We start from the raw sequence: 72089 nt of genomic DNA on the forward strand, positions 1-72089 counted from the left end.
AGCAGATCAGGGAAATAAATACTAATGAGGAAGGAAATTACAAGGAGGAACACACTGTCGGCTAGAATCCTTTTTAATTTTTTTATATAATTTTATTTAAACTAATAAACTGCTTTTAATTTCCTTAATATTATTAAAAAAAAATATTTAAGAGAAAGAAACTTAGTTCAAAACCTAAAAATAAAACTCGGGACAATAAGAAATAAATAAATTAAACTAATTTAATATATTTAAATCATATTAATAATTATAAATAATTAATTTTTATAATTAATAATATAAAATTAGTCATTATAAAATAATTAATTAACTATTATTAAAATAATAATTAATTATTATAATAATTAATTAATATAATAATTAACATATTAATTAATATAATGATTATTGTATAAATTGAAATTAATAGATAAAAATTTTTATTTAATTAATATAAAATTAATTAATCTAAAATTAATTATTATAAAAAATTTTCCTATAATTTTTTTTTTTTTATTTAATATGAAATTAATTATAAAATTAGTTAATTAATTATATAAAAATTTTTCAATGTACAAAATTAATTAATATAAAATTCATCATTATAAAATAATTAATTAACTGTTATAATAATAATTAATTATTATAATAATAATTAATTAATATAATAATTAATATATTAATTAGTATAATGATTATTATATAAATTAAATTAATATATATTAAACATATTAATATTAATAATTAAAATTTTTCTATAAAATTTATATAATAATTAATATAAAATTAATTATTATAATTTTTTATTTTTTATTTTTTATAAAATTTTTATTTAATATAAAATTAATTATAAAATTAGTTAATTAATTATATAAAAATTAATCATTATATAATTTTTTTTTTTTTTTTTTCATTATACAAAATTAATTAATATAAAATTAATCATTATAAAATGATTAATTAACTGTTATAATAATAATTAATTAATATACTAATTAATATATTAATTAGTATAATGATTATTATATAAATTAAATTAATATATATAAAACATATTAATATTAATAATTAATTTTTTTTTAGAAATAATATAATAAATAATAAATAATAAAATAATTATTATATAAAATTAAATTAATATAATAATTAATATATTAAATAATAGCTATATATAAATATTAATATATTATAGTATATTAATGATATAAAACTGGTCCAAAAAATGGAAAGGAGAGGGGAGATAACTTACCTGAGGGGTGCATTACCTGGGGATGGGATGGCGACTTTTAATTTTCTTGATCAAGGGAAGCCAGCTTCCGCTAATTTCCAAACCACTGTCTCTGTTCAGATTCTGAGGATGCTTGATAATTTCAAGTGCCTCTCTGATCTTTCGTCTTTGATGCTGTTCTTCTCTTGCGATAATCGATGCGTCTTCCAAGCAGATATGGTGCTTAGTCTTCAAGGAGTGTTCTGCCAATGCTGAGGTACGAGATCTTCCATTCCTAATATCAGCGCCATGCTCTTTGAGCCTTGTCTGGAGGGAGCGACCTGTTTCACCTATGTAGCTTTTTCCACATGAACAGTCTATTTTATAGACTCCTTTAAGCTGAAGATTGTCAATATCATCTTTAACAGACTTCAAACCTTGTCTGATAGTACCAGGAGCTGAGAAATGAGTGATAATGTTTTTCTTTCTTAGGATTTTAGCGATTTTATCTGTAACACCATGGATATAAGGTAGAAAAATCTTACTACATTGAGGCTGGTCTTGTGCCCTATGCTCATGAGATGACAACCTTCTTTCAGCTTTTTCTATGGCTTTTTTAATCTCATGCTCTTTGTAGCCTATATTTTTAAAAGTTGAAACCAGATGCCTCTTTTCTTCATTCAGATGATCTGAGTCGGAAATTCGAAGGGCTCTAATGGCAAGGGTGTTTAGAACCCCAAATTTCTGGGCCGGGTGATGGTGGGAGTCCGCATGGAGGTAACTTTCTGTGTGGGTTGACTTTCTGAAAACCTTGTGGCCTAGAGAGCCATCCTCTTTTCTGATGATTAGAACGTCCAAAAATGGGATGCTCATGTTTTCTTCGAGTTCCATCGTAAATTTTATTTCTGGGGAGATGGAATTTAAGTGAATGAAAAACTTTTCAAGTTCTGCTTTACCATGCGTCCATTTTATGTTGGTATCATCGACAAAACGTTTCCACCATGCCGGTTTTAAAGGATATGATTCCAGGGCCTTCTTTTCAAAGTGTTCCATGTATAGGTTGGCCACGATTGGTGATAGGGGTGATCCCATTGCCACACCTGATGTCTGCTCATAAAATACTCCTTGGAAGGTGAACACAGTTGACCTTAAGCAGATCTCAGCTAGCTTTGCAGTCCCGGGATCAGTGACATCTTTTATAACCTGAATGGCTTCATCAAGAGGAATCTTCGTGAATAAGGATACTACGTCAAAGCTAACAAGGATGTCATCACGTTCCATCCTTTCATTTTTAATCAGATTCACAAAGTCCTGGGAGTCTTTGATGAAGGAATCAGTATTTTCGATGAGAGGTTTAAGGATTTTAGCAACATATTTAGCAAGCTCATAGGTTGGGGAACCAATAGTATTAACTATCGGTCTGAGGGGGACCCCTTCCTTATCGAGCAATCACCATGCTCGATTGGCGCGAGAGAGAGCACGAAGATGTTGATTTGGCCACCATTAATCATCAACCATCAATTGATGCTTTGAAGGCATGCGACCTTTATAAATTTTGGGCCATACCTGGCATGAGGGCCCAAGTGAGCTTTCTAGAGTGGCTAGTAGAAAGATGGAACGTTCAGGACCAGTGTTTTTATATTGGAGGGCACCAGCTTGAGATGGAGCCGGTAGATATCTACTTTATCACTGGTTTGCCCAAGAGAGGTGAACACTTGACTCTGTTCGGGACTAGGCCAGGTGGCCAGTCTGTCGCTAGTCTCCGACTAGAGTGGTGTAACACTCAGTCTCAGGAGAAGGGGATAGAAATCAAAACTATATCCCGTCCTGAACTTATGGTGATTGCCTTTACAGTTACCAGACTTTGCGGGGCTGCCGCTTTACACATTGCCACTGGATCCCAGATGCGGATGGCAATTGATTGCTATCGAGGTACCATTTTCAACTGGTGTGATGCTGTGTTGGCCAATGTAAAAGGCCAACTGACTAGAGCCAAAAACGGACAGCTAAAGACCTTTGGTTATGGGGCTTTAGTTGTGAGTTTTGGCTTAGAGAGGGTTCCGATGCTGATCCCACAGCAGCTCACTGTTGAGGTTGGGCTTCCTCGAGAGCCCAAATTGATGCTATGGGTTGTGGTTATGGCCCGTCATCCTGATGAGGGGACGGAGGTTTTCCGATTTACTCCGGAGTACTTTCGCTGGTTAGAGAACCAGGTCTTTGCTATACAGGATTTTCCTTATGCCGGAGTTGATTTTCGTGGAGATCCGGACATGGTTCTTCCACCGGGAGAACAATGGGATGATACAGGTAACTTCATTTTTCACAAGTTTTTTTTAAACTATCTATTATTTTTGTTTGTTTTATATCGTCTCAAAACTGATAGTAATAATTTTCAAAATGCAGATGTAGGCCCACGACGTCCAGCCAATCTCCGGCCTTACGAGAGGAGACTACCAGCTGCAGTGGCACCGGCCCCACAGGACGAGGCCACAGAGACTTTGGCTGAGTTGGAAAGTGACCTGGAGCGTCTTACAGCAGATATACCGGAGACTACCATAGATGATATTCCAATCAGGCTTCAGCGCTATGTAGTCGGGGTCCCAGGACCTTTTAGGAGGTTCTTGTGTAGGGTGGCCCGTACAGTGGTGTCATATAGAGATCATCACCAGTGATTGGATGGTCGTTTTGTAGACACATGTGACATTTTGGTTTTTTTGTACTTATCATTTTTGCTGATCATAAGGTGTTTTTCAACCTATGATTGAAGACAATGTATTTTTTGACACACTCCTATATATATATATCACTCTTACCGGCTTATCTTGTAAATCATGTTATGGAATGGTTTTAAATTTACATGTATGATTATTGCAAATGTCTATTTAACATTCGAGAAGCAATTGCATCTGCTAATGTATTTAAAGACCTTGGAATATGCTGATATTCAATGTAATCAAATTCACGTTCCAAGAGACGCACTCTCAAAAATAATCTTAATAACACTGGATTTCTAATGGCATACACTCTATTAAGCTATAATACAACGAGTTCAGAATCTAACCTCACTATCAAACTCCGAATCCCAAATGAAATAGATTCAGACAATAACTCAATCACTGCACTGTATTCGGCAATGTTGTTCGTTGTTTGACCGAGGCTCACCCCATGCATAGATACTAACTCGTCAGAGGGCGAATAGATAACCCAAGCTACGGAAGAGATATTTCGTGTACTACGACAAGCACCATCAGCGAAACCAATGTATGTTTGGAGAGGCATCGACATCTGCAACATCAAGAGTTAAACCAAGATAAGCAGAAATAACGATGAAAAAACACACTCTCTAAGCTAAGCACACTGTCTAAACTAACAAACACACCAGCTAGAAAGAAAAACTATCCTAACTAAAAATTCTCCATACCCATTCTTTTAAGCATAATACCTCTTCAAGTAAAGACCATTTCTGGGTTTACCTAAAGAGTCCCCGTCAAAGTCTACCAACTCATAGGCCCCTTTTGCTAGCTTTCGCTTGACAATATAGGGCCCATGCCACATAGGAACAAATTTTCCAGCACCTAATTTATCATTAGCTTGATCATATAATAACACTAGGTCTCCTTCCGAAAAATTTCGAGGGTTCACATTTTGATCATACTGAGCTTTCATACGTTTTGCGTGAGTCTCGATCGCCAATGCAGCATCATGTCGATTCTCATCTAATTGAGCTAAGTATAATAAACGCTTTTCCTCTTTGGAAATAGCTGGAAGTAACTCGATGGCCATTTGCAGTGACGGGATTTCGCATTCAATGGGTAGCGCAGCTTCCAAACCATAAACTAGTTGGAAAGGAGTGAACCCTGTTGATGTTTTCACTGAGGTTCGGTACGCCCAAAGCGCTGAAAATAACATGTTGTGCCAATTCGACCGATGAATACCAATGATTCGTCGGATCATGATAACTAAAACTTTGTTGATGGACTCAACCAGACCATTCGCTTGTGGATAATAAGGAGTTGAACTATCGTGACACAAACCAAGCTGGCCTGTAAGTTCTGTCATCATAACGTTTCGAAAATGGCGCCCATGGTCAGTGATTATCGCTTGTGGGACACCAAACCTAGCAATTATATGATTGAACACGAAAATTGTAGCTATCTTGCCGTCTGCCTCGAATGTAGGCATCGCCTCGGCCCACTTAGTAAAATAATCTACCGCAAGGATGATATACACATGCCCCCCGGTCGAGTGAGGGTTACATGTAATAAAATCGATACCCCATTTGGAAAAAGGACCAACGACAATTATAGGGTGGAGAGGAGCAGGTGGAGCGCGCATCTTTCGATCAAACACTTGACAGTTGTGGCATTTTCGGATCGCAGTAATACAATCTTTAAACAAGGACGGCCAGAAGTAGCCAGCGCGCAATATCTTTTGGGCTGTGGCATACCTAGACATATGACCGCCACACGCTTCAGAGTGACAGTCATTTAGAACCCTTTCAGCCTCTTCGTGAGTTAAGCAACGTCGAAAAATAGAGTTCACCCCACGACGATAAAGAGTATCTCCAATAATTTTGTATTGTTGGGACTGGAATCGAATTTTCCGATGTTCCGACTTTGAAACTTCGGGCCGAAAGGATTGGGTCTGGAGATAGACGATGATATCCCCATACCACGGATCTAAAGTGCTGATTAGAAACAAAGATTCGTCCGCAATGGGCTCCTCTGCCACAGTTTCCGTGTCAGTACGCGGGAAGTCACACATTAACTCTGCAAAAACTAAAGATTTCTTAGACTTAGATTTCTCAAACTCCAAGTCGAACTCGTGCAGGATAACAATCCATTTAGAGTACTTGCCCCCTAGCAATTGTTTGGTCAAAATGTAGATCATAGGGTTGCAATCCGAAATGACTGTAGTTTTACGTAGTAAAATGTAGTGACAAAAACGTTGGACAGCTTGAACGGCTGCCAATGCCAATTTCTCCACATGTGAGTATTTTAGCTCAGTTGGATTTAACGTTCGACTAAGGTAATATATCACATGTTCCGTTCCGAATTCATCTTCCTGAACTAAGGCCATTCCAATGGTGGAATGGGAGGCGGCGAGATACAAAAAGTAATCCTGGTTGTAGTTGGGAGGATGCATGGGTCAACACGTGCTTGAGTGCATCAAAAGATTTTTGAGCTATCTCATCCCAAGAGAATTGAGCGTTCTGTTTCAACAACCATGTAAAACCCTTTGTAACCTCGGCGTAGTTAGGAATGAATCGTCGTAAAAAGTTTGCTTTCCCCTGCAAACTTTGGAGTTGGCGAAGACTCGAAGGAGGAGGCAACTTGATAATAGCTTCGACCTTCGAGGGATCAACGCGAATGCCAGCTTTCGAAACTACAAGTCCCAGCAATCGACCCGTTTCTATACAGACGACACATTTGTATGGGTTCAACCGAATACGATAATGCCTACACCTCATAAAAATTGCACGTAAGTGGACGAGGTGGTCAGCTCGATGTAATGAATGAGCAGGCAAATCATCGAGATACGGTTGCACAATGTGTTTGATGTCATGAAACGCATAAGACATCGCCCTTTGAAAAGTTGCTCCGGCATTCTTGAGCCCAAAAGGTAATTTGCAATAAGCAAATGTCCCCCATGGACAAATGAAAGCCGTTTTTGGTTGATCGGCAGGTAGAATGTTGATTTGATTGTATCCGGAAAAACCGTCCATAAAGGAAAATATTTCGCTGCCGGCACAATCATCAATTATTTGATCGATATAGGGAGTTGGGTAGTTGTCTTTTGGACAAGCTCGATTAATGTCCCTATAGTCGATGCATATTCTTATTGTTCCCTGCTTTTTGTTAACCGGAACAATATTCGATACCCAATCCGTTAACGAGATCGGATAAATGAAACCTGCTTTCAACAATTTCTCAACTTCTGCTTTAATTGCAGCAGCTTTTCTTGGGTGAATCTGACGCAAACGTTGCCAGATGGGTTTAGCATCCGCGTAAGTTTTGATCTCATGAACAACAATCGCGGGATCAATTCCTGGCATTTCCTCATAGGACCAGGCAAACACGTCGCGGAATTCTTGAAATAGGGCCTTGTATGTCTGAATTTCGTCATCTGTACACGAGGCACCTATATGAATGTTCTCAACAATTCCAGGCTTAACCGAAATGTCAATGGGAATAGTTCGAGAGATGTTTCCCAAATTTAACTCTGAATCAGGATGTTTCATTGGATTCTGAGGTTCCTTGACATATTCAGTCGTAAAGATTGATGAGAAATCATGTTCAAAACGATCATCCTCAGGTAAAAATGAAGATCTGTGATGGAGATCTTCCCATGGTAAATCATCTACACATAGGATTTCACGAATTTGCTCATCAGAGTGAACAAGTTCAGAAAACGTAGTTAAATCCAAGGTTGATGTGAAAAGTGATTCCTCACAGACCACATTCATTAAGTCTTTTTCGGTTGAACACGGGTCGGTAAAAGACTGCACGGATTCATAGGCAATTTCATATGGACTCAACGACATAAAATTACCAAATGAGTCTATTTCAGATTCAGAAGGAACGATCCAAGGATCGTCATAAAAAATAGTGTCTGATGTAATCATATGAATGGTTGCAAATGAAGATGATGCGTTGATTGGAGGAAAAGGAAAAGTTCCTAGTAAACCAGCATCTTTAACTAATCCTACTCCAACATCCTTATATGGGATAGTCATTTTACCGACATGCTGAATACTCTTTGAAGAGGCTGGGTCGGATGAAAAGTAAGCCAGCTGGTCTATTGTTACGATCTTTCCATTATGTGGGAACTGTATTACTCGGAAGACCGATGAAACGACCATTGTCATAGTATAAGACCAACTTCGACCCAAGAGAAGGTTGTAGTCTAGAGGGGCATCAACCACCTCCACATCTAGACTAACGGTTTTTCCTTCAACCCCTATAGGCAAATCCTGTAGAATGCCAAAAGGATGAAACCCACGGCCATCAAAGGCCTTAAGAATTGTCGGGGATTGATTTAGTGAAGGAGAACCAAGCGATCTCCAACACTGTATCGACATAATACACGTTGAAGCTCCCTCATTAATTACAGTCCGATGAATAGGCCTGTTTTTTACTATCACTGGGATCTGGAAAGCCATTTGATGAGGCAAATGCGGTGTACTATTTTCTAGATCAAAGATTATTAGGTTCAGGTCCTGAACATCAACAGCTCTAATAGCCGACAAAAGTAATTTACGCTGTGCTGGGCATGATTGCAGCACTTCCAAAGTCGACATTGCTGAGGGTGAAACAACCAAGTCCTCAACAATGTTATAATTCTGGGCTGCTCTCGCATGTGGATTGAAAGCAGACTTTCGAAGTATACCCTTGATGGGCGGTTTGATTACTAAGTCTGGATTAGGCTTCTCGATCTGTAGTGGATCGGAACCGGGATCTGAGGTTGATGGATTAGAATGAGAAGATTCTGCTTCTTTTCCATCAACAAGACTTTTACTACCATAATCTTGCGATTGAGTCGCAATCCTTACATGGGACATCATCAATATGGGTTCTTCATTGGCACTCGAGGAAGAACCTATCATTTTGCTATCTTGATTTGGAAATGGATCCTTCAAAACAACAGGAGTTTGGGAACCTTTGACAATCTTCGCAACCTCTGCTCGATGTGGACAGTCTCTTGTAAAGTGTTCCTCTTCACAAATAAGACAAGGATATCAAGGTTTGCATTTTTCGTCATTGGTTTCCAATTTTTCAGTTTTCTCTTTTGAACTTTTGTCCGTTTTATTCTTCTTCTTTCCTTTCTTCTTTCCACTGGATTTTGATTTAGTCGTAGATGATTCCACAACGTGAACATCGGCGGAAACCTCTGCAGAAGAATCTCCTGTCGGGGAATCAGGCAAGGTTATGATAGGAGAAGAATTCTTGGAAGACTTCTTCTTACTTTTAGTGTTAACCGTACCAATCATACCATCAGCGGCATGAGATCCCGAAGGAGCTGCAGCGATTTGATTTGACTTGGGAAGATTGGGGATCTTTTCGTGTAACGTACCTGACTGAGTATAGACCAAGTCAAGGTACTGTGCTTGAGCAATCACTTGCTCCTCAGTAACAACTCCGGCTTTAGCAACATCTTCAGTGATCCTTGGCAACAAAGATTTTACAAACCACTCAGCCAAGATTTGATCCGGAATAAATACCTTCACTAAACGTCGTCGACGTCTCCACTCATGAATATGATCTGAAATGTACGTGGATGTCGATTGTTTTAGCGAAGTTAATAATTCCGTGCCATTGTCATATCAGACTGGCAACTGGAAATGAGTTAAAAACGAGGTAGCTAATTGACTAAAATTATAAAAAGAGGCCCGTGGTAACTCAATATACCACTTGGCCGCAAGACCAATGAGAGTGCGCTGGAAAAGACGTAAGTGGATCGAATCATCTGTGATGGAGTTAGACGCACACCAGAGGTGGTAATTCATCACATGGTTCGACGGGTCCTCTCCAGATTTACCTTCGAACTTGGGAATGTCACTGGGCAACTTATTCGGCATTGGCGGCCAAAACGGAAGATAATTAATCGGATCGTTCGTTAGGCGCGACAAGTCTGGTAAGTCCAAAATTGCGATAAACGGTAGCTGCCGATTAGGATCCCTAAAACTCTGGGTCATGAGACCAGCCCCAGGAGGAGGATATCCAGGATAACTAGGAATAGGAATCGTGTTCGGGATATTGTATCCTCCTGGAAAACCAGGATTAACCGAACCGTACTGGGGTTGTTGTGGTTGTTGATAAGTGTACCCAGGATATGGTTGATACTGATAAACTGGCTGCTGGACAGCAGGACCGAATTGGTATTGTCCCTGGTACGGTTGATAAGTGAATTGTGGTTGACTTGTGACAACCGTACTTAAACCAGGCTGTCCTACAGGCATCTGAACTGTAGTTTGAATCGTAGATCCTGACTGTGGTAAAGATGTCTGAGGAGTAGATACAGGAACAGTAGAAAACGGAGCTGTCGATACTCCAGAAGTAGGTGGGGTAGATTGAACAGATGTTGCGGCAGTTGCAGCAGTCGTTTGAGATGGAGTACTAGGCACAATAGGCCCAGACTGAGAAACTACCGAAGGTACAGAAGTTTGAATATTAGACTGGACTGGTTGCTGGGGTGAACCAGAAACTAAGGGTTGTCCAGTTTGAGATGACAACTGTACATTTGGCTGCAACACCTGTTGAATTTGTGATGGATCCCACACTATGTTCATTCCGGGGTACTGACCCATAACAGGTTGAGAATATTGAGATCCAAAACCGGGTTGAGGGTAGGATTGATAATTGAAAGGTACATTTCCCATTCCTTGAACATAAGATTGACCTTGGGGTGGTTGGAAACCTTGGTTCGAGTACTGACCTTGGGGTAGATACCCTTGAGGCATGTACTGATACTGGGGTTGACCTTGAGGTATAAATTGATACTGGGGTTGACCTTGGGGTACATATTGAGTCTGGGGTTGACCTTGAGGAACGTAATGCACCGTAGGCACGTACTGTCCTTGAGGTTGCCCCCCAGATGCAAATTGTGTACCTTGAGGTTGCCCCCCAGGCGTTAATTGAGGCTGCCCCCCAGGCGGTAACTGGCCACCTTGAGGTTGAGAATTGGGAATAGAACCTGACATCATAAGAATGTCTTCTACGCTCAACGGCTTTGCACCATTGCTTCCAGTGAATAACCCTTGTTCAATGGGTTGAGGAGATGCTCCCGAAAAAGTACCAGAAAGTGACTGATACCCAGAGGGAACAGAAGGACCGCCGTACAAAAAAGATTCAGGCGATTGAGTAAACATGGACGACTGACCTGACATATTTGCGGGAGTATAAAAACCCCTAGGTTGATAAGGAGCACGAGGTGGTGAAAAACTTAACACTAGGTTTTCCAAATAATTAGTTAAAGAAAGATACCAAGTAGTACTTCTAGGTGGACTGTAAAAAATTGATTCACGCTCCCTTAGATCAATAACAGGTTGATTTTCAGGGATAGGGATGCCTATTTCTTCTTCCAGAGCAAGTTCTTCAATAGCTATCAAACCAGAAGGAAGATTTTCGGTGATTACTCTTTCTACCCTAGGTGAAATAGGAGCACTAGAAGTTGGAGAGACAAACCCCGATGTTGGAGTAACAGGTTCAGATATCTCAGGTTCTTCGCCTATATCACTAGTAGATGAAAAGATACCAGCAAGTTCGGAAACCGAAATAGCTTCAGGATTATAACCTGTTTCTAGAGTTTGGTAATCAGGATGAACAACCAACGAAGACTCTCCTTCTTCAGGTGACCCAACTTTACTGCCACTAGGAGTTACGAGGACTTTCAAACCTTCGTAATGGCTCGGGACGTCTTCAGGAGGTTGGCCCCGAAGTCTACGGGACTTCCTCAACAAATCAGCCACGGTTACAACCTCAGGAGACTGGCCCCGAAGTCTACGGGACTGTCTTGGTAATTCAGCCACAGCTAAAAACTTTTAACTACTGCACATGCAAACAAAGTAAAATCTCAATGAAAAACACCTAAAGCCTCTAAAGAGCCAAACAAATTTGAATCACATGCCTAAAGAATCTAGAGATCAAACACACGCAAACAGTAACTTTCCGGACCGAAAACACTAGTTGGTGATGAAATCCAACATCGCAGAATTCAGTATAGAAATGGCGGTTGGAACAGTTACCCCGGCAACCTGCTTAATGAATAGACTGGACCAAGTTCCTCCACTTAACCGTCTCGAGTGAAGTGAACCCCCCAGAAAATCCAAGTGAGTCTAGCCGACGTCTGCTCCAGGTACAGTGGGATCTTCCCATCACTGTCACCTTAGGAAGAATCCTAAAGAATATGGTCACTAAGGCTACCAACTGAGACAAATACACCTGGGGGAACAGTCTACGATCCGATACGCACGCAAGGGCAGAGTAGCAAGCTCAATCCCCTTGAAGGCTCCTTGACATAATCCAAGGTTTACCAACAAGTGACCCCAGGCTCCTCGACAATGGTTAATCCGAGGTTTACCGTTTTTAATACGTGAATATCTGGTGTCATTCCCAATGAGGAAGGATTGATTCCCACACTGGTTTGGACACGATCTCGTGCTTCTCCTTTAAGAGGAGCTTTCCCAGAGCATAAATGCAACAATTGGATTTCTTCCTACCACAAGATACAGCTACTTGTTTGTTTTTACTGTCTTGGAGAGTTAATTACTCTCCTACTCCAAGACACTAGCCTAAGCTAAGTTGGTGTATCAGAGCCCTAGAAATAAAATGTTACTAAGTGAATTTTACTTTAAGCGTTAATTTTTATGGCTTTTCTTTAGGACAAAAGGTAGCGGAGATGAAACTTATGATGTGTAGACTCGACTCAAATCCACTAAAAAGATGCGCCTAGGATGAAAAAACAAAAAACAATCTTTCCTTTTCAATGAATTCCCTAGCTAAGAGAGTTGGAGAATGCAAAATTTATAAAGACAATTTTCTTAGCGATGAAAATCAAAGAAAAAATCTCTTTATCTTTTCCAAAGCACACAACACAAGACCACTAATTATTTCACGAAACTTCCTTTCTCTTCTCAAAGACTTCAAACGCTACTAAAACAAACTTTCTTCAAAAGAGATTTTGTATTTTTCCTATTTTAACAAAGCATGTAAAACTACCTAACAAAAATCAATTTTAAGATCTATGAAAATCTAAGAGAAATTTATCTAAAAGCAAATCCAATGAGGTAAAAGCCTACAAAATATAATTCTAGGTTGTTTTACTCAGTTACAATTCAACCAAGGACTAATTCATGCAGAATCATAAATCAGTCAAAAACAAAAATAAAAAGCTCTTGTTCTTTTTCTTAAGAATGAAATTCACAGCTTAACAAACAAGCCTTCACGAAATTCCGCAAAGAGACAACACAAAGGTAGGTTTCTCAAACAAAGGTGGATTTTACGAATGGTCTAACTCCTAAGAAGACTGAACAGACCAGGATATCCAAGGTTTCTACAACTTCTAAATCCAAAGTCACTACAAGACCAATACAAAAATCAAACCTAGGGCTAGAATTTCTATGAACTTCACTAAAACCCTTGATGCTAATGAAACAAGCCTAGATGAAAAATTCTGACAGGTAACCAGTGGATCTGGACAGCAATAAATAAGCTATAAACAAGATCTAATAGGTAAAAAAAGAAAACAAAAATCGAAATTTTCTAAACTTTTGACAGGGTACGCAGGCAGCCCGTTTGCACAGATGCGGCCCCGCTCTGTGTGCAAAGCAGAAGTGCGTATAGGTACGCACTGTGCTTAACTCAGAGGGTGCGTACTTCTCTCAAAAACAAGAAAAATAAAAAACTAACTCAATCCTAAGCTATTCTACCCAAATTCACAGTCAATCAGTCAAAAACTAGAAAGAAATCAATGTTTCTCAAATCAAAGTATCAATCAAAAGAGAAATCAATCAAATCCATGGATTCCCCAGTGGAGTCGCCATTTTGTCATGTGGAAAGAGTCAATTTTGCGGACAAAACCGACCTCCCTAGAAAATAAGGCTTTTCTAGTGACAAACAAAAAAATCAAGCACTATCTTTCCCTAAATATGCATTTAAAATAAAAGCAACCAGGTGTTTAAGGCTTACCTTTAATCCAACGCTGTTTGTAGCGGCCAAGTCTCTTCGATCCAGATGAGCTCCTCTCCTTGAAACCTACATACACAAACAAGCAAACGATTACATAGCACCTGAATAACTCATATAATAAAACATATTCATCATAAAGACCAAGGAGTTTATGAAACAAATTATATATAACAACTTGTTGAGAAAAATGAACTTAATTGTATTAATTGGAAACAAAAGAAACTTTACAACCAACGCCTTGGTGTTGTGCAGGTCCCTCCCAGGGTCCAGCAAGAGTTCTCCTCTACTTTGATCAGCTCACCCACTTCCAAATGAAGCTAAGAAAGGAATGTGATCTCTCCTCTCAAGCTCTATAAGGGAGTCCTAATTTCAGCAGCATCTACCCTTAGGAATGTTCAGCTTTCAACCTCCCTTGCCTCTGGCCCAATGCCTGTATTTATAATGCTTTGGAGGAAGTTAAACAGGTCCACCATCAATGGGATAAGCCCCTCTTTCAAAGGGATAGCTCCCCTCTTCATGGGATAAGTTCCTCTTTCATTGGGATGCATGAACCATCTGGAGGCGCTCAATCCACGTCAAACCATCTTCTAGAATGCTCTAGAATCGACCGCAAGTAAGTTTTTTGAAGTAAAACTTGCGCCTTTTGACTTTTATAGGGGTACGCACCCACCCCTTTACAGACAGAGCGTACAAGTACGCAGGTATTATGTACTTGAGGTGCGGGCCTGCAGGTAAGAGTAAGAGAAAGTGCGGAACCAGAGTTATATTGATTTTCAAAGGCTTTCTCTCTTTTTTGGAGTCTGACATGAGGAGCAGAGGTATAAGACTTGCCAAGGAGGACAATATGGTTATTGATGGAGCCATACTGACTGCAAATAGTCATGGTGACAAATTTTAGTGTAACAGTCACCATCACAAATGGTGGAAGCTGCAAAAGTTGAGAATTGTAACATGATATCTTCCACTTCATCTGATTCATGGAATATTTATAATAATTCTAAAGTTGATATGCATAATGAAACCATTCCGCTAAGCCCCATTGAGCTTGCATAGCAATCAATATTTTTGGCTTGGGCAGCTAATCCAAATCCATCATCACCAATTGTATGGGTTGATCGTTCATTAGAATATGGTCTTCCTCTTATCCTTTTTCATGTACATTTTCTACTGATGAAGGAATCATCTAATCAATGATGACAGAAGAATAACCATGGGTAGATTATCATCATCGATCCCATCTTCCAGATCACATAGAAGATATTCCAAATGAACTAAATCACCCTTCAATTGTTGATTTAATTTCAAATTTTGTATGCATAGACACAGTCAATTCCGAATGAAACTTATCGAATATCAAAGAAACCATTTCTATCCATATTTCAACCAAACCTAGAATTGTAGAAAACATCCATGTTGGCAAATATTGATCTCCATAGGAAATTGAAACTTATCGTGCTGTTTTTCATGAATTCCGTGATATATTTTCCTAGTCATATGAGGAAATTCCAGGTATTGATTCTAGAATAGTTGAACAGGAAATTAAAATGTATTCTGATGTCAAACTAGTATGACAATGCCTCCATCCTATTCATCTGAAGAAGGCTACTGCCATAAAAGTTGAAATTGAAAAACTTTTCATGCTGGTTTCATATACCTCATTCCTCTTACCGATTGGGTTTCCAATCTTGTTCCTGTCATGAAGAAAAAAGGAAAAATACTAGTGTGTGTTTATTATAGGGATGTTAATAATGCTTGTCCAAAACACAACTATCCCACTCCCTTTATCAACCAGATAATTGATGATTGTGTCGAATGTGAAATATTTTCATTTATGGATGGATTTTCCGGCCATAATTAGATTAATATCTATCCAGAAGAAAAATATGAAACTACTTTTATTTGTCCCTGGGGCACATTCGCATGTAGGAAACTCCCTTTTGGTTTGAAGAACGTTGGGCAAATTTTCAGAGGGCAACGAATTATGCCTTCCATGACATCAAACACATTGTTCAACCTTATTTAGATGATTTACCTGCTCATTCATGGAAAGGGGTTGATCACCCACAACATCTGAGAGCCATCTTTTTACGATTCCGACACTACAAAACTCGACTCAATCCACGTAAAATGTGCATTTTGTGTTGGTTCTGGTTGTTTTCTTGGTTTCGTAGTGTCAAAAGAAGGAATTTGACTCAACCCTTTGAAGGTTAAAGTAATTCTTGATCTGCCTCCACCTTCCAATTTACTGTAGTTAAAGAGACTCCAAGGGAAAGCTAACTTTCTAAGGAGATTCATTCCCAACTATGCTGAAATGGCTAAAGGATTTACTCATCTTTTGAAAAACGGAATTCCCTTCCATTGGGACTAGATTGCGCAAGCTTCCTTTGATTCTCTCAAAGATACCCTGATTCAAGCATCATTAATGTATGTCCCTAATTATCAAAACGACTATTTCATGTATCTCGCCACTGTAGATACAACCATTTCTATGGTTTTAGTCCAAGAATAAGATGGGAATGAATAACCAATCTATTATTTGAGTCACAATCTCAATCGTACAGAAGTTAAGACTCTTATGTCGAAAAGCTAGCTTTGGCTACTGTTCAAGCTGTACAGAGATTTCACCACTATATCTTACTCCGAAAGACCACTATCATTTCGGATTGCAACCCTATGACATACATTTTATCACGTCAATTACTGGGGGGAAATATTCAAAATGGATCATCATTTTCCAGGAATTTGATTTGGAATTCATCAAATCCAAGTCAAAGAAATCTCTAGTTTTTGTCGAGATTCTTTGCAACCTTCCCCCTACTGATATCGACTCAACAACGGAACTATCAATTCTGGATGAGTCTCTATTTCTGATTTCGTCATCTGACCCCTGGTATGGAGATATACTGATCTATCTCCAAACCCAAACTTTCCGCCCCGATACCTCTCACTCGCAACAATGACGTATTCGATATCAAGCCAAAGATTATCTGATCGTTGGTGATACCCTTTATCGTCGCAGTATCAATACGATTTTACAGAGGTGCCTCACACATGAGGAAGCCGAGAAAGTTTTGAATGATTGCCATTCTAGTGTTTGTGGTGGACATTTATCTGGTTATGCTACCTCACAGAAGATTCTCAGTGCTGGTTACTTCTGGCCAACCATATTTAACGATTGCATTGTTTCTGTTAGAAGTTGTCATGCATGCCAAGATTTTTATCGTAAAACTTGATTACCACCTGCACCACTACATCCTATCATCGTTGTTGGAATATTTGCAAAATGGGGAATTGATTTCATGACATGTAACCCTACCTCGGCCGGGGTCCATGGATATATTATTGTTGTCGTGGACTATCTTACGAAATGGGCTGAGGTTGTGCCTACATTAAACAACAGTGGTAAGACAACTGCTCTTTTTCTTCAACCATGTGGTTGCACAGTTTGGTGTACCACAAGCTATTGTTATAGATCATGGTTCACATTTTCACAACCATATGATGATTGAATTGACTGCCAAGTTAGGACTTTCACATGATTGTTCTACTCCTTATTATCCACAAGCTAATGGACAATTTGAAGCTATCAAAAAAATCCTTAAGTGAATGCTTCAACAAATGATAGGAGTTCACAAACGAAACTGACATTTAATCCTAAACTCAACTTTCTGGCTTACCGAACCTCAGTGAGAAATGCAACTGGATTCACACCTTTTCAGTTGGTGTATGGTCTAGAGGAAATCTTGCCCATACAATGTGAAATTTCATCATTAAAACTCGTAATTGACCTACTACCTAAAACTTCTAATGAAGAAGCATGTTTCTTAGAACTCAACCATATAGATGAAACACTTTCTGAAGCCACATTAGCCAACGAAGCACATAAGAAACAAATCAAGGTGCAATATGACTGAAATGTCAAGCCTCACATTTTCTCAAAAGGAGACCTAGTCTTGCTTTATGATCAGGAAGCCGATAAATTAGGAGTAGGGAAATTTGAACCATTATGTATGGACCCCTATATTGTCAAGCGTGTTTTGGCAAAAAGCGCTTACGAGTTAGTTGATTATGATGGAATTCCATCGTCGCAGCCCTGAAATGGGTTGTATCTCAAATGTTACTATGCTTGATTATGCATAGTAAAAAACACTGTATATATGATTTGACTGCGTGTGTGTGTTTCACAATGTGACTTTTAGAATTTTTATGTGGTTAAGTAATTCACTTTTCATTTGTTGTAGATGTCAGAATCTTTGGAACCTTTTGTTGGTTATGTGGATCGTGCTAGTCGTAGTACATAGAACCTATCTTCTGCAGCATGGGCCATATTCGCTCCAAGTGGCAAGTTAGTGAGTTTTCAAGGGATTTGTATTGGTTTTTCAACGAACAATATTGCTAAGTATAGCACATTTATCGAACTCCTCTCTAATGCCATTTCGCTTGGCATTCACCAAATCTTCATTAGGCTAGACTCACAACTTGTCATACTACAACTTACAAATGTTTATACCGTCTGAAATCCAACTATTTATCGTATGTTCCTTAGAGTTCGTCTCTTGGAAAGACATTTTGATTATATTAAAGATAAACACATTTCCAAGAACTTTAACACATTGACTGATTTTTTAGCAAACTATGTGTTAAACAAACATTTACGACATATGTAAAAATAAAATTTCAATTCACATCAATAGTTGAATAGGATCACACATAACCATATAAAAACATTGAAAGTAAAATAGATAGATGTTTGAAGTTTTTACAAAATTTGTGTCCAAGACATGTTGGTCATTTGACCTCAAAACTGAAAATGCATACAGTGAATCATCCTAAGTAGACCTAATGATGCTCATGATAATAGGTCACAGCCTGAGCTATCATGCGCAATAGCCTCATCCAATGGCTAGGTACACCAATGGTATGGTGCTGCAGCCTCATTTGTAACTCCTCGATCCATTCATCCAGTATACTGAGGGTTAACCCCTCTATATGATCCTACAACTCTACCACTGTCTCAGTCAAATCCAAATCTTGGAGAACTGTTGTTCTGACATTTCTCCACGTTGGTTCACCCGCCTCCTATTGATGGCCCATTGGTCAAACAGTGCCAATGTCTGTATGCATGAGAAAAATTTTAATTTAGTCTTGGAAACATCAAAAAACACAAAAACATGTAGAAACTTAAAAAGTCAAAACACATGGTCAAAACAATTTACCTAGAGCACCCCATTGAACACCCACTAGTAATCTCAAATATAGATCTCCACAAAAGTCCATCCCTACATATGGATGCTCCTTGATGACAATGTGTTTTCGACTAAGCCAACTGAATAATGTAGCAGAAAAAGTGATTGATGACTGACCAGCATGTCTAGCCATCAACTCTACCCATCTCTGCATCCGTGGATCTCTAGGACCAGCTAAACTTAGTGTCACATGCTAAGGTTGCATCAATGGAATTTTCTCTAAAGTAAAAGTGATTAAGATCGATCCATAATTGAAATTATTCATCTTATTGCTCTTTACCTTAGTCAACTGCTATTTAATTAAAGAAAGTATGGCCTCACACCAGTTGAACACAGTTGGCTCAAGACACTTGAGTTGCATGTATGATCTATTTGCCATATGAAGTGTCACACTACCTGCCAACTTTGTGATAGTGAAAAGGATTATTCACAAGGGAATATCACAAACTTCTTTGATGCTTATCTTTCCATCTTTGGTAGGTTGTATACCTGGTCGACAAAATGTCGAATATAATCCCTCATTGATTCACCCCCACGGGAAGAACCTGAAAGAGAAATGGGGGCACCACATCTCGACAAGCCTGTGAGAAAGTAATTGTCATCAATAAATATATGAAGCACTTTGTCCCCTATGTGAAAATACTAATTCGTTGGATCCCATGAATGAACTAAGAACTGCAATGGTTCTAATTGTTGCCTCATCCCAGAAAACTTGAAGTATTTGAGTAGCCCATAGTCTCTAAGGGCCTCAACAGTACCCAGATCATATAGGGCAACCATATCCTATTCTTCATGTTCTCTTTCACACCAGGTAATATCCATTCTAATTTGATCAAAGTCTGAAATCAAACCATAGGCTTAGTTAGGATCCATTTCATGCAAAAGGCTGGAGGATTTTTGGGTAAAATAGGATAAACAAATTTCTAAATTGTTCCCAAAACATCCCTAGTCTTGAGACAGTGTGCTACAAAGTAGGTACCCTTCTGCTTGGGTGCACTGCAGCGCAGTTTTTGATGTGCAAGGCTATGCTAATCCCAAGGCGAGGTATATTTTCCCTAGGGACCCTAAAACCCTAAAAAATTTGCCTGAAACCTCAAAATGATGAACTTAAATGAAAGAGAAAAGGTAGATCTCCTACCTAGTCCTGATGGTGCAGAGAATGATCCACAAAATCTCTCGCAATCAGCTGCTAAAGTTTGAGGTAAAAACTGGTTTAGAGCACAAAATTGAATGGTAAATATCAAATGATAAAAATGACTTGGTAAACTCTTGTTTTATGTTATTTCATGTTCATTAAATGAATAAATTATAGTTTTTACCTATTTTTACCAATGAAACAGGTATGTTTAATTCGTTTGGTGGTTCTTTGAGCAGGTTTACAACTGATATAGTGAATTTGACATGCATGATCGTGATTTGTATTTTTGACCACAGAGCATACTTTTATCTCTTTTTTGAGCTCTGTTAAACATCGAAAAAGGAACCCCTCTCGAGTCATCTTTAAGCTCTTTTTAGACTCTCGAAATACGAAAAGATTGTCGAGCGCTTGTCCTTCTCAGCTCGTTAACGGATTGGAAACGACATCTACTCAGTATAAGTTTAACCCTTTTCTGGACTGAGATAGATTATTTACGAAAAAGGAATACGTTGATCCTCCCTGTCACATCATAAATCACGTCACTCGACATTATCATTTTCGATTTCATGCTTTAGGGGGGAACTTTTACAATTCTATTTGGGCACATCACTCCCAACATTTGGATTAGTACAATTAGGGCTCATCAAACCCTAATTTAGTTGCTACATGCCCTAGACAAGTCATCTCATTGAATGCTTCCATCCATGAAAGTTTCCTAGCCTGAAACCTTTGCTAAAATGCCTCCTTGGGACACCAGTGTAGCCTTGGTCAGGGGTAATTGTGCTGCAATGCAGGTAGGCCCATTCAGGCCTGCACTTTAGTGCACTTAGGCCCACTTACACTTACGTTCGGCGAGAATGAGTGAAATTTGCATAGGGTTCTGGGAATATTCCTTGATTCTAGATTATTCTAAAATGATCCCAACTCTTATCTCATCTTATGAGATCGAATTTGGATAGGCTATGGATCAATTTAATTCCTATCCTCTCATCCCTTTCTCCATGGAAACTAACTCCAATTTTGGAAGGCCATTCAATACCCAATTTATGGCAAACCACCTCCATTTCCCTATAAATTGACCACTCATCATAGTGATCAAGGGGGCTAGAATTTGAAGATTGTAGGGAAATACTGTTGGTTTGAGATTTGAGTTAATGTCAAGTAATGTTATGCTGCTGGATTGGTGTTCTTTTGGTGTGATGAGGGTTGGACTGAAGCTGCATGAGTGACATGGTATCGAACCATATTGGGTGAAACTCTTCCTTCTACATTAATAAAGTTGTTTATTCCTTTTCTCATATTCTTGTTCATATCTATGATGATTATGTGTTTCAATGTTGTCGATTCCATTGGTTTATAGTAGATAGATCATGTATGCTTTGATTGTTGTCATTTCTGTTTCTGTTGACACAGGTACCAATTGAGTGGATTCAGTTCAAGTGGGAGTGACGAGAGAAATTCAAAGGAGATTAAGGAAGTGAAAGACTACAAGTAAGTTCCTTCATCTCATCTATCTACTATAGGAAAAGGTTAAACTACTTTCTTTTTGTTGTTCTAAGTGTAGCTACCCACTTAGGGAAAATTTGTTTATATGTAGATACAAATTCCATATAACAAGTTCTTAACATAGAGGTTATACTTAGCTGAGAATCACTAAGAACCATTGATGCCTCAACAAATCAACTTCCATTCCATCCATCAGTTCATAGATACATTGATCATTCAATTACAAGTAAAAATGTGATGAGAGCCACACATGACTACTGTGATAAAATACATACATAACCAACATAATAGTAGAAGAAATACTCATGAAAGTATAGCCATATAGACCACATATAATCCATCAAAATGATCATAGAAATACAAGGATAAATACCCTTTCATTAATGATGAAAAATCCAAACCAAGGATGGGACTTCCATGTTCAACCTGACCATAGAATGGCTGAGCCAAATCTCTCTTCAACCATTCACCCCCATGCCATATTCCATGAATAAATGTGGGATCTCATAGAACACATCGATAAAAACCATACAGGGCTTCCAAAGGCCATCCACTTCAACCCATCAAACAATGATTCCACCTCACAGTCAGACATCCCAAAACCATCATTAGATCGGTCTCTATCCAAGCTTTCCATGGCTCCAGAGTGTTTGTCCAACCAAGGCTCTAGGACTAGTAACTCAACCAACAACTTTTACTGGTCTCCAAAGTGTTTGTCCAACCAAGGCTCTAGGACTAGTAAATCGACCAACAACTTTTACTGGTCTCCAAATCGTTTGTCCAACCAAGGCTCTAGGACTAGTAACTCAACCTAAGATGTTCCAAAGCTCCAAAGTGTTTATCCAACCAAGGCTCCAGGACTAGTAACTCAACCCAAGCTAAGGAAACATGAGAACCAACCAAAAAAAAAACAATTAAAATAAACCCACAATCACCATGGCTATCCAGGAAATGGAAAGGCTAGGAAATCCTCCTTGCCAATGATAGATCATAGCCAACAAACCACATGCATGTGCCATGCATGCCAAAACTAGTGAAGGAAAAATACATGCAACTTGGTACTTATAAGAAAATATGATGTAGCTATTGATCTCGATGCACTCTTGCTCTTTCCTACTCTTCCTTTTCCTTATTGCTCCAAAAATCCAACTATGCCACACTCCCCAAGAGTGATCCAATAAAACTCTAAGTCTCCAATAGTATGAGAGAGAGAGAGAGTAATGAGAGAGCTCCGAAAATGAACTGGAAAAAGTTTACCAACTGATCCTCTAAAGCCTTTTTATGAATGAGGCCTCCCTTTTCTTCATTTTCCATTATTTTCCTTCAATTTCCTCCTCACATGCAGCTTGAGACCTTTCACCTCCCTTTTCTCCTAATTTCCATTATTTTCATAAATAAATGTGCCAAAATATCATTTTTCCTTTCCAAATCCTTATCCATTTCCTTTGCCAATTTACTTAACCATAACCAAACACAAGCGATCCTCATCAATAGGATTCTACCCAACATTCAGCTTGGAATAAGTGTCCCATCGATCGTGGTTATTGTTTTTAACTTTTATTACATGGAATTTTCACCAAGGTTGAAACAATTCTACAGTATGTCATTGCACCAGTTCAAACTTCGATGAAACTGTCATGGTTGTGGACTAGTGTATAGTCTAGCTCCAAATTTATATTGACAGAAGCATTGGAGGTTAATATGCATTTTGCAGCAGATTTTCTATTCTGGATCAAAGTCATTGCTATAGAGTTCAGAGCATGGAATTCATACGTCACCAATAAGCTCCATGAAGAAGCAAATTTCTTATCTATTTGAAATCATTTTGTCCTATTAGAAGTTTTGTCTTATGTAGCCTCCAGCCTATATTTTTTTTTTTTTTTTGTAATAAGATTGATGTAATGGATTCCAAGAGACACATGAGGAATATGAAAAGACACATGTGGAATGTAAAGGGTCATATATAGAATGTAAAGGGTTTTAAGGAAGCCCATAGGTCATATAAATTGAAAAGTCATGAGGAAAATTAAGAGTCATTGTCATCTATTATAAATAGATCCTCATAAATCAAGTAAATGGATTGGATTGTTAGAGTCTTGCCTTGGCTTCTCTTGTATTTCATAGGAGAAAAATCATTCTTTGGAGAAGCAAGTCGTAGCTTCATGTTCCACTACTGGATCTAGTGTTTCACTGATGTAACAATGTACTTTGTAACTTTCATTAATAATCTTAAGCTCCTTGAGCAAACACTTCTTCATGCATGTATCGTGAATGTAGTAAGACTACTCTTGTTATGTTTGAGATATATGTTGTCATAACTGCATACTAAGATTAATGAACTATTTCATTGGTTAGATATGGATATTGTTGAATGAGTGTTGTTATGATTTTATGATTGTTGTTTATCTTGTTAACTAATTTGTAGGTTAATCAACAAGTCTTCCTCTTTCGCTTGTGGGTCTCACTGGGGATAGTACTATTACTTCCCTAACCGGAGGCTTGTTTCTCTTTACAATCATGGAATTTTCATGTGCATTCTACATTCAGTGTTGCACAAAACTTACATACTTACTTCCCCAAAGAGTTGTTATGATCTCTAGTATATGCCTTGTAATCAAGGTGTGCCTATAATCCATTCACATTGGTGTCCGAACCCTATAATCGGATGGGACTCCTACACCAAATTGTGTGAGGTCTAATTGGGACCTCATATCGGGGAGATGCCCTGTATGTTGGTGGCATCCAAAACCTTCAACACCTTGCTGAAAGGTTGAGGTCATGGGGCATCTAGGATTACCATGTAAAGATACCTTGATTGTGTATAAATAAGTTCAATTTATTTAGCTTTGTTTATGGATTCTTCCTCATTTTGCAGCATAATGGTGGAAACATCCTTTTCTATGAAAGGAAAAAATGATTTGGAAAGAAGTATAAATTAAATTCATAGGGAACCTCAATTTGTAGATACTATCATGTTTGTGCCACTTGTGGATGTGGTTTGTAATGTGATGGGAGGATGTTTGTTGAAATTAAAAAATATTTCTAACCTGTTGTCATGAAAAATAAGGGCTTGGAAAAAATGTGAGAAAATACTTGGTTAGGGATTCAAATGTGTTGTGTCAGCTTGACTTCTCAATGATATAACATTTTTCCAATGGGCCAACGAGGGTGCATTGGAAAAGCCTCAATAGAATTGAGTCATTAGTAATGTTGTTAGAGGAATACCATAAATGAAAATTTGTCACATGGTTTGTAGGATATTCCCTAGATTTTCCTTCACATTTTGGTATATATCAAGGAAATTTGGTAGGCATGGTTTTCCATGTAGCGTTATGGGATACAAGATCATTTTTCAGATTCAAAAGATAAATGATATTAATTGAAGCAACAAATTATGGGTTACATGTAGGTTTGGGCATACTTGCATGACTTGTGTGAGATGAAGGGATACCTTGAGCTAACAAGGTCCCTAACAAAGTATCTCTAAGGATGAAAGATCCTAACAAACATGAATCAAGAAATGATCTATAAGGGAGAAGGTCAAGTAGGCAAGGTAGTAAACCTAGCACTCCCCCTACTAAAGGCACGAGGCCTTGAAGGTATATAGGGTGACAGGGTGGTAAGTGTTACCCTATGGTTCCCAAATATGTGTGTGAATATAGAGGGGCATATCAAAACCAAAGTATCAATATATAAAAGAAAGAAAAATCCAAGGGTTAATTTCATTTAATGACAGTTTAATGTTTGAAAACAGTCCAAGTTTTTTGTGTGAGGGTTTTGTGTATGAAATCCTAAAAGACGTAACAACCTTCCACTCAAGATTCACTAGGCCTTTTAAAAGTTTCATAATATTGGAGTATCAAGCCACCAAAAGAAAAATAATGAAGTTATGAAAGGAGGATTATAATGAGGGGTACTATGGCCACATCCCAAAGAAATTAGTGATGCTTTTTATAATTGTTTAAAATTTCCTCTAGGTGAAAGTTATTCGACACTTGCCACCTTTGGTAAGATGCCCTATGTTTTGGCTACTAAGCTACCTTCATCTGCGTGTAGGTGAGATAATGTTAGATTTTGGGTATCAACCACAATTCTAGAGCCCCTATAAAGACTCGAGGAGGACTGTGATAATCTTTAGTCTAAGCCTTTCCCCCTTCACATGTTTCTTCTCACCACTGTCTTTGTCACACTCGATTATGGAGTATTTAAATTCCCTAAAAGACAAATTTATATGTTTCAAATGAGAATGACCAAGGGGGGTTATTTGGATGCCTAGCCCTAGGAACTTAGTTGGGCCTTAATTTCTTGTGTGGCCTCATGATGGGGGAAATTGATGCATTTAAATTGGGTTTCTTTTAAGAGTCTTTGGATTTTGGATGATGGCCCAAAACTCTTTTGAATTAAAGTGTGAAAAATGGTGAGTTTCAAGTAGTCTAGACTTGAATTTCTAATTCCCCTTTATCTCTATAGGTGCAAAGGAAAGAGCATAATAATCAAGTGCACTATAAATGAAATCCATGCGTGAGGTATAGTGGGCACAAGGTTTTAAGTGAACATAAAAAAAAAATTATGAGATTGTAGAAAATGTTGATTTTGTGGGATCTGCTACTTTGCAACGTAATTATATTATGTCAATTGTTCCTTGCATGAAATAAAATACGTACATCTAATGTGGCACTTACTTTCCCTTATTACATTATGTGATGAATCCTCCCATACTAAAAGGAGATGATAATAGGCTTTGAAAGATGTTTCTAATTCCCCTAGATCACTACGTACCTAATGGAAAGAGCATACTCCACCATTTACTGACTCCACTTCTAGTCCCAATACTATAATTGGTTTGTCAACAAATAAATGCCATCCACGTGGAAAAAGAACCTCTATTGTTATATACTAGTGGCTAATTAAACCAAAAACAACCTAACTAAATTACTAAAACATGTAGGAGTGGGGATAGGTCATTAAGGGTTGTCACCCAACTTATATCAAAGAAGGAAACTACAATAACTTATGGTTTTGTCAACCTACACAATTTCTTTGTTGATAGTCGTGGGAAAATCATTGTGCTTGTTTCCTCAATAATCACATGGAATGGCCCAAAAATGAAAAATAGTTGAACGATGGAACACACAAGTCTAAGGGAAACTTGAACTAATCGTATGATAAAATAATATATAAAATAAAATGCAATAGAACTGAGAGGAGAACTTGAAAATAAAAAAAGATGAAAAAGAAAGTGGAGTTGATAATTTGTTATTTGTCTCTTGGTGCAATGGTGTACCAAAATCGAAGATATTACAAGGTTGTTGTTCCCTACATAGATCCAACAAGCATATGATTAGAAACATGAGTACTTTAATAAATAAGCAAGGTAACTATATCTATCAATGAACATTAGATACAATGTAAGAGTGATGAAAAACAAAAGAAATAAACACAAGAGACAGAGAAGCAAGAATTCAATTTATTTCTTGATGAAAAGAGTTATAAATTATCCTATAGACACTAAAGGGAGTTTAGCGAGCAAAGTAATTTTGTGAATCTCCTAAAGGAAGGTCGTTCTTTCCCTCATTTTGCAAGAATGATCTCTCCTCAAAGAAGTCTTATGGGATCTCTCAATGATCAGCTCCTTGAACACAAATGAATGCTAACTAGCATGAAAATTTGGAATAGGTATTTGGATTAGATTTTGTCTCTTTTTGGTTCCAATTCCAATAGTATTTATAGGCTCAAGCTCATGCCTTGGATCCCTCTAGTTCATTTATAGGATTTGATCTAGTGGGGGGCAAAAAGAATCCTTTGGAGGCTCCTTAATGCTAATTTGAGAGTGGAATAGCTTGATATTGAGCTAGCTAGGCTTGTATTATCAGTAGAAGGATGTTGATTTTATGTGAAGTGGTCCATGGTTTATTTAGTTGTTACTTTCATGAATATGCATAACTATCGAAGAAACAACCATGGTGATCTATGAAAAAATGTTGAAGTAGCTCTGTGCATATTTTGTTTCTTTTTAATGAGAACCTTGGGAACCTTTAGGTTTTCTGATTCATGATGTTTTCCATTATTCACCAGTACACATGCACATGCCATTCTTCAGTGTTGGGCATTCTTGGCTAGTGCAATTAAGTGTATGATTTTTCATTGATAACAGTCAACTACTAAAGCTTTTCCTATTTGGTTTTATTTTGGTAAATGAAAATTAATGGTGGAATTATCAAATCTATACAAGCCTTTCAAGGTAAATCCATTAAAGAACAAATTTATCACTTGGAAGGAAGAATTTTTGGGTTTTTCCTCAATCCTCCTTTGTTAATTTGGCGAATATTTGATACCACATTTTATTCTTCTTTATGGTTCTTTGGATGAAGTCATAAGTAATTTCATCAAGTAATAATTTATTTTAGACAGTGAAGGTTATATTCCATTTAAGCCACTTCTTGTATGACTTGAATTTGTTGGTGATTTTAATTGGGTGAAGGACTATTTATCCTTTGGTTCTAGTCTCAAAACCATATTATTTGAAGGAAATAAGCCAAAATTCTTGGAGGGTTTTCTTCTTGAACTCAATTTCCATTTGATTCACCTTGACTCCATTACCCTAGTTGGATATGAAACTAATATCTATTTCCTTCCATTACTTATTCTAAAAATCTCAACAAGCTCCAAACATTGCTTTAATAAGGCTACTCTCAACTTCGCCTTGTTCTTTATTATTTAGTCTTAGTAATCCTAGTAGGGACACCCCCTCTTGAGTAAGAGGAAAGATGACCTAAAGAGCAAAGGACAGGTTATTGAGGTGACAATAATGACCTTCCTAAATGCTTTCCCTTGGATTGTACCTTGTGGATTAGCAATTTGAGTGGTAACAATGCCTACCATGGTTAATGTCAACTTTGGTAAGGAAGGTGAACTAGAATATATATATATATATATATATATATATATATATATATATATATATATATATATATATATATATATATATAGATATATATATATAGATATGAGCTAGACGTATATGTTTTTTTTCATAGGCTGGGCTCATGTCTTTTGTTTTCCAATGTTTTTCAATTTTATGCTTTATATATATAGTTTTATTGATCAATATACTCACTTGTTAAAGAAAGATGTAATATAATTATTTGTATGGCTTGGTATTTAATTTTTTGCATTGTTAGTTTCTATAATATTAAGAGTCAAGTTTAATGAATCCTCATTGGGTACCCCTTAGAAATTTTCTCTTCCTTATATATCATTGAGCGATTTTATTTTTTCAAATTGGTCACATTCGATAATATCCCGATTTTAAACTTCGAATAATTTATCCTAGACTCTACACTACTTGGGTAAGCTCATCTAATCTCCCTCATGGGTTTCTTCAGTCTCTTCCTTTGTGTAGGTATCCTTCTTCTATCTAGGAAACTTTAAGAACATAAAAAAAAAATAGTGATGAGAAAATGTTAAACCTTCCTTTGGGCTGCATAGGGCACTCATTATTCTAACCAAGTGGTGTACTCCAACTCACTCATTTTATACCAGGTGAAATAGTTACAAGATAAAAGGTGTGAGTGTTATCGGGAAAGCTAGTGTCCATTCAGAGCTGCTAGTCCCACTAAGACGAGTAGCTATCTTAGAAACAAACAAACTAAAGTTACTTGTGTTTTCCTTTATGAGAGATAGATGAGAGAGAAGAAAAGAGTACCAACCTCAATCTTTTGCTAGTCTCCTTGCTTGTTTCCTCTCTCCCTTGATAGAGCTTTCACCACCCCTTTCTCACTTGTCCCGCTTCAAAGAACACTTGTAGAGTCAAGGCAGCAAAATACCATCAAAGCATAGAGATCTATAACCATAAGCAATATAGGATCAGATGTATATTATCCATTAAAATGCATATACAAATACAAGATTCAGAGATACACAAGTATATGGAGGAAAACTCAAATAGATTTATTAATAGAAGTAGTAGAAGAGAGGATTACAACCAAGCTGTCTGATCCAGCATCATCCTCCCAGCATGAAAGCCCTCTTCACCTCATACAAAGCAAGATCACCCAACAATACAATGTCTTCAAAGAGAAACCAACATCACTTCCTTACAAATTACAAAATTTTAGTCTTTGGATCTCTAGGATGAGGGATCCATATATAGATGTTTGCAGGAGAGTGAGTCAGATTTTGGGATTTTGATTAGTGTCATTTCACTGATATTTCTTGGTTCCACTTGGAGATTTCATGATCTCTTACTCATCCCTAGGCGAATTTAGAGAGGCAAGTGTCATATGAGCAGTTTCTAGAAGATTCTTTGAGTTTCCACCTAGCAAACTACCTTTGCCATTTGTCTTCTCTTGCTCATCGCACCCTACAGAAGGGATTTTCAGTATGCATCACACCCCCTGTGTGTAATAGGTGAGATGCATTGCACCCTCAACATGGAGCAGTCTGTATGGTCTAGTTTTGACCAGTTCTGAGCATTTTTTCAAGGAGAACTTCTAGGAAATGATGTAATCAGTTGACCTTGCTCCTTTAGGGTATGAAACAACACTTTTAGGGGTTTGAGAGCCCTTGGTTTATTAACATATGTGATTGGGGTTGCAGTGCCCAAATATGTCTATAACAATTGCCCCCTAAAACATGAGGTCGTAAATCTTCTGATGTCGGGTGAAATGATTTATCATGAGGATCTGAGGTTTTTCGAACTGGAAGGTGACTTGTAATAAGATACAATACAATACATTATCTTCATAATATTTTCATGATCTAGCTGAGGCAGGCATTCCCATGCTTAGATTTATAAATTCATTTTCATGTACATAAGACAGACAATTGTCTGTGTGGCAGTCTGATGATTCTAGTAGAGCCATCATCCCTTAGTTTGGATGATTTTCTATGCAGCTGTGATGTACATTTTATGTCTTTATTTTCCTAAATATATCGCAGCCTGGATGGATGAAACTAGATCCGGGGTCTTCAAACTCATTCAATCTTCGCCCGAAGTACAAGTCAATCCATGTGAAAAGATGTTCTGATGTCGAACATGGAAAGACATCACTTGATTACTAGCCAATGATGTAAGTTGTTAACAGGAATGAGAGGAACCACTGATAATGATGATGACCCTCAAGGTACTGCAGTACAATTCACATGGCATGAATACATGAGTTGATGTCGAACACCACGAAAAATCTTTTGGTCGAAGGCCATCGATGTAAACCTATCATCGGAAGTGAGAAACTTGCCATTGAGGCATGCAAGCTTCAAAGTACTAAAAGGGTTGTTCCTAAGTCAACTTCTTGGATAATGAGTTGATGTCGATAAGAAGTGACCTGTTGTAGGAGGGCCTTAATGAATCCCACATCTATGACATGGAATGGAGCAAATGATTTTGTGGAGGTGAAAATGATCTGATGATACAAGGTTCACGGTGGTGGTCATGAAAAATGGAGAGCGAAGGCATTGCAGTAGATGAGGCATTAGCTAGGTTCATGAATTCTCTAAGCAACTTCTCTTGAACATATCGGTGACACTGAAATGGATTGGTAGTGTTAACCCCAAAATGGATGGTACGGAGGATCAATGGTTATATGACCAGTGAACAGAATAACCCAACCTGACTCAATCATGGTGATGGAGTGAAAGTGTCATGTTCAAGAGCGACCTGCTACCAATGAAGTTATTCAAGTTTTCTTCCCTTTTTCCTCAATCATTGCTGACCAGTACCTCTTTATTTTTGTCAAGCTTGAGGAGGATAACATATGCTTGTTCTATAATTTTCCCTTCGGGCAAACTTGTCGCTATGTTTTAACGAGCCTAGCGACAGTGAAACTCGTTCTTATCTGCATGGACAAGTTTTTCGCTATTATTTTAACAAGTTTAACGACAAAGATAACTCAGTCCTTTTCATTTTAGAGAGTCTAAAAAGAGACAGAAAGGAAACTCCAGTAGTCCTTTTTCATAATATAATCCCTTAAGTCGAAGAAAGTATAAAATAATAAGAAAGAGATGACTTTTCAATAGTTTTAATGAGCTGAACAAGACAAACGCTCGATCCTTTTGTGTAATGATCCCTCAGGTCCAAAAGGATTAAAATATAGAGGAGGGATGGCACTTCCAATGACTTTAATGAGCTGGAGAGGCCAATTGCTCAGCAATATTTTCATATTTTATGCCCGAAAGAGCTTAAAGGAGATTCATTTTTTGAGGAATGAGTGATGTTTTTGGGTAACAACTGGTTCCAGGTAAGGTTTGGAACTTTTCAATCACGACAGTGTAAAGAAGGTGGCTAATAGAATCACTCATCGCAACTGTTCCTCAAAAGGGGTAAACAATCAAATGGAGGCGTATGATCAGCTAAAAAAAAAGTGGAGGTGATGGTAAGAACATGACCAAGGTTCAAAAGCTGATAGTTATGCGATTGCAATGGTTATTTACCAAAGGTAGGTTCATCTTTTAATGAGCTTAAACTCTAGGGGAACATGTTCTCATTGCTAGTTTTATTTTTTAACGAGCTTGAACTTCGTGTAAACCTGCTCATGCAAGTTGTATAATAAGGATGTCTCTTATCAGTAGGTTCATTTTTTAGGGAGCTTGCCCCATGCGCAACTTTGCTCCGGAGCCTTTTGTATGCAAGCTAGGAATGACCAACTACTATCCTAGGGGTTAAAGAACTACTGAGGTTAGGTAGGATAGTTTCTCGGTGGGAAACAATCTCTTTTACTTTGTCGATGCCATTTTTCCCTTGCAAAGGTGAATGGTTGATCATACCAATCATCTAACTTAAGCAGTTGAAGTTAGTAAAAACTACGGGGTTAGAGTTACGCTGGTCACTTTTCACTTGCGCACAAAAGGTTTGCATTCCCCCAGGTATAAAGAGAAGTAGGTGATCACAGTGGGACCCTTTTTCCAGTCTTATCCCATTTTCCTAAATGGACAGGGGTGTCAGAATAGTTATAAATCCTACGCGAAGACCTACCTTATAACTGGGGTTTTCCTGCCGAAGTAGACCAGGGCGCATGCCTACTGGGTTTAGTCACAATCACTGAATCACTGACGCTCATCAAGTGGATGGACTGGAGATTGATGAGACATTCCTTCTGAAAAAATACCAGTTAAGGATGGCATTTGACTAGTAGTTGTGTTTGAACCAGGGAATGAAAGCTGGTCAACTAGTTGGACCACTCTGCCTTCATGCGGAAAACACATCACTCGAAAGAGTGAGGAAACAATAGATCCCATGTTGTAAATGTAGTCACGCCCAAGGAGTAGATTGTAATCTAGAGGCCCTTAGACTACCATTATGTTTAGATGAACGGTTTTCATTCTCAAAGTTATAGGAAAATTTGGAAGAATCCCTAACGATCGACTGGGTCATTTGTTGAAGCCTGATAGATTTCGAATCTCAGGCAGAAGCGATGGCGAACCAAGCACTTTCCAAGCAGTTGAGGAAAGGACACTCACAGAAGCCCCTTCATCTATGATAGTACCAACCATGATCATTCTGTAAGCTTGTACTATGATTCAGAATGTTACATTAGATGGTAGGCAGGGTCTCCCTAGTAGATTCCAATCGAAGGAAACGACTAGATTGCGTGGAGGAGGGACAGAATAAATGGCCGGATAAATCTCTGATGAACTTCCTTCCTCTGGTAAAAGAACGGGTAGATTGCCCCCATGTTCATCGGGTTCTGTGTTAACGAAAATAATTTGAACGGTGTCGTTATCATTCTCTTTGGTGACTGTATCATCTGAAGGTAGTGTTAGCACCTAAATCTGCCTTAGGTTGAAGGAAGGAAAAAATTAGGGTAACCACAAACCACGCTCAGTTTGGTAGCTAGCCCTACCAGAGCAGGAGAGGGCTCTCTCCGAGTCATGCTCAGTGAATAGAAAATCGAAAACAGTCTGAGATGACTTACAATGAAATATTTACCTTAGGCTAGTAAGTGAATAGGATTCGAGAAACAATTTTCATGAATGACCGAGCTTCTGGGATGTTATGGGACTGGTGCTCAGCAAAGAACAGAGACTTTAATACAAAGGCACAGATTATTCCGTGAGGCAAGGTAGGCGGAAAATGTAACAAGTTAGTTTGAGGTACCGCGGCATGAATAGATTGCTGAAGAAAGTGAAAAGGGCATAGTGACATGAATCCTTTTCAACAGAAGAATAACACTGAGCATGAAATTTCCCACAGGCAGAGAAATAAAATTGAATTCTACCTAATCTCACTCAGAAAATTTCACTGGAAATGAACATGAATTGAATTATGAAACATAACGAAATACATATGAAAACATAAGAGACACATTTTCTACACTCACAACCACAAGAATCTCAAGAAACAGAGCCGCTGCCTTTCATTAATTCTCTGTCAAAAATACACAGTGAAGAAACAAAGTTTCTTTCCCACAGTCTCCCAGAACAAGCCAACAAGGGTGTGGAGGAGTTACTCGAATCATTACAAAATGTAGATGGAGAGCCAACCATCAGCGATAGGTGCAGCGCTGCAAACATGACATTTGGCTTGGGGTGACCGTTTGCCTTCCTTCGCCACTTGGATAGAAGCCAATCTAGAGAAAAAACTCTTTAAATGCTACCTTTGGTGCCAAAAAAACTGAAGTGTAGATGAGTGGGCCCACTTGGAGAAGTCGCGAACCGAAATTTCGCGAAACGGAAGCAAATTGGCAATTTTTTCCTCTGTGTGCCGCGCCATTTTTCTGTGCATCGTGCTAATTTGGGACCTATTTTGGGGAACTTTTAGGTGTCCAAAATGTGACCAAGTGGGCTTGTTGGAAAGCCTGTCCTGTCTACTTCCTAACCCAATTATAATTTTCAAATTTGGTGCTCATTTTCCCCTCCAAATCTTCATTCTCCCAAGACTACTTTATGTGTGTCAAAAAAGTGGCAGAGAGGCCATTTTTGGGTGTTTTTTGACCTTTAGGAGACCCAGATCTTGCCCAAATCTCTTGCTCGGACACTAGTAGTCGTAATTTTCTATGCTGAATCCAAATCTGCAAGCCATTTCTCAATTGGAGCCCTATAAATTTAGCGTCGCGCCAGTGGCGCGGCGCACAGGGAGAAAATCCCTGTTTTTTACCCAAAAAATTATCAAGTGACCAAAATTTCCCCAGATTTTTTGAAATTTGGGCTGGAGGATCTCTATGGGGTGCTATGATAGGCCAAGGAAGCTTCAGCCAAGATTCGAAGCCGATCTTGCTCTTTTGCCCGTTTTTCCCTTCTTGTTGCTTTCCTCAATTTTGCTTTCAAGTTCCTTATCCGGGCCTGTGCACTCATGTTTCGCACCCTGTAATGGAAAGCCATATGTCTCAATAGAGCAAGGTCTTTGTCAGCCTTGTCTAGCAGCCTCTCCAAATGCATTTTGACCCTCTCAAGGTTGGCCTCCCTATCCTCATTGATTTCTTGCTCCAAAGATGTGAGCTCAACCCTTCTTCTTTGAGCAGCTTGGCGATGCTCTCGAATGTTTTGTAGCTCCATGATCGCCTGCTGGTCCTCAAGCTGCTTTTTTCTCTGCTCCAGGTACTTCATGTTCCACTTGGCCCTCTCCAAGTCAAGGGACAAGGCCTCAATCTCTGATTGCTGTTCCTGGATGACCTCTCTAAGCTCTGCATTTGTTGGCTCTGTATCGGTCTCATCATCGTGAAGGAGAACAAACTCGGTCTCTCGTTCACCTGATGGCTCTCCTGAAGGCCCCTCATCATGTGCTAGCTCCTTACCTATGTTTTAGGAGAAAACACAATCCTTCTGCCTCTTTGATATGTATTGGTCACCTCAGTCCTAGGTTCCTTGGAACCTCATCATTCTTTCTTGATGACCCAACCTCCATTGACTGTGCTGACATAGTTTGGTGCTGGCTTGGTGAAGTAGTTATATGCATGTTCAAAGCTGCCTCAATGAAAGTGTCCCATGTCATGTTATTTTTTGTCAACTGATGGAGAACCATAACCTTTATCAAGCTATGATTAAAGAGACTGGGATAATGCACTTTTCCTTTCAATTTCACCTTTTTAGACATCTTGGTTAAGCTCCTATATAAGTAACTACTCAAATTGAGCGACTTGGTTGCTGTAAAGTGCATGAGCAGCCTTATGTGATATTGATGCAACCTGGAAAATTTTCCCTCACATGTGAAGAATTTCATGACAACCTTCATTATGTTGCATATATCTCCAAAAAATATCTGAATGGGAAAACATGTGAGTGAGTTTCTTTATATTATGATTTCAGTTAGGGTTTGTACTCTTCTAGGTCTAGGTTCACGTCTTTGAACCAATTTCCACCATGTTTTGTTATGCTTGTAGCTTGAGAGATGGAATCTACTGAAAACATGAAATCATTCCCTGCAATGGTGATTTTGTCTTCCATCAACATGAAGGAAATATACATCTAAGATGCTCTGTTAGGCCCCTATACTACTAGTGTAACCCCTTATTGTTATTAGTACAACACACTTATTATATTGATGTACCCATGTAGTGCCCATATTGTTACTCTTGTGCCCCATAGAAGCCCACTATTGTTATTATTGTGCCCTTACATTATTATTGTTATGTCGGCTCTGATTATGTTATGACCCCTTAGACTCCTATATATAGAAAGGAGGTATTTTCATTTGTATCATCCAAGAATTGTTCATTTATGTAATGTAAAGGAGGTTTGCCCCCTCGAAGAGGCTGAATTCTAAGGCGTTGATCTATCTTTTCTATCTTTTCTTGAGCTGGTTTCATAACATTTGGTATTAGAGCTTCAGATTGTAGGGTTTCGCTTCTCCAAACAGGTCATCGTGGAATTTTCACTATAACTTGTTTTCTGTGACGTTTCAGAAGTCGCAAAAAAAACCCATTTGAGAAGAAATCGTGTTGAACTTGGGTCCAAATTTCAGAGCTTTTCACATGATATTTATGGAGATATGATCTGAGGAAGTTGGTCTTTTTATAGACTCCTGAATTACATTCAAAATAGGTGACCTGGGGAAAATTGTCATAACTTTCTCTCTGGGGATCGGATTGAAATTTTGTCAGAAGGTACAAAACGAGGATGGACTGCAATTTATTATATGCATGTTTCAAATCCATAGGTCAAAACAGTGACTCGTGGCACGTCATACAAGTTCGCTCTACTGAACTAGTCTATAAGCAAGTCATTGTGGGAGATTTCACATAACTCTTCCTTGGAGAATCTAGTTTGGGTCAGACTTGTGGCATTGGAAAGAGGACATAGAGGGCTACTATAGCTCACAAATTTCAAAACTTAAAGATCTAAAAGTAGAGAGTTACAGTCGTTTCAAGATCGAGCTCCTAAAATCAAGAAAAAGCAATATGAGGAAGTTTGATGGCAAGGATCCGGTAAATTGGATACTTCAGATGGAGCAATATTTTGATCTACATGGTGTACCACTATTACAAAAGGTATGTATTGCATCTTCATATTTAGAACCAAAGCAATTTTTATGGTATAAAGGGCTTTGTTCTCGTAAAAAACTTGTTACATGGTCAATTTTCATGGAGGAAATGATAGCACATTATGAGGATACAAAGAGCAACACCTTCTTTAGAGCAACACCACAACAATTGGAAAGAGTAAAAGGGCTTTGTGACATATTGGAAAGAAAAATTATGGAAACCAGGAAGCATACCCCTCACAACTATAAACATGGAAGTGTTGTTTCTCCTAGCCTTCCACAACCTACAAGGGTTACACCACAACAATTGGAAGAAAAAAGAGAAAAGGGGCTTTGTTACAATTGTGATAGCAAATGCACTAAAGGTCATAAGTGAGCTGAGAAGAAATTATTTTACATAGAGTATGAAGAGGAGGAAGAAAAGGATCAAGAAACATCAAAAGAAGAGGATATATGCCAGGACCCGACCCCAGAGAAAGAAGAAATGAATCAGAACATATCTTGTAAACTATTGGCAAGAATGACCACTCCTCAAAATCTCAAGATAGAAGGACATATCAAGAAGAAAAAGGTGCAAGAAGTGAAAGAGCACATCAAGAAAGAAGAAATGAATCCATTCATATCTTGTAATTCACTGGTCGGAATTACCACTCCTCAAACTATCAAGATAGAAGGACATATCAAGAAGAAAAATGTTCAAGAAGTGAAAGATCACATCGAGCGTCAAGAAATGAATCAGACCATATCTTGTAAAGGATTGGAAGAAATTACCATGCCTCAAACTCTAAAGATAGAAGGACATATCAAGAAGAAAAAGGTTCAAGCAGTGAAAGATCACATCGAGCATCAAAAACAAGTTCTCCAACTTTTAAAAGATAACGCTACTTCGGTGCAAAATCAAACAAAACAACAGGTAGATCAACATCATAGTGAAAAATGTTTTGATGTAGGCGATTGGGTATTTTTACTGCTACATCTAAAGCAAGCTATTTATTATAAGGAAATGTTGGCAATACTACATGCACTTAAAAATGGCGACCTTACCGAATGGGAAGACTCTTCAAGGATGAGGATGTGGAAGCATTGTTCTTTGCTATTTCTATTATCCAACCAGATTGGATAAACGAAGCAAGGGATGAATGGAAGAAGGACGAAGAAGTATGGCCACTTATTCAAAAGTTGCAAAAGATCCCAATTCAAACAATATTGCCAGAAATTGAAGAGGAAGGAAAAATCATATTGGAACCTGGAGCAGTCATAGAAACAAGAACTCAACAGCTACGAAATCAATCAATTTCAGAGTATCTCATCAAGTGGAAGAATTTACCCACTGAAGATTCCACATGGGAGGACAAGAATTTTATACAGAAGCATCAAGAACTACTCAAGCGTTGAGGACAATGCTTTTTGAAGGAGAGGGGCATGTTAGGCCCTTATACTACTAGTGTAACCCCTTATTGTTATTAGTACAACCCACTTATTATATTGATGTACCCATGTAGTGCCCATATTTGTTACTCTTGTGCCCCATAGAAGCCCACTATTGTTATTATTGTGCCCTTGCATTATTATTGTTATGTCGGCTCTGATTATGTTATGACCCCTTAGACTCCTATATATAGAAAGGAGGTATTTTCATTTTTATCATCCAAGAATTGTTCATTTATGTAATGTAAAGGAGGTTTCCCCCTCGAAGAGGCTGAATTCCAAGGCATTGATCTATCTTTTCTATCTTTTCTTGAGCTGGTTTCATAACATGCTCATGGTGAAAAACTTGTTCTTGGCCTTTTTATTGCCACATGTTCTTCATGGTGCTCAATGTTATCATGGTCCACCAATTCCTTTCCCTTCATCTCTTGTTTCTTGACTTTGAATTGTTCTTTCTCCATAGGTAGATGTTGTGCTTTAAGCTGACTTTTTTCTTGATCAAGGCATGAAATGATAAATTTGGCCCTTATCAAATTTTCCTTGACCTACATGATCTGAGAATACTTCTCTTTGATGACTTGTTGTATGGATTTATGTTCATCTTGTGCCTCCAAGTCAACTGGGTCAAAATCATGCTCAATGAGCTCCTCATCATGCAAAGAAGCCTCAGGATGTGATGGTGATCCCTGTTCTTGTTTGCTTTCACCAATAGCTTCTCTAAGTGGATGTGGATCCTCTCAAGCCAAATCTCTCAATCAGCCTCTATCTCCTGCTGAATAGGTGTCTTCTTGTGGTTGTCTTTATGAAATTTGTTGCATTCAATCATAGGAATATAACCACCATATCACTCATAAGATTTGATAAACAAGCGATGTTATAGAGCCTACCTTGCAATTTGATGGGCTTCAAAAGAAATTTGAGGCAAAATGGCACAATTTCAGGCCTTTTTTTCCCTGTGCGTCACGCCAGTGTAAATTTACACTGGAAATTTCCTCCCAGTGCGCCGCGCTCCCTCTGTGAACGGCACTCTTTTCCAAGCGAGTTTTAGAGGCCTTCCTAGTGTCCAAAGTGGGTGTAGGATAGCTCGTTGGAAAGGTATTTGAGTCTGATTTCCAACCCAATTGGAATTTTTCAATTTGGAGTAAATTTTCCATGTAACAAGTCAAATCTCCCAAGACTTTTCAAAATGTGCCCAGTGAGGCTGCCTCAAGGCAGAGTGCTGTTACAGTCAACTTTTGAATGTCTTCATCAACTCCAAATTGATCTCATGATAGCTCATTGGAAATCTCTTTGTGTCTAGTTATCATTTTACTCATCAAGAATGTCATTTGGCCAACTTAGCTAGGAGAAAACTTGATTTTCCCAAGGTCACTTCAGAGGTGCACCAATTCTCTCGAGGCAATTGTATTTTTGACATTTATATAAAACCATGAATCCTGTGTAAAAAGTGAAGGAGGTTTTTCTTTCTTGGCCTGTTTTGGACAAAAACCTCTCTCAGTTTTCCTAAATTCATCTTTGATTGCTTAGAAACATCATTTGAGTGAAACCTACCCCGATGTGTGGAACAAGGGATTTGTCAAAATGAAGCGAAATGAAGGGGATAGGGAGTTGCTAAATTCTTGAGGAAATTTTGAGAAGTAGGGAGGGATGTTAGGAAGTAGGGGAAAGTGGAATCTCTAAAATTGAATGAGGGGAAGGGGTCCAAAAAGGCAAAACACAGGCCCAAACTAGAAAACTGCCAGGTTGTAGCAAGAAACTAGGGTTTGTGTGAAAATGAGGAATTTGGAGGATATCAGTGATGGGAAGGTTTTACTTTAAGGATAGGGGAAGGTGTATAAACATCAGGATACAAGTTTTTCGAATGATTTGGCCGTCCAAGAGAAATTTCCTTCAAAACCCTAGGAGAGGGAAATGACCTTACCTAGGCGCAACTGAAGCATGAACAAGGTGTAAAATGACCCAGTGGGACTTGACATGATAATGAAAACTCTTTGAATGATGGTACAATCAGCTGAACAGTGACATGTACCGTCATTTGGACAACTTTGACAAGGGTAAAATCAAACCCTACACCTAATGCCTAGTGACCAAATTTTGCTTGAAGACTCACTGAAATGACAAAATTTGACCTTGACACCTTAAAATCACTTTGTAGGAGCATGTTTGGTCACTAGAGGAAGGCTTCAAAGACTGAAACTAACATTGGCTCCAATAGGGATGGCAGCTCCTTGGAGGTGCCAAGAACTGCAGATCTTTGGGTGAGCAGACAGTGCCTTTGTCCATTGGGCTATGGAGTCCATTATTCCGACAAACCAACATGACTCAATTTATTGGCTGAAACTTGACTCAAACTTACTCAATGCGAACTGAAATGACTGAAAAACTTGACTCTATGCAAAAGGAAATGACTCATGACTGACTTAACTAAAACAAGAATTGACAAAACTTATTCAATGGCAGCAGTCCATCAACATTCGAGGGTTTCAAATCATGATGACAGCCGCCTGTGTACTAATGCAATATGTACAATCATATGTAATGTGTCTTCCAATGTAACCAATCAAGTAGATGCCTCCTTGATTGATTCTCTGGATCAGATCTTCTGGTCAACAATAGATACTAGTAACTGGGCCTCCAAAAACATAGTTGACCATGATCTCCTTCATCACTGAATACTGCAATAATCACCTTCACTGCTGACTGTAACAAATCTGCCATTGGATCCTGAAAAACATGAAGATTTACCTCTTGCTGAAGAAACAAGGGGTCCATTTCTTGTGATGCTAATCTCTTTTCACAATATACTTCAGAAAAAGTATGCTCCTGGTCCTCAAAAAATTCTAAACAAGCAGATGAGTGGATTTCCTCTTCAAAGAACATTTCAAAACATGAAACATAGGAAAAAGAATCTGAAATGGCATCCTGAATGGTTGGCTCTCCGATAGTCTGAACATCTTGCAGGTTATCTTCATATGATATGACAACCATATTATTGTTACATTCATTAATCATAAGAAAAGAAACTTCAAATGCTTCGTGAAACTCAAGCATGACCTTTCTGTCCTCTATCATAAATTCATCCAGAGAAACTTTTTCACCTACTTGAACAAAGATATCCTCTTGCTGTTCATGAATTGACTGAATTACCTCGTTAGGAAGGCTATGTTCTGATGAGATGAGGGCAGTTAGGTTTGTAACTCTGTCTTCTTCATTTGAGGCAGCCTCAACAATGCAATTCTCTTCTGTGAGATCCGGAACAACACGTTTTTCCTCATCACAATCTGTTTCTCGATCTGGTTTATCATCATCATTTTCTGAGATTGGAACATCATTGTCCTCGTATCCTCATTTATTTCAACCAGATCTGAAATAAAACTTCTTCTTTCCTCATTTTCGGCCATAAGGAACTCTTCAACCTGCTGATCTATTTCACGTAATTCATGTTGACTGTCAAGATGTGAAATTCCATCATTTTCAACTGTACAAAGATCTTGATTCTGATGCAAATTTTCCTGAGCATCTTGATGGGACTCCTCTAGTTTCTCTTCATGTTGCTGAAATGGATTCTCTTACAAGGCTTCCATGATCTCATCATCCATAAAATTATCATCCTCATAGTATTTTTCAAGGCTTTCAATAAAAGTAGAAGCATGTTTCAATAGTCATGAACTAGATTTAATGATGGATAAGAGTCTTTATATCTTTCAATGAACATGGCATGAAAATCCTTTAAACAATAAATACAAGCAGGCGGCAAACATTCATACCAAGATCAAGCTTCATCTTCCAGGGTAGCCATAAACATTTTCATCAAACAGTCTACAGGAAAATTGATCTTTAATCTATGCACATGAATGTGAAATTTCACCAGATGAAGAGCAGTGTCATTACCTTCCACATTTCTGAACACAGGCAAATTCTTTGACCAATCTACCTTGGGAATTTTATTTGGAAAACCTGGGATGTGATCTCGGCTCATGGGAGCATATCTTCTTGCAACCCGATCCATCTTTAAAATCTCAAAGCTACTGACCTCTCTGCAGTGGAGTCACCATGAAGCACCAATTGCTGGATTCTTCAGCGAATGGAGTCGCCAGGTGAATGATTTAAACCGTCTTCTTATGTCTGATCGTTGTTCACCATCAACAATCAGCTTTGAACTTGAGATATATGCTGGGGCAACACAATCTTCAAGCAAACCATTTTATTCCCCAGTATGGTGGCCACTATGTTAGCACCTAAATCTGCCTTAGGCTGAAGGAAGGCAAAAATTAGGGTAACCACAAACCACGCTCAGTCTGGTAGCTAGCCCTACCAGAGCAGGAGAGGGCTCTCTCCGAGTCACGCTCAGTGAATAGAAAATCAAAAACGGTCTGAGATGACTTACAATGAAATATTTACCTTAGGCTAGTAAGTGAATAGGGATTCGGGAAACAATTTTCATGAATGACCGAGCTTCTGGGATGTTATGGGACTGGTGCTCAACAAAGAACAGAGAATTTAATACGAAGGCACAGATTATTCCGTGAGACAAGGTAGGCGAAAAATGTAACAAGTTAGTTTGAGGTACCGTGGCATGAATAGATTGCTGAATAAAGTGAAAAGGGAATAGTGACATGAATCCTTTTCAAAAGAAGAATAACACTGAGCATGAAATTTTCCCACATGCAGAGCAATAAAATTGAATTCTACCTAATCTCACTCAGAAAATTTCACTGGAAATGAACTTGAATTGAATTATGAAATATAACAAAATACATATGAAACATAAGAGACACATTTTCTACACTCACAACCACAAGAATCTCATGAAACAGAGCCGCTACCTTTCATTAATTCTTTGTCAAAAATACACAGTGAAAAAACAAAGTTTCTTTCCCACAGTCTCCTAGAAGTTACAAGCCAACCAACCCTTTGCAAATAACTTGCATACAATATATAGAATGTGTTAGGAAGAGATAGAACGCCCAAGGGTTGGGGAGTTACTCGAATCATTACAAAATGGAGATGGAGAGCCAACCATCAGCTACAGGTGCAGCGCTGCAAACATGACATTTGGCCTTGGGTGACCATTTGCCTTCCTTCGCCACTTGGATAGAAGCCAATCTGGAGAAAAAACTCTTTAAATGCCGCCTTTGGTGCCAAAAAAACGAAGTGTAGATGAGCGGGCCCACTTGGAGAAGTCGCAAACCGAAATTTCGCGAAACGGAAGCAAATTGGCAATTTTTTCCTTTGTGCGCCGCACCATTTTTTCTGTGCGTCCCACTACTTTGGGACCTGTTTTGGGGCACTTTTAGGTGTCCAAAATGTGACCAAGTGGGCTGGTTGGAAATCCTGTCCTGTCTACTTCCTAACGCAACTGGAATTTTCAAATTTGGTGCTAATTTGCCCCTCCAAATCTTCATTCTCCCAAGACTGCTTTCTGTGTCTCAAAAAAGTGGCAGAGAGGCCATTTTTGGGTGTTTTTTGACCTTTAGGAGACCCAGATCTTGCCCAAATCTCTTGCTCGGACACCAATATTCATAATTTTTGATGATGAATCCAAATCTGCAAGCCATTTCTCAATTGGAGCCCTAGAATTTTAGCGTCGTGCCAGTGGCGCGGCGCACAGGGAGAAAATCCTTGTTTTTTACCCAAAAAATTATCAAGTGACCAAAATTTTCCCAGATTTTTTGAAATTTGGGCTAGAGGATCTCTATGGGGTGCTATGATGGGCCAAGGAAGCTTCAGCCAAGATTTGAAGTCGATATTTCTCTTTTGCCCGTTTTTCCCTTCTTGTTGCTTTCCTCAATTTTGCTTTCAAGTTCCTTATCTGGGCCTGCGCACTCATGTTTCGCACCCTGTAACGGAAAGCCATATGTCTCAATAGAGCAAGGTCTTTGTCAACCTTGTCTAGCAGCCTCTCCAAATGCATTTTGACCCTCTCAAGGTTGGCCTCCCTATCCTCATTGATTTCTTGATCCAAAGATGTGGGCTCAACCCTTCTTCTTTGAGCAGCTTGGCGATGCTCTCGAATGTTTTGTACCTCCATGATCACCTGCTGGTCCTCAAGCTACTTGTTTCTCTACTCCAGGTACTTCATGTTCCACTTGGCCCTCTCCAAGTCAATGGACAAGGCCTCAATCTTTGATTGTTGTTCCTGGATGACCTCTCTAAGCTCTCCATTTGTTGGCTCTGTATCGGTCTCATCATTGTGAAGGAGAACGAACTCGGTCTCTCGTTCACCTGATGTCTATTGGCATTATGATGCATGTGTTGTACTTGATGGCAACCCACTCATAGAAGAACATCTCACTTATATACATTCAGATGAATCTACAGAAGAGATATTAGATGTAACATAATTCATGGATGCAGGACAGTTCAAAGGAATCAAATGACAAGTTCTTAGTATGACAAGTAAGCTTTGCCATCAAGTCCAAAGGGGGAGATTGTTGGCATTATGGCTAAAGTATTGTCCTTGATGGCAACTCATACAGGTGATGGATCACTGTACAACAGGTCAGTAGCAGATATTGATGATTAGCTCACATATAATGAAGAAAATAAGAAGTACGCAGGTACACCGTACAAAAGCTGCGGACCCACAGGAATATCATAGATAAAGTGTGTACATACCCGCAGGTACACCATGTAAAAGGTACGGACCCCAGTTCACTCACTTTAAGGCAGAGAAGCGCGCTCACGTGGGGTTTCTTATGTTTGGCCCGTGGTATTTAGCCCGCCGTTCTTGATTTTATGGTTTTGGCCCGTGGTATAGGATCTAATTTAGCCCTAGTTTGGATCCCTTGTATTTGTTATCTATGGTATTGATTCATGGTTTTAGCAAGAGCTTGCCTATATAAAGCAAAGGAGATCATTTGGCTAGACACTTGTGAAATTAGAAGATCTTAAGAGAAGCTAGATCTGAAATTCTTGTAATCGGTTTGTGAGAGAGAGTTGAATCAATATCAAGGAGAAACATGAGAATTACAAGTCGGATCTACTAATGGGTTGATATCTCCTCGACGCATGATCAGATCTGTAGATCTGATAGTCTGGGTTATCCTTGAAGTCTGAAAATTGTCTATACCCGCAGGACTGCAAGTGCAGTGAAAGAAAAGTGCGGAGATACGCAGGCACAGAAGCGTTGCAGGTGCACAGATACGCAGGCGCAGAAGCGCTGCAGGTGCGCAGGTTCGCAGGCCCAGAATTGCAGAAGATGCAGAGGGGCGCAGGCATTCCATTGGACACAGAGCGGAGGTGCGCAGGAAGTCCGTGAGACACAGTGCGTGGGTGCGCAGGAAAGCAGTTGGAAACAGTGCGGATGTACGCAGGTGTTCTATGGGTGAAGCTGCGGACTTTTCATGAAATCTATTTAGCTGCCCCTGTTTATTATTGTTGTGTTCTGGGTTTTGAAGTGATGTCTGGTATTATGTTCTGATAACAGCAGTGATTGATTGAATGATTATGATTAGCTTCAGTATTGATAGATGAATGGATCAGGTTCATAATGACTTATCCTTATATGATCTGGTGGACTAGATCTGGTTGATAACTCTCATTGTATATGTATTGATCTGGTGATTGGGTGATTCAGAAGGTTGTTTGATTATGAGCTTCAATGTTGTTGTTGGGTCCAGTATTAAAATTGGATGAAATGTGGCCTTTCAGATTATGTGTTGTGCTTCAGTGTATCCAGTCTGAAAATTGATGAAACGTGGTACCTGGAGGACAGAAGATTGTAGGTCAGCACCTACGTACTAGTATCTAAGCTAGTACAAGAGCTAAAGAAAATCTTTGGAGCATTGTAGCAGGTAGCAGCCTGCGTACTAGTAAATGGATTGGCTAGTACAAGAGCAAAGGGGGTTGTAGCTCCCGTACTAGTATAACTGCACCAGTACAAAATATTGTAAAAGGATTTGCTTATTAAGAAGAAGAATGAGATGACTTGCAGCAGGTGGTTTTCTCCTGCATTGGGTTTCCACCTTATATCATGGTGTTCATGTGTGTGCCTTATGTGTGATGATCTACTCTATGTTACTGCATCTGTTAACTGATAATATGGTTGATAATGTTCTAATGCACTCATTGAAGATTAATTAACTTAATCATAAGAAGTTGTGGAAGTAGAATATATGAATCAGAGTTTGGAAATGAAAAAGTTTTATTGACTTGATAATACTGATTCACCCCCCCCCCCCCTCTCAGTATTATTTCCAACAATTGGTATCAGAGCCGGTCCTTTGATAGAAGCTTGATCGCTTGAAGGAGATCCGTGGAACAATGGGAAAGAAGCTTAAGAAGAAAGCACCTCAGAAAAAGAAGTCATCTCAAAAGAACTATGACAGTGTGAGAATCGATTGGGGATTAGGTATAAGAAGCTCTTCAGATTCAGAATCAGATTCAGGTATGAATATATTATCCTCTGATGTTCCAACTATCTATCCATTTAGAAAAGATGGAAGTGATAACGAAACAACTGAATGTGCTCTTATGGGTGAGGAAGAAGGATATCAAATAGAGGCAGAATTTAACAGGCTGACAAACAAAATTAATGAACAAGAAAGACTTCTGAACATAAAGAGTGGTGCCCTCAAAGAAGCTGTTACTAGACAAAAAGCTCATCGAGAGTTATGCAAGGAAAAATATCGAAAGTTGCAGGTTGAAGAAACATCTCTAAGAAATGAAGTTATTGAAAAGAACACAACAATCAAGGAGCTTAGAGATCGATCCAGTTATTATGAAAGTCTTGAAGCCACGATCCTCTCACTAAAGGAAGATCTTGAAGAATCAAAGAAGCAGAATGAAGATCTACACCAAGCAATTGAAAAACAAGACAACGAAGTCATCAGCTTAAAATCCCAGCTGGAATGTGCCTTCAGAGTTCGTCAAATGCAGCAGGATCTGAATGAAGAACAAGAAAAGGAGATACTCAAACTAAGGCAACAAATGGAAGAAGGAAGAAAAGCTGAAGAAGATTTGAAAAAGCAATCTCTTGAAAAGGAAGAACAGCTTCAGGTTGAGGTAAATATCTTGAAAGGTAAATTAGAAGAAAAGGATAAGCTTTTATGATTTCAAGACAGTTCTAAAGTCTTGGATGATATTCTTAGTAGTCAAAGGTCTCCTGCTATAAAGACTGGTCTTGGTTTCCATGAATCTGTTGAAGGTGAATCTAGTTCACAAGGTGAGGCAAGGAACTCTAAAGAGAAATCTAAAGTGATCAACGAAGAAATGAAAGATCAATCTCATCATCAACCAAGGAAAGAGATTCCTCAAAGAAAATCCTTTACTCCTCCTATGAATAATGTTGAATGTTATGTATGTCATAATCTTGGACATGCTGTAGCTAGATGTAGAAGAAGAAGGGTTCAAGACCATTATGCAGAAAGATCATCACATTCAAGGTACTTTAATGGATATTGCTTTTCTTGCAATATGTATGGTCATAACGCTACTGACTGTTACAGGAGGAATATGAAACATGTAAGATGTTATGCATGTAACAAGCTTGGACATATAGCTAAGGAATGCAGGAACAAAGTGTGGGCACCATATCAAAAGGAGAAAATGTCATCATCACACTTGAAGGTATGGAGGAAAAAGGAAGTACAGTCAGAAAAAGGCGGCACAGCACAACGTACAGACATACCAGAATCAGAGGGAGGTGAAAGTACAAAACTTCAGTGTCCTAAATCTCATATGCAAACTCCATAAAGGGAAGTCGCGTATATACGCGAGTTGGATACTGCACAATCGCGTATATGATTGTTTGAAGAAAGGCAGTAGGGAAAGTGAAGTTTGAAGTGAATCTATGAAGTATGATCTCTGGAGCACAAGATCAGATCTGTGTATCTGACTATCAGAGGCACCTTGGAGGACCATTTAATTGGGTTCTAATCAGAGGTACGCAGACGATTCTCTGTGAAAGTGCGGGCGCACGTAGCAGAGCGAAAGTTCCAGTGCGGAGGAACGCAGGTGATACACAGTGAAAGTGCGAGGATACGCAGCGAAGGCACAGTCCCAGTGCGGAGGTATGCGGCGTGGCAGAGGTTCAGGTGCGGAGGCACAGTGAAAGTACGCGGCGCTACAGAAGCCGCAGGTGCGTAGATACGCGACGCGATAGCATCTGAGGGTGCGTGGCCTCAGTAGTAGTACGCGGAGTGATTGAAGAAACAGTGCGTGGGTACGTGCTGTAGTAGAAGGCTCTCTGCGGGAATACGCAGAAACACAGAAAGTCAAGTGCTAGGATACGCAGAGGAGTGGAAGGTGAAGTGTGGAGCCACGCAGGCCATATAATGAGAAACTGCGGATCTGTCTTGAGGCATTTATTGGCTGACTTTTCTTACTGATAAGATCTGACAGATGGCACCATTTTAGAGGGAGCATATGTTTTTAATGCATTGTTGGCATTATGGTTAATAGTCCTTGGTGATGAAGATTATATGGCTAAATGATATATCTTGCTATGATGTGGTTATGAGTTGTCCATCTCATATGATTCTTGGATTTACATAGTTGATTTTCAGATCAGATTTATGGTTGATTCTCTGATGCTACATATCTGGTGCTTACATGGTGATGTTCATAAGGATAAGAAGAATTATGATGCAAGATTCGTATTGTTCTTGGCACATATGAGAATTGTTAGCTGGATACATGGGTGATTATTCAAAGTTGCATTGTTGGAGACATGATGATGATGAGCTCTTACCTATATGATGATAGGTTGTTTCGTACATATGTTGATTGATGCAGATATTCCCAAATGATGATCATGATGGCTATGGTGTTTCTCACATAGAATGTGAAATTCTATTGATGCGGACATACCTTGATGATTCATGCACTAATTGCTATTGACAGATACTATGAAGCAGATCATACAATGTTGTTGCTGATGTTTATCATGATCTTATTTAGGTGTCTGATTTCTGTAAAGGTCATATCAAGACTCATGATGTAATAGTGTGTCTCTAGCTATTGTAGTCATTTGATGAGATCTCTTCAGGTCATGTAACGGCCTATGTTGGTTTCCCCACTATGCCTGGGATGAAGATGTAATATTTCTGATGTATCCCCACTTGGTTTGGTGGATGATCCTCACTTGGTTGGGTGATGGATATATGTATTGAGTCTTTTGGTGATAGGAAGGTCATTTATGATGTATAGAGTCATGTTCTTCTTGTAGAACATCTTTTTGCAGACCTTGCTTACTGTCAGGGGGAGCTTGAGCATGAATAGCACTACATAACAGAGCAGACATTTCAGCATGATCAAATTGGTGCACCATGGCATATACAAAGGGGGAGCTCATCTGATTTATAGTCAGGGGGAGCATGTTCTTAGGGGGAGCATAACCCTTTGCCCTTGATGTCAAAGGGGGAGAGTAATGTGGTGTTGTTGCCATCAAGTCCAAAGGGGGAGATTGTTGGCATTATGATGCATGTGTTGTACTTGATGGCAACCCACTCATAGAAGAACATCTCATTTATATACATTCAGATGAATCTACAGAAGAGATATCAGATGTAACATAATTCATGGATGCAGGACAGTTCAAAGGAATCAAATGACAAGTTCTTAGTATGACAAGTAAGCTTTGCCATCAAGTCCAAAGGGGGAGATTGTTGGCATTATGGCTAAAGTATTGTCCTTGATGGCAACTCATACAGGTGATGGGTCACTGTACAATAGGTCAGTAGCAGAGATTGATGATTAGCTCACATATAATGAAGAAAATAAGAAGTACGCAGGAACACCATACAAAAGCTACGGACCCGCAGGAATATCATAGATAAAGTGCGTACATACCCGCAGGTACACCATGTAAAAGGTGCGGACCCCAGTTCACTCACTTCAAGGCAGAGAAGCGCGCTCACGTGGGGTTTCTTATGTTTGGCCCGTGGTATTTAGCCCGCCGTTCTTGATTCTATGGTTTTGGCCCGTGGTATAGGATCTAATTTAGCCCTAGTTTGGATCCCTTGTATTTGTTATCTATGGTATTGATTCATGGTTTTAGCAAGAGCTTGTCTATATAAAGCAAAGGAGATCATTTGGCTAGACACTTGTGAAATTAGAAGATCTTAAGAGAAGCTAGATCTGAAATTCTTGTAATCGGTTTGTGAGAGAGAGTTGAATCAATATCAAGGAGAAACATGAGAATTACAAGTCGGATCTACTAATGGGTTGATATCTCCTTGGCGCATGATCAGATCTGTAGATCTGATAGTCTGGGTTATCCTTGAAGTCTGAAAATTGTCTATACCCGCAGGACCGCAAGTGCAGTGAAGGAAAAGTGTGGAGATACGTAGGCGCAGAAGCGTTGCAGGTGCGCAGATATGCAGGTGCAGAAGCGTTGCAGGTGCACAGGTTCGCAGGCCCAGAATTGCAGAAGATGCGGAGGGGCGCAGGCATTCCATTGGACACAGAGCGGAGGTGCACAGGAAGTCCGTGAGACACAGTGCGTGGGTGCACAGGAAAGCAGTTGGAAACAGTGCGGATGTACGCAGGTGTTCTATGGGTGAAGCTGCGGACTTTTCATGAAATCTATTTAGCTGCCCCTGTTTATTATTGTTGTGTTCTGGGTTTTGAAGTGATGTCTGGTATTATGTTCTGATAACAGCAGTGATTGATTGAATGATTATGATTAGCTTCAGTATTGATAGATGAATGGATCAGGTTCATAATGACTTATCCTTATATGATCTGGTGGACTAGATCTGGTTGATAACTCTCATTGTATATGTATTGATCTGGTGATTGGGTGATTCAGAAGGTTGTTTGATTATGAGCTTCAATGTTGTTGTTGGGTCCAGTATGAAAATTGGATGAAATGTGGCCTTTCAGATTATGTGTTGTGCTTCAGTGTATCCAGTCTGAAAATTGATGAAACGTGGTACCTGGAGGACAGAAGATTGTAGGTCAGCACCTACGTACTAGTATCTAAGCTAGTACAAGAGCTAAAGGAAATCTTTGGAGAATTGTAGCAGGTAGTAGCCTGCGTACTAGTAAATGGATCAGCTAGTACAAGAGCAAAGGGGGTTGTAGCTCCCGTACTGGTATAAGACTGCACCAGTACAAAATATTGTAAAAGGATTTTCTTATTAAGAAGAAGATTGAGATGACTTGCAGCAGGTGGTTTTCTCCCGCATTGGGTTTCCACCTTATATCATGGTGTTCATGTGTGTGCCTTATGTGTGATGATCTACTCTATGTTACTGCATCTGTTAACTGATAATATGGTTTATAATGTTCTAATGCACCCATTGAAGATTAATTAACTTAATCATAAGAAGTTGTGGAAGTAGAATATATGAATCAGAGTTTGGAAATGAAAAAGTTTTATTGACTTGATAATACTGATTCACCCCCCCCCCCTCTCAGTATTATTTCCAACAATGTCTCTCCTGAAGGCCCCTCATCATGCACTGGCTCCTTACCTCTGTTTTAGGAGAAAACACAATCCTTCTGCCTCTTTGATATGTATTGGTCACCTCAGTCCTAGGTGCCTTGGAACCTCATCATTCTTTCTTGATGACCCAACCTCCATTGACTGTGCTGACATAGTTTGGTGCTGGCTTGGTGAAGTAGTTATATGCATGTTCAAAGCTGCCTCAATGAAAGTGTCCCATGTCATGTTATTTTTTGTCAACTGATGGAGAACCATAACCTTTATCAAGCTATGATTAAAGAGACTGGGATAATGCACTTTTCCTTTAAATTTCACCTTTTTAGACATCTTGGTTAAGATCCTATACAAGTAACTACTCAAATTGAGCGACTTGGTTGTTGTAAAGTGCATGAGTAGCCTTATGTGATATTGATGCAACCTGGAAAATTTTCCCTCACATGTGAAGAATTTCATGATAGCCTTCATTAATGTCGCATATATCTCCAAAAAATATCTGAATGGGATAACATGTGAGTGAGTTTCTTTATATTATGATTTCAGTTAGGGTTTGTACTCTTCTAGGTCTAGGTTCATGTCTTTGAACCAATTTTCACCATGGTTTTGTATGCCTGTAGCTTGAGAGATGGAATCCACTGAAAACATGAAATCATTCCCTGCAATGGTGATTTTGTCTTCCATCAAGGTGAGGGAAATATACATCTGAGATGCTCATGGTGAAAAACTTGTTCGTGGCATTTTTCTTGCCACATGTTCTTCATGGTGCTCAATGTTATCATGGTCCACCAATTCCTTTCCCTTCATCTCTTGTTTCTTGACTTTGAATTGTTCTTTCTCCATAGGTAGATGTTGTGCTTTAAGCTGACTATTTTCTTGATCAAGGCATGAAATGATAAATTTGGCCCTTATCAAATTGTCCTTGACCTACATGATCTAAGAATACTTCTCTTTGATGACTTGTTGTATGGATTTATGCTCATCTTGTGCCTCCAAGTCAACTAGGTCAAAATCATGCTCAATGAGCTCCTCATCATGCAAAGAAGCCTCATGATGTGATGGTGATCCCTGTTCTTGTTTGCTTTCGCCAACAACTTCTCTAAGTGGATGTGGATCCTCTCGAGCCAAATCTCTCAATCAGCCTCTATCTCCTGCTGAATAGGTGTCTTCTTGTGGTTGTCTTTATGAAATTTGTTGCATTCAATCATAGGCATATAACCACCATATCACTCATAAGATTTGATAAACAAGTGATGTTATAGAGACTACCTTGCAATTTGATGGGCTTCAAAAGAAATTTGAGGCAAAATGGCACAATTTCAGGCCTTTTTTCCCTGTGCGCCACGCTCTCTATGTGCGCCGCACCATTGTAAATTTACACTGGAAATTTCCTCCCAGTACGTTGCGCTCCCTTTGTGCGCTACGCTCTTTTCCAGGCGACGTTTGGAGGCTTTTCCGATGTCCAAATTAGGTGTAGGATAGCTCGTTGGAAAGGTATTTGAGTCCAATTTCCAACCCAACTATAATTTTTCAATTTGGAGTTCATTTACCATCTCAAAAGTTAAATCTCCCAAGACTGGTCAAAATGTGCCTAGTGAGGCCGCCTCAAGGCCAAAGTGCTGTTACAGTCTACTTTTGAATGCCTTCCTCAACTCCAAATTGAGCTTAGGATAGCTCATTGGAAAATATATCTGTGTCTAGTTATCATTTGACTCATCAAAAAAGTCATTTGGCCAACTTAGCTAATAGAAAACGTGATTTTCCCAAGGTCACTTCATAGCTGCATCAATTCTTCTGAGGCAATTGTATTTTTGACATTTCTCTAAAACCATGACACCTATGTAAAAAGTGAAGGAGGTTTTTCTTCCTTGGCCTATTTTGGACAAAGCCCTCTCTCAGTTTTCCTAAATTCATCTTTGATTTCTCAGAAACATCATTTGAGTGAAACCTACCCCGATGTGTGGAACAAGGGATTTGTCGAAATGAAGCGAAATGAAGGGGATAGGGAGCTTCTAAATTCTTGAGGAAATTTTGGGAAGTAGGGAGGGATGTTAGGAAGTAGGGGAAATTGGAATCTCTAAAATTGAGTGAGGGGAAGGGGTCCAAAAAGGAAAAACACAAGCCCAACCTAGAAAACTGCCAGGTTGTAGCAAGAAACTAGGGTTTGTGCGAAAATGAGGAATTTGGGGGATCTCAGTGATGGGAAGTGTTTGATAAGGTACTTTAAGGATAGGGGAAGGTGTATGAACATCAAGATACAAGTTTTGCCGATGATTTGGCCGTCCAAGAGAAATTTCCTTCAAAACCCTATGAGAGGGAAATGACCTTACCTAGGCGCAACTGAAGCATGAACAAGGTGTAAAATGACCCAGTGGGACTTGACGTGATAATGAAAACTCTCTGAATGATGGCACACTCAGCTGAACGGTGACATGGACCGTCATTTGGACAACTTTGACAAGGGTAAAATCAAACCCTAGACCTAATGCCTAGTGACCAAATTTTACTTGAAGACTCACTGAAATGACAAAATTTGACCTTGACACCTTAAAATCACTTTGTAGGAGAATTTTTGATCACTGGAGGAAGGCTACAAAGACTGACACTAACAGGTAGACCTTCTGAAGACAAGACTGGGTCGACTGCCATCTCGACCTGTTGACTTTGGTCTGGTGTGGACTCAGAGGTTTTATCTTCAATGATAGGTGCTTCGATTGACAACAAGGGTTTGTCAGTCGGATTTTCAACTAGCGATGGATTTGGCAAGAGTTTCTTGTATCGAGGAGGAAGTCGCTGCAGTGAAGCAGGACGGTTATCCAAGACTCTTTTAGCTTTGTCCAAGAAGGGACAATGATGACGGGCATGATCGCCTTCACACAGCCTACAAGGAAATTTAGATCTTCCTTTCCGTCCATTGACTTCATTTTCACTAGTTGATGGTGTGCTCTCAACATGATCGTCAAAGGTTGAAGACACCGGATTTTGCAAGCGGGGAGACCAGTCCCTCAGGATCCATGGGATGCAGGGACAATCTTGATGATAGTGGTCTCCCTTGCAAATGACACATGGAGATTTAGGTTTGGAAGGTGTAGTGTGTGGATTTTCGCCAGACGATGCATGGTTGCCCCCTTTTGCCACTGGCTTCTTCTTCTTCTTCTCCATCCCTTTCTTCTTCTTCTTCTCAGTTACTTGGTTTTTAGTGTTACTAGTTTCACCAAGCGAAGAGGAAGAAGGAGAGGGAGAAACAAACGAAGTAGAAGGTGGGGGAGAAACTTCAGTATCATCTGGTTGCTGATTTTATTGCTTAGGATTTATGGTGTTTTGAATGACAGAGGTCAAGACAAGCCATACTGGTAGGCCAATTATGAGTCTTGGAAGGGACAATGTAGCCATGTGTGGAGCACCAACATCTCCCCAAGAGGAGAAGGGACTAGGATTTCCCCCAAGGGGAAATCCTTGATTGGTAGACTCCATTTTCTTAACCTAAGACCAATGAGGGAATAGTGACGTTATTCCGATTAAAATAAATTTTATGACACTTTGACACAACTTGCTTTTTCAATTTTTAAGAGTCGAGAAAAAGCTAAAGATGACTCTAGTCGCCTTCGATTTTTAATGAGCCTGAAGTGACAAGTGCTCAAATGGACATTTTATTTTAAGGAGTCTGAAAAGGAATGAAAGTGACTTCTCTGGAAATCTAGACAGAGTTATTACCAAACCAATCGCAAAACTGCAGAATACTTTTTATGGTATGGCAGTCAATCTTCTCGAATGCTGTGTTTAGTGCATTGCGATCGATAAGGCTACAGACAGAGCTTCCTAAGGATAAAGGATATAGCCTATTGTGGTCTCCCAATATATGCTCGACGGTACGTGGGAGCACAAGTCCGTACTGGCACTTGTCATATCAAAGAGGAGGAATCACCCAACCTACGATGAAAACGATAGTTACCAGGATTTACGACGCCGGAATACGTCTCTAGCCTAGACTTCTAAATGTTGTGCGTTAGGTTCCAAAGCATTTTTATGTTCATTGAGGTTTATTTTACAGTTTATATTTCTTAAGAAGTTTTCCTTTAAGGTTCACCACATGATGTAGATATACAATTCCTAAATGTGCAATCTAAGATGATAAACAATCGTTTACTTTCTTTTAGCAATGAAAATCCTAGCTACTAGGGAAACAGAGATGAAATTCTTTCAACATAGAGCAGAGAGCACACACTAGTTGCACTTTTCCTAAATCAATTACTGCATGTAATCTAAAAGCAAATGCACATGCATGTATTTATTTTTCAGTTTCCTCAATGTGAGAATGACAAAAAGAAAATAAGTACAGATCTGAACTATCTTCTTTCAAAGTGACAGTACTAACAATTTTCTCTTCAAAAAACGAAAGGAAGGCTAAGATTACACTTTGCGATTTTGAACTAAAAACTGCTTTTGACACTTGAAATGCTAATAATTTCAAATCAAGTACAATGGAAAAATTGTAATCGACTATCTAAAAGAGGAAGACTTTACGACACTCTTTTTCTTGATTGAAAACGACAGTGGCGACACTTTCAAATCAAAAGATGACAGTTCGATTAAGCTACTTTTTGCAAATGAGAACTGTAAATGATGAAAAATACATAAAAAAAATTCACAATTCTTTATCAATGAAGGCTGAATAATACAAAGGAAGATGGTATCAACAGCGATATACTGATCATAGACAGCAAAACTACTAAATAAAGCTGAAGACAATGTAGAAAAAACCAAAATCTGGAGGCAGGAATAGTCTTACTCAATCATCGCACACAGGGAAACAGGGATGCATCTCACATGCAACACATGGGAGGTGCGATGTGTTAGCGCTTGAAATTTCACCTCAGGCTGAGAAAGGCAAACTCCAAGGCAACATCAAACCACTTAGCCTCGTAGCTAGCCCTACGGGGCAGGAGAGGGCTCTCTCCGGTCTATCTCGGCAAAGATCTTCAACGGGCAGAGATAACCAATAAAGAACACTGATTTTAGGCTAGTAAACTGATAAAAAGGTTTGATTTGCGATTTTTAGGGTTTCGGTGGAAAGTTAGGGAAAGGCAATTTTGGGTGCAGGGATTGGACACAGTTTTTGCAGGGGGTTCTTTGGGGCAAGGTAGGAGACTGTATTGATGCCTTTGAAAGAGTCAGATGGGCAAGAATGACTGGTGAGGAGCTAAGGAGAGCAAGTAAACACCTTGAATTCTCCTTAAACAGATGAAAACATTGATATTAAGCAAACTTAAAGGCAGAGCATAGCAAACATGAATTCTACCATAACACTTCATTTGCCTAATTTGCAGAAGGAAAAGTAAGAAGATGATTCACATAAAAAACTTACAAGTACAAAGAGAAACACACCATCAATACATGTAACCACAGGAATTCCAAAAAGGACTGCAAAACCCTGGTCTTCCTTTGCCAAAAATTGCAGAGATACAATGAGTAATACAATAGAAGCTTTCTCCCTCAAGAGTCCAACCATGAAAATGACCAAGAAAGTACATAATATAGGCAATCTAACATCTTTCCTTGCCTCTAGGGGTCGAGCTCACTATCCTAGGAGCTGTTTCAACCAATTCCAAACTGAGCACTAAAATCTAGGCAGTCAAAACAACTTGCCTCTATAAGCTAGGAAACCAATTCATTCATTAAATTTTTGCCTATTTCATGAATGAATCTTCTAGAAGAGATAAATAAGTGTCAAAGTATCATAAAATTACATATTTTACATCAAGGAGGATCAAAACCCACTCCAAAAAGTCAAACCTAGTCAAAACTGCGTTTTGCTAAGCTGTAGGTGCATTTTTGGAAAAATAGCCTGATGCGTAGCGCCCTGATTCTCAACGCATAGCGCGCCTTTGGGCCTGCTTTTGAGGCACTTCCTGGAGTCCAAATGAGGCAAAAGTGGGCTTGTTGGAAAGGTCTGGATGTCTACTTTCCAACCCAAGTGGAATTTATGAATTTGGTGACCATTTGCCCCTCCAAAATTGCAACCTCCCAAGACTTCTTCCTGTGTGTCAAAAAAGTGGCAGAAAGTCATTTTTTGCTTGTTTTTTGACCTTCTGGAGGCTCAAAACTTGATGGAATCTCTTGGCAATTGCTGAGCAAGTGTATTTTTGCATGACAAATCCAAAAATGCTGAGTTTTCATGAAAAGGAGTTTCCCATCTTCAGGGTAGCGCACGGCGCGCTACGCGTTGGGGAAGAAAGCCTGTTTTTTGCCCAAAAAATTCACAAATGACCAAAAATGCTCAATTTTTTTTGAAATTTGTGCAGAAGGTAAGTCATTTAGCACCATGCTCCTTCAAGGAAGCCTCAGCCAAGATGTGGAGGGGATCGGGCCTTTTTCTTCACTTTAGTGCCTTGGCCAACCGTCCTTTGAGCACCTTCATTTTTTCCTTACATACGTGCATTCGAGCCCAATAATGGTTTTTCATGTTCCGGAGCATGTCCTTATCTTTGTTAGCCTTGGCCAGCAACCTCTCCAAATGAGCATTGACCTGGAGAAGCATAGCCTCTCTCTCAATGGGTACCAAATCACCAGGTCTCTTACGAGCCAAGTCGTGGTCTTCATAGATCCTCCGCAACTCATCAAGAGTGTGTTCATCTTCTAGTTGCTTGTTGCGCTACTCTAAGTAGGTGATTGTCCAATTTTCCATTTCCAACCTTTGCTGCAATGAGTCATTTTCAGCCCTTAGTTGCTGGATGATCTCCTTTGGCTCTAGGCTAGGAGAACTGATATCGAGGTCAACAACATCTATGCCTGGATCACCTGATGGCCCCTCATCAATCTTGGGCTGCTTGGCTCTCTCTTGTACCTGTGCTACTGTCGAAAGTGAGGCCCCTTCCACCTGGTGTGGAGATAACACTCGCGGTGCTGATGAAGAAGGCGAGACCCCTTCCACCTGATGTGGAGAAAATACTCGCCGAGCTGATGCAAATAAGGCCCTGTGGCCTCTCTGATATGAGACCAATGGAGGGGAGCTGACATGTCTGGGCTCAGGGATGACATACTGCTGTGAAGGTCCTCCCTCCTCATGAACAACCTCAGGGGGTGGTGGCACTGTGAAGAAATCTCGAGAGATGAAATCCTCCCATGGAATACCTTGCTGAGCCAACTGATACATGACCACAATCTTGATCAAAGCATAATGGTAGATGCTCCTGTGTTGCTGTGCTGGGCTCTTTCTCTGCACCAAGGGCACCATCCTCTCAATATTCCGGCACATGAAGAAAGGAATGTTCATCATCCGTACCCATGTGAAATGCATCAACAAGCGGATATGGTACGAATACAAACGTGAAAATCTGCCTTCACAGGTGAAATAGCGAATGATGAGCCTCATCAAGGGCGCATACTCATCCCTCAAGAATCTGAAAGGAAATACACCAGTCATGTGCCTCATATATACAGGTTTAATGTAGGGCTCAAACTGGAATCTGTCCAACAGCTGGCGCTTGTTCCACTCTTCTCCAACATTGGGTATCCCTGTTGCTTGAGCAACAACCTCAGGTGACAATGTAAAATCCACCCCTGCAAGATTCACATGCCCATTGTGCAAATGAAAAACAAACAAGCGGACCAATTCCCTGTGGTGCTGAATTTGGGAAATTCTCTCACAATATTCATAGCATGATTGATGACGGAAACATGTGACTGCAAGTGGACAAGCTTGCAAATAGGCCAAAGAGGTGGGCTCCTCTCTCACATGCTGACCACCCTTACCACCCCTGTGAGGCCTCCTTGGCACCTCAACCTTCGGTGTTGACTCACGGTCATCACTTTGCTCATAGTCTGTTTCGGTTTCTGACATGGTTTCAAGAGCAAAATGGCTGAAATGTACTGCTGCTTCTGCACAAATGACCTGTTGTTTTAACTGTTTGAATGCTGCCCCAAGGGGACAAAAAAAAACACAAGGGAGATGTTAGGGAGGGGGACTTTTGAGGGGATTTAGGGAAAATATATGTAAAAGGGAATTTAGGGAAGGAATTATGACACATACACCATCACATAATCATAGTTTGCAGGGGTTTGATAGGAGGTAGGGTTTAGGGAGATTTTATTGAATTTTAGGGATAGGTAGGGTTTTAGGGCTTTTGATTTTTTGTTAGGGAGATTAGGTGAAGATGACAAGGGAGGTGATAATGGGAATGTGGGGAAATGAGGGATTGAAAAAGAATGACCTTGGGCAGCAAACTCAAAACCCTAGCTTCACTTGCAATTTGAAATTTTTAACATGATACATATGATTTTCTTCATGCTTCATACTTGCTGGTATTTGACACATTTTCCATGCTCATTTTTCTTTAGCAAGCAAAAAATATTGATGATTGGAGGCCTACCTGTAAAACTTAGGAGATTTGAGGTCGTTTTGAAGCTTCACTGGCAGTTTCTGTAGGTGATAACCCAATGCGTAGCACGCGGGTCCTGACGCGTAGCGCACGCCCAACGCGTAGCGCCCGACCAATTCTTCCACTGCAGAGTGTGCCCTGACACGTAGCGCGCGCCCAACGCGTAGCGCACGGGCCCTGATGCGTAGCGCGCAGGTGATGTCGCTCAATTTGCCCAGTTTCACACTAAATCGCCTTTCACACTTGCTCTTGGAGTCTTGGAGGCAAATGAATGACAAAATGAAGAGAGAGGGGCTTTTATAAGCTTGATTTAAATTTATTTCCCCTCAAACCCACTTTATAATGTTTATGCAATGACACTTTTTAAAACTAAATGTTGTTGACTTGTGGTTTCCTTTTTGACATGAAATTGGTTGAAATGATGCTTTTTCTTGAAAATTTTTGCAGGGATAGCTTCTGAGGAGTCTTGGCAAAGGAGACCAGGGTTGCATGCCAACTTCTGGAGAGTTTGAATTTTTTACAAATTTTTACAAAAAATGAGAAAATGACCTTGCCTTCAAAAACAGGGTTTTTGAACTCAAGGTAAAAATTAGTTGTACAATATGAAATCTTCTAAAGTGGTGCTTTGATGGACATCCCTCTAGCCTGCTGGGAATTTATTGACCTTAAAGACATGACCTCAAAAGACAAAATTGGACTTAACCCTAAACCTAGGACCTTGACTTCAAGACAAGACCAATGACCCTGTAAAGAATTTTATTGACTGAAACAAACTGGATCTAGCAGTGCCAAGAGGGGAATAAAGACACAAGCTCCTCCATCAGGGTTATGGCATGCCTAATGGAATGCAATAAGATGACACTGATGAGAGACCTACTAATGCAAATGCAAAGAGCTTTGATCGCTGATGGAGGGCTACTAGACCAACTCTAACACGATGCATCTAGATTGCCAATGAGAGATAGTGTGATGGTCCAAGGACAAGACTGAGCTTAGTTTTTACTCACAATTTGCAGCTAAGTTCAGGGATTTAGGCTGAGCTAATGATAGACAGTTAACACAAAGTATAGGGGCTGATCTAATGAGGTTATTTGAGCTACCACCAACGCACTTAGGATGTTTGCAAGTAAGATGTTCAATTCATAAACTAACCCGAAGATTGACTGAAGCAATGTTGATCCACTTTGCAGTTGCATAGAAAAAGCAAATCAAAGGCTAGATGGCTTAACTTCAGGCTCCGTCTGTAGTTTATAAAGCTAACAACAGTAACAAAACAAACAAACTATTCGCTCCCTTGTGGAGTCGCCATTTTGTTATTGGGAAAACTAGTGCCCATTCAGAGTTGCTAGTCCCACTAAGACGGGTAGCTATCTTAGAAACAAACAAACTAAAGTTACTTGTGTTTTCCTTTATGAGAGATAGATGAGAGAGAAGCAGAGAGTACCAACCTCAGTCTTTCGCTAGTCTCCTTGCTTGTTTCCTCTCTCCCTTGATAGAGCTTTCACCACCCCTTTCTCACTTGTCCTGCTTCAAAGAACACCTGTAGAGTCAAGTTAGCAAAATAGCATCAAAGCATAGAGATCTATAACCATAAACAATATAGGATCAGATGTATATTAACCATACAAATGCATATACAAATACAAGATTCAGAGATACACAAGTATATGGAGGAAAACTCAAATAGCTTTATTGATAGAAGTAGTAGAAGAGAGGATTACAACCAAGCTGTCTGATCCAGCATCATCCTCCCAGCGTGAAAGCCCTCTTCACCTCATACAAAGCAAGATCACCCAACAATACAATGTCTTCAAAGAGAAACCAACAACACTTCCTTACAAATTACAAAATTCCAGTCTTTGGATCTCTAGGATGAGGGATCAATATATAGATGTTGGTAGGAGAGTGATTCAGCTTTTGGGATTTTGATTAGTGTCATTTCACTGATAGTTCTTGGTTCCACTTGGAGATTTCATGATCTCTTACACATCCCTAGGCGAATTCAGAGAGGAAAGTGTCATATGAGCACTTTCTAGAAGATTCTTTGAGTTTCCACCTAGCAAACTACCTTTGCCATTTGTTTTCTCTCGCTCATCACACCCTATAGAAAGGATTTTCAGTATGCATCACACCCCCTGTGTGTAACAGGTGAGATGCATCGCACCCTCAACATGGAGTAGTCTATATGGTCCAGTTTTGACCAGTTTTGAGTAGTTTTTCACGGAGAACTTCTGGGAAATGATGTAATCAATTGACCTTGCTCCTTTAGGGTATGAAACAACACTTTTAGGGGTTTCAGAGCCCTTGGTTTATTGACATATGTGATTGGGGTTGCAGTGCCCAAATATGTCTATAACAGTGAGCCTATTTGGAAGGACCTTGATAACGGAATGATAGCCTTGCTTATTGATCAACCAAATTGAAATCTTAAAGTAATATATTTTTAATGTCTCAAATCTTTCATTAGTCCACCCGACATCTTTGTAATTTTATTTTGCAACTAGATACATACTTTTCCATAGTTGTAGTAACATAATAAAGGGTTGGAATGGAGTCTTCCGACCCTAAATTTTATATTCAAACTTTCTTTACCTCTCATAAACCACTTTATAATAAATCCCACGAAATTTTGATATTTTTTTAGGTACAAGGAACAAAAAACTTGTTATTCATATTTTCCATCCATTGTAGGTTTTTTAAGGGACTATTGACTCTTTATAATGATTTGTAGGTATCCTTCTTCTATCTAGGAAACTTTAAGAGCCTAAAAAAATAGTGATGAGAAAATGCTAAACCCTCCTTTGGGTTGCATAGGACACTCATTATTCTAGCCAAGTGGTGTACTCCAACTCTCTCATTTTTAATGTCTCAAATCTTTCATTAGTCCAACCAACATCTTTGTAATTTGATTTTGCAACCAAGTACATATTTTTCAATAGTTGTAGTAGCATAATAAAGGGTTGGAATGGAGTCTTCTAACCCAAAATTTTATACTCAAACTTTCTTTACCTCTCATAGACCACTTTCTAAGAAATCCCAGGAAATTTTTATATTTTTTTAGTTACAAGGAACACAAAATTTGTTATTCATATTTTCCATCCATATTAAATGACATGACTATAGGTTTTTGAAGCCATTATTGACTCTTTATTATGATTTGTAGGTGTCCTTCTTCTATCTAGGAAACTTTAAGAGCCTAAAAGAAATAGTGATGAGAAAATTCTAACCCCTCCTTTGGGCTACATTGGACACACGTTATTCTAGCCAAGTGGTGTACTCCAGCTCACTCATTTTATACTAGGTGAAATAGTTACAAGATAAAAGGTGTGAGCCTATTTGGGAGGGCCTTCATAACAGAATGTTAGCCTTTCTTATTGATTAGCCAAATTAAAATCTTAAAATAATATATTGTTAATGTCTCAAATATTTCATTAGTCCATCCAACATCTTGGTAATTTTATTTTGCAACTGAGTACATATTTTTCCATAGTTGTAGTAGCATAATAAAGGGTTGGAATGGAATATTCTGACCCAAAATTTTATAGTCAAGCTTTATTTACCTCTCATAGACCACTTTATAAGAAATCCCAGGAACTTTTGATATTTTTTTAGGTACAAGGAACGTAAAACTTGATATTCATATTTTCCATCCATATTAAATGACATGACTGTAGGTTTCTGAAGCCATTATTGACTCTTTATTATGATTTTTTTTTCATAATCCATTCATTGTATAAACTTTTATTATCACTTTTATGAGGCTATAAGAGAGTGAACTACTTGTTATTGTCTCCTTTTATTTTGTTGGTCCAAAAACCAACAAGCTCATTTCCACACCCCTTGCCCACAAAATTCACTTACGAGCCTTTTTGGCCAACCAGGGAATTACGGAAGGACAATATCTAGGTTAGGCGGTCTTATGAGGGATTTCATGCAAGTTTTCACGTCTATTTCTTCCTTTTTCATTGTATTAGACAGATGGCCATCTAAGGTGTAGGTAGCCTTTTCCTTGTGCTAATATATCAAATAGGTTGCAATCAACTTCACCATCAGATAGGTAGGATTCATCTTGAAGGATGAATTCTACTTATAACACCTATTTCAACTCCTAATAATGTGGGAATAATATTTTGTAAATTGTTGAATCTTAGGGACACAACTTGAGCCTAGCCTGGTGCACATGAGATGAAAATGCATGGAGTAGTCTTCAGGACTATGTGGTAGTGAAGAGAGCTTGCTCTTGGGGTTTGTAGAGCCAACAAGTGAGTGCTTAAATGGTCATGTGAGTCTAGTGAGGTCAACGATGAGCATTCCTTGTGGGGTCTTATCTATGAGGGATTGTTAACAACTAATAAAAATGTGAGAGTGGCCTATAATTAACCCTCGTGGTATCATGGTATGGTTGGGGGTGGTCAGTTGTAGCAAGACATGGTGCAATTGTGCTTACAATTGGGTGTAAAATCACTCACCCTTAGCTATTTGGATAGGTTATGAACAAATTCATATAGGTATTTCAAATTTTGAACTAAAATATCATAGAAAAAAAGTTTGGAATTATTAATTTATGCTTTCCATGTATGAGATGTGTCAGCAACATTTAGTGGTTAAGAAGTTACAGATGTGATAGCTTGTTTGTATATTTTATTTGATCTATATAACCTTGAAGAATTTCCATTTTTCTTGCATTGATGCATTAGACTTGCATTCTATTCATAAAACCATGAAATATATCAACATTGAAATGTGTATATTGAGATGATATCTTGGAAAGGAATTATTTTTTTAAATATCATGGGTAACATGCCAATCATAATGAATTTTATGTAAATTGTTAGCATTCCTTATGATCCATATCTAAGAATATCATGTATCTATGAAATTGTTGCTATAAATTTTATGACTTTATTGACTATGGGATAAAGTTACATGGTACTAATAATGAATGCCCATTAGTCTTGAAACATAGAATCAAATTAGTTACATAGGAATCCATGCTATACAACTAGCTACATCAATTTACATGAGCGACTTGGATGGTGCATTTACCTATTAAATGCATTTTTCCATACGTACCTCCATTGGAGAGAGGTGTTCATTGCTACATTGGTAATGTTAGGATATTCCGACACATAGGAAATGGTTAAGTATAACTTAGTCTAGTGTAGAGTTAGGTAAAGTGTGTTTCTTTACTATGTTCTTTTGTAACTTACAATCCGACGGTCACAATATGTTCTAGACATAAAGTGATCTGACAGTTCATTCTTTCCTCGGTATTACCGACACTTGATCCGTGGCTTAACACCCGATTGGTCCATGATATCTATTGAAGGAGCATGGAAGGCCATTTGTAGGGTGACCGTTCATGAGAGAAGCTTATGTAAATTTTCATTCTTTTATTAGTAAATTGCCTGAAGTGGTCAAGAATACTGGTGTATTGATCTGTGATCTATTTTTGAGCAGTGTCCTCTGGTGTTCTATCTGAGGAACTTACCTTATAAATTCCTACATGGTATCAGAGCTATTTGAGGGTTGCATCCGTTGGTGATCCAAATCCAAAGCTAGTAGAACTGCATATGACTGTTGTGTCCTAGATCTACTGTTTCGAACCGCTTTCGGACCGAGAAGACTACTCTATTATGTTAGGAGCATATGTTCCAGCGACAAACCCCTTTCGTTTCATGCGAAAAGGTTTCGGGTAGCCCTAGGTACGTCATTTCTAAGATCTCGAGGTATACAATCTTTATTTGTAGTTTTAGTTATTCATCTTTCTATTTATTTCAGTTTATTTAGCTCTCTGTCTTTTTCATTACCGGATCTATAGCTTTGATTTCTATGTATGCTCTTTTTCCCTACGACTCTATGTGATCTGGGCAAATCAGAAACGGAAAGAAAGGATTTTTCTCATGCATATGCTATTTTCCGTTGCGCCTTAGTGTGATCTCGGAAAATCAGAAACATTGAAGAAAATATTTAGGTTCTAGCGAAAGCTAACTTCAAGCCATAAGGTTTGGTTCTTTTTGTATGTCCATGTTCAGTTGTGTGGTTTTTTATTTTGTAGGGAAAAAGATTTTTCAAGTAAACACGCACCACAAAGCTTTAGTGACTAAAAAAAACCCCCTTCCTCTTTTCCAAAAATTACTAACCTTTTAAACTAGCTCACTTGGTCCAAAGTTACTTTATGAAAATAGAGGCCTTGAGTTCAAGTCTTTCTTTTTGTTGAGTTACTTTTTAAAAAAGGCACATGTAACTTATGCTTTAAAGTTATTTTATATAAAAATGTTCTCATCCATTATAAAAAGTGAGTCACTTATAATTCTTAAGTTTCTTTATCTTTTATTTAAGTTACAATTTAGTGGGTAGCTCATAAAGTACCATTGTAAAAGTGACTGTCACTTATTTATAAAAGTGGGTCACATATTTTTTTTTTTTTAAAGTGAGCTAATTAGATAAAGTTCGGAAATGGGGGGATTTAAAAAAAATAAAAATATAACATTATCATTCACTTCCGCACATTCATGCACTTCGTCGGCATCTTCAATAACTTTTCTTCAAAAAGCCATAACTTCTTCATCCAGAAGCCATTTTCAGAGCCATTTTTTTTTAATCAGCCTAATTTTTCAATATATTTCCATTGAAACAATTAGTTTCAGCATCTACAACTTCAGTTTCTGTTAAAATGGAAAGTCCATGCCAAGTTATTCTTGATAGTACCAACTACTTCCAATGGTGGTCCTACATTGTGGATTTACTTAGAAGTAAAGGTCTTTACAAAATAGCCTCAGGAAAAGAAACTAAACCTAAAGATGAAGATAAGATAGCCAAATGGGAAAATAGGCAAGATTAAGCACATGGGTTGATAGGGATGTCTATTTCTCCAGACCTTAGATTCCATATCACAGAACTTGATACCCCTAATGAAGCAATGAAACATCTCACTAAAGTTTTTGGAATTAAAAATGAAACTAGAGCCCATCAACTCGAAAATCAGTTGCTTACGTTGGACCCCAATAATTTTTCTTCCATTGAAGATTTTTTGTCCAAGTTCAAGACCCTTACACTTCTCTTGGAAGGTGTTAAGGTTAAAAAAGAAGATGGTATCCTTATATATTCCATTCTTACTAAGTTGGGACTAGCCTACTCTGTGTTTGTTTCCACCTTCCATTCTACAAGAGAAGCCTTTATTTCTCAAGGACAAGACTACAAGTCCCCCTCTTTTGATGCCTTTTTTGATTCTTTAATAAGAGAACAAGAAAAAATCTTACATCTTAGTCTTTTTAATCTTGGAAACTCTTCTAAGAAAGCCTTAGCCGCCCACCAACAACCAAATTCAAAGAATCCTAAGAAGCCGTATCCTAAAAAGAATGGTCCTAAACCAAACAAGGGCCCTAAGAAATTTCAGTCTCAAAATGAAAAATCATTTCAACAAAATGATAAGGAAAATAAAAACAAAGGGAAGAAGATTGATAGACATTGCCACTTTTGTAATCGAGACGGCCACTTAGAATCCAAATGTTTTAAGAAGATGGAAGCCTTGGAAGAAGCAATAAATAAGAATAACATCCATTTGGAGCACTCTTCAACTTCAACTTCATCTTCAGGAATAACACTTTCTGCATGTGGTTGTCAAGCATCTCGGTCTAGTTATGCACTAAATGTATCTTCTTCTTCTCATTCTCATGAGTTTCTCATTGATTCTGGAGCTTCTTATCACATGGCCAAAAACAAAGCCATGCTTTCTTCCTTAAATGATTGTAACACCAAAAATATATATGTTGGTGATGATAGATCTCTTAGTGTTGTAGGGACTAGAACTATTCATCTAGAAAATGGTAAATTTAATGATGTATTATGTGTTCCAACCTTATCGTGCAACCTTATATCTATATATCAGATAACGCATTTAGGTGAAGGTAAAACAATTTAATTTTCACCTCACAATGTTGTAATTAAGGACCTAAGATCCTAAATAGATTTTAGCTATTGGAATTGCCGATGATTCTACAAGGTTGTATAAGTTTAAAAAATTTGGGTCATCAACTCTTCCCTCGATATTTTTTTCTCATAATGATGAAGTGAGAAAACTTTGGCATGAGCGATTTGGTCACTTAAACTATCGCTCCCTTCAAAATCTATGTAAAGAAAATATGGTGACAAGTCTTCCTATGGTATCTTGCAGAGATGGTGTTTGTTCAGGATGTGTACTCGGAAAACATCATTGAGATAGTTTTGAAAAATGTGCCTCTTGGCACTCCTCAACCCCTTTACAACTTGTGCATAGTGATTTATGTGGTCCTCTTCCAGTTGTTTCATTCTTTGGCTACAAGTATTTCTTAACTTTCATTGATGATTTCTCCAGACGCACTTGGGTATACTTCTTAAAACTAAAGAGTGAAGTATTTAACATGTTCTTGGCCTTTGTTGGAAAACAATCTGGACATCAAATTCTTAAGCTAAGATCTGATAATGGCAGAGAATATGTTAACAACAAATTCATCAACTTTTGCACTAAGCATGGAATTCAAATGCAACATACTGTTCCATATACTCCACAACAAAATGGTGTAGCTCAAATGAAGAATCATACCTTAAAGGAAATGGCTAATTGTATGCTTCAATCTAAAGGACTTAGTCTTAATTTTTGGGCAGAAGCAATTAACTGTGCAAATTACATAGTAAATCGCACTCCTACTAAGGTTTTAAAGAATATCACTCCAAAAGAAGCATGGAGCTCAATTAAACCAGATGTAAGTCACTTTCGTGTTTTTGGAAGTGAAGCATGGGCCCATATTCCAGATGAGAAACATAAAGCTTTAGAACCTAAGAGTGAAAAATGTATTTTTGTTGGATATTCTGAAGATGTCAAAGGATATAGACTTATTCCACTTAATCCCAAAAATGTTATCATTAGAAGAGATGTAAAGTTTGCTAAAAATATATTGGCCTACAAGCCTAGTTCGACGGATGTGCCACCTCTCTCTATCCCTTCTACTTCTGAAAATATTTCTTCTTCAGATCATGATAGCGAGGATGACAATCCTGCCCCACCTTCCTAGGATCCTCCTTCAGCTTCTCGGCTTCCAAAATGGGTTCATGCTACTCGGGATGTAGCAGGTGCTTTTGTAGGTGATCCTATAGATCATCGACGTACACCTTCTTAGTTCGATACAACCTCTTCTTTACTGGCTCAACCTTTAGCGAATTATGATACTGACACCTTTGCAGAAGCTTCAGGCCATCAAAATTGGGACATAGTTATGAATGAAGGATATCGTTCATTATTGGCAAATGATACATGGGATCTTGTTCCTCTTCCAAAGGGACAGAAACTTGTTAGATGCAAATGGGTTTACAGAACCAAGTATGGACTAGATGGAAAAGTTGATAAAAATAAAGCTTGTTTTGTTGCTAAGGGTTTTTCACAAGTTGGAGGCATGGACTATACTAAAACCTTCTCCCCTGTTTCCAAAATGAACTCTATCCGCCTTGTTCTTTCCCTTGCTGCCTCTTTCAAATGGGAAGTCCATCAGATGGATGCTAAATCTGCCTTTTTGCATGAAGAAATCTATATGAAACAACCTCCTAGATTTATACAAATAGACTCTAGCCTTTTATGTAAGCTTAAGAAATCCCTTTATGGTCTCAAGCAAGCCCCTAGGGCTTGGTATGCCAAAATGGATAGCTTTCTTTTAGATACTGGCTTTTCTAGGTGTCATTCTAACAATACTGTCTACACTAAGAAAGTGGGTAAGTCTCTTATAATTCTTGTTCTTTATGTTGATGATCTTATCCTTACTAGTATTGATCCCAACCATATAAACCATGTGAAGTCCAACCTCAAAAGTCAGTTTGAAATGACAGACTTAGCACACTTGCATTATTTTCTTTGTCTTCAAGTCTTGCAATCCAAGGAAGGTATTTCCCTTTCCCAGTCCAAGTATGCGTGTGATCTTCTATGCAACTTTCACGTGGAAGACTGTAAGCTAGCCCCTTCTCTCTTTCAGTCTAGAGTCAAAATTTCAGTCACTTGTACTTCCCCTGAAGTTGATGCTACCTTATATCATCAGCTTGTAGGAAAAAATTTGTATCTGACCCATACCAGTCCTGACCTTTCCTTTGTTGTTGGCCTTATTTCTTGGTTTATGTAAAACCCACATGAAAGTCATTGGAAAGTAGCTAAAAGAATACTTCATTATGTTTGAGGTACAGTTCAGTTTGGAATTCATTACAGTGTAGAAGCATCTCCTATATTGGTTGGTTTCACTGATTCCATTTGGGCTCGTGACCCTGATGATCGGAAGTCTACTGCTGGTTATGTCTTCACTCTTGGTTCTAGATCTATTACATTGGCTTGCAATAAACAAAGTGTTATTTCTCTTTCTTCAGCAGAAGAAGAGTATCATGGCACCGTAGAAGCTAGTAAGGAATCCATATGGCTTCGTCAGATCCTATCAGAGTTTGGCTTTCAGCAGCAGCATTCGACTACACTTTGGTGTGATAATCAAAGTGCCATTCAACTATGAAAAGATTTAATCCAACATCAGCATAGCAAACACATTGAACTACACATGCACTTCATCAGAAAGCTCATTCATGACCATGTTCTTGAAGTGCAATATTGTTCAACAGATGATCAGGTTGCAGACATCTTTACAAAGGCTTTCACAGTGGCGAAGTTTACTAAACTTCGATTTATGGTTGGAATTCAGGAAGTTGTCACTAAGGGAGGATAGGCTCTAATTCCTCCTTCCTTCTCCTATTGTGTCATATTTTTACATCCTTAAATCCTATCCCAAGTTGTTCTTAAGGGGGGATGTTAGGATATTCCGGCACATAGGAAATAGTTAAATATAACTTGGTCGAGTGTAGAGTTAGGTAAAGTGTGTTTCTTTACTATGTAATTTTGTAACTTGTAATCCAACAGTCATGATATGTTCTAGACATAAAGTTATCCAATGATTCATTCTCTCCTTGGTATTACCGACACTTTATCCATGGCTTAACACCCGATTGGTCCATGATCTCTATTTAAAGAGCATGGAGGGTCATTTGTAGGGTGACTTTTCATGAGAGAGGCTTATGTAAATTTTCATTATTTTATTAATAAATTTCCTGAAGTGGCTGCGTTGGCTCGGGCCATGGACTATTTCCCTCTTTGAGGGTTTTAACCACGTCAAGAATACTGGTGTATTGATCTATGATCTGTTTGTGAGTGGTGTCCTCTGGTGTTCTATCTGAGGAACTTAACCTGTAAATTCCTACAGGTAAAGAGTTACCAGTTATGTAAAATTGGGAAGAATGTTAGAAGGAAAGGGACATAAAAAACCCATTAAGGGTGGATTTCCTAAAATTGGAATTTTCCAAGTTTTATATGACTTTAAACTTCTTAAGTTTGAAGGCCATTGGGCATTGTTGAATTTTCTAAAAGGTGAGAAATAGAAAACAATTTTTAGATCTAATAATTACTACTTAATGATCTTCAAACAATTTATCTCATGCCACTGATATAATTGAGAAATTATACATAGAAAATATCAATATTAAATGTAGAGAAAATAGTAAAGATCATAGAAAGACAACCATGCACTATAGATACAATATTTTTACCTTGGGAGACCCAACCTTGGGAGAAAAGCAAACAACTTTTATTTTGGAAAAAATATTCTTTAGTAAGGTTTACAAACCAACAATTTGTCTAGAAATCCATTCCAATATCCAAGTC

Source organism: Pinus tabuliformis, chromosome X, assembly GCF_031772625.1.
Source record: "Pinus tabuliformis cultivar Carrire ecotype Pingquan chromosome X, CPIR1, whole genome shotgun sequence".
Lineage (NCBI taxonomy): Eukaryota > Viridiplantae > Streptophyta > Pinopsida > Pinales > Pinaceae > Pinus > Pinus tabuliformis.